This window comes from Oryzias latipes, chromosome 18 (assembly GCF_002234675.1).
Source record: "Oryzias latipes chromosome 18, ASM223467v1".
Taxonomy (NCBI): domain Eukaryota; kingdom Metazoa; phylum Chordata; class Actinopteri; order Beloniformes; family Adrianichthyidae; genus Oryzias; species Oryzias latipes.
In genome coordinates, this window is record NC_019876.2 from 5,538,911 (window position 1) to 5,601,256 (window position 62,346).

Here is a 62,346-nt window from a genome sequence, read left to right on the forward strand (position 1 = left end):
CGGTTCTTAGGGTCCAGGTTCAACGGCACCGTTACCTCAGAGCCTGAGGAGAAAGGTTTTCAGGAGGCCCAGTGTTAAAATAAATGAGTAAATAAAATTAAAAAAAGAAAATCCATCGTGTCACTTTTTAGGTTTCTTTAATGTAAAGTTTGAAAATCTGATTTCAACCAACGTTCCCTGTAAGTCACTACTTCTGTATAAACAAATGTTTAGAACATTTCTCTTCCCCCCCCCCCTCACAACTTTTTATTAAAGAAAGAGTCATGACAACACAGCAACTTCAATAATACTAATTACGTTTTCCTTACAAAAAAAAAGATGGAAAAAATGAAGGAAGAAAGAAAAGAAAAAACTATTCTACCACATTTTTTTTAAAACAAGTATCTACAGACAAACAAACAAAAATTATAATTACAAAAAAAAAAAAAAGAACAAGAATGAACATTGCTTTTCTGATCTGATACAATCACAGCACTCCTTAAAGGTTTTTAAGGTGAGGTTACAAAATTCCATGCAGTTGAAATAAAATATCTGTTGAATCATCCGTTAGGTCTAAATTTTGAATACAATTGAAAAAGGTAAGGGTGGGATTATATAAATTCTCTTCTTCCCATTCCTTTTCAAGCTATAAATCAAGCTCTACTTGACTTTAGTTAATGACCACTGTATTTAATTAAGCAAATGTGATTCAAGTGTCTCGTTTTATTTTCTCCTTTTAATCTATGCAATTCAACATTTCTGTAATGAGTTTGATAAATATGTGTCAATTCTTTATTGCTTTGACAACAAATGCTTGAAATAAATCAAATTAAAATAAAAATATCAAATCAAATCATAAAGGGTCTCCAAATTTCCTGAAATAGGTGTTTGCTTTTACCAATATATATGTTATTCTTTCTAAAGGAAGGCAATACATTTGTTTTAGCCAGCGGTTTATGATAGGCCAGGTCTAATTTTTCAAGCTTGTGCAATACACCTTTTAGCCGTTGACAAGCTGATATCAATAAATGTGCCCTCTTTTTTTCTACAATTATGCTTCACTGGATGCATTGCCAAAAGAAATAAGGTAAGGCTTTTTGGGGGACACCCCCATATACAATGTTTTGCACAAACATCTGGTATGTTCTTATATTTATTTAGTTGCACTGGTGTAGTATATAAAACGCATTAACCATTCAAATTGCAGTATTCTCAGTCGACTGTTAATAGACATAGAATGAACTTTACAACATGTCCTTGTCCAATCATTTTCATTAATACTTAGTGACAAGTCATCATTCCACGATTTTAATTTACCATTTGAATTCTCTAATGTATAAGATATAAGTCAGGGGTAGTGAACACGCGGCTCTCGGCCAATAAGCATGCGGATCTTTGCGTCTCATATTTTCTATATACTGTGTATATACCTTCAGCCCCTAAGACTCATGGGAATTGGGGAATATTGCACAACTTGCTGTTGTGTTGTAGGGAGAGGAGTGTGTTATGGAAAATAATACGGCTTTAATTGCGTGTTTGTGTGTGTGTGTACGTCCTGGCAGGTCAGTGTGTGGTGTGGCTCTTTGACTCTCAGTGAAAGAATTCGGTTCTTCGTGTCAAAGTTGTTCGCCACCCCTGATACAAGTTATAGAGGTCAGAAATTATGGCTTTTCTTCATTTGTTTTTTAATTATCTGGGTTTCCAACTGTGGAAGAGGAATTGTGTTAAGATTCTTTTGGTTTGCACTCACAAAGCTTCTTAACTGAAGATATTTAAAGTAGTGTTTTTTTTTTAATCCAGGTTGTACATAAATTTTAGTTCCTCAAAGGACATAAAGGTATCTGACAGTGATTGGTACAAATCTCTAATTGTTCCAAGTCCTTTGGATGCCCACGTTTTAAATGTTGTATCCATTCTTTCTGGTAAAAAAAAGCTGGTTACCCCAGATTGGACTAAACTGCGATAAAGGATTTACTTCTTTTAAATAGCTTTTGACCTCGTAACAGACCTTTATCATGCATTTCAAGAAAGGATTTTAACAAAGCAATTAGATCAGAAGAGGGGAGTGAACAAATCCCAGTCTTAGAGGTAGTAATTGGAGCGTACCAGCACAAAACATCCAAAATGATCTCTAAACTGTACCACAGCCTCATTTCATGTCAGAAAAACACAACTTTATATGTTAAAGAAAAGTGGGAAAAAGAAATGTCCATCACTATTTCAGAGAAAGAATGGTATTCAACATGTGCATCAACTCAGTCCTCTACCACATCAATGAAATGGAGGGAATTTAATTGGAAAAACCTCATGCGTTTCTTTATTACACCTTCAATTAAAAGTAAACTATCAGCAAATCCACAGATGTGTTGGAGACAGTGTGGTGCAGTAAAGGCAAATCATTCTCATATCTTCTGGAACTGTTCGCAAATAGGACCATTTTGGCATTCCATTGATCATTTCTTAAACGCTTTGCGCTACACAATCCCCTTCAAGCAGATAGTATTACATCTGGGCAACATTTCTGAAACAGTCATTTCTCAAGATCAGTATTTGGTGAAAATATTCCTGATTGCAGCAAGGAAAGCAATAACCAGAAGATGGCTTAAGCCAGAACCACCAACCATTACAGACTGGACTGAAATAGTGGAGGAGATTTATATTATGGAAAAGATGACTTTTGCTTTAAGATTGAGAGAAAGACATTTTAAGGAAAAATGGGACAAATGGACTGTATATAAAAACTCACAGGCCAATGTATAACGTGTTTACATTTCTGGAATGGTGGCTGACGTGTTCAATTTTCTTTTTTTATTTTCTTGTCTTTTTTATCTATTTATTTTTAGTTATTATCATTCTTTTTCTTTCGTTTTCTTCTCTTTGTAAGATTCAATTCGTTTGATGTCATGTTCAAGTGTCTTATATCTTGTTAACAAAAAAGAAAAATAAACTTAAGTTATAAAAAAAAAAAAAAACTTTCTTATTTTGTCTGGAGTCTTATTTTAGACACCAGTAAAGATCACAAATCATTGAAGAAAAAAGTTCAGCGCACTGTCTAGTGGGTCTAAATGACCCAACCCCCAATGTTAAAGGAACCACGACTGGTTTGCTCTGTGACAGTAGGTCTACTCCATCCCTGCAGTCTAGAGCAGCTTTAGTCCTGACAAGAGCAGACAGGAGCTAGTAACTTCAGTCAACTCGCCTCCTTTCTTGACCTCCTTCCAGCGGAACTGGTGCCTCCTGACCACCGAGAAGACCGAGTCGTAACCGTCCTCCGTTATCAACTTCAAGGCCTCGCTCAGGTGATCCGGATGCAGACACGGGGATGTAGCCTGGATGTTACAGACCACGTCCACGTCTACCAAAACAGAAGGAGGCCATTTTTAAGGGTAGCTAGCACAAAGCGCCAGGTAAAATCCCCCCCCCCCCCCTTTACCTGGATGATCCTTGACAAACTCCTGAATGGCTTCCAGAGACGTAGAGGAATCCTTGGAGACTTCCAGGCTTCTTCTATGTACTTTGGCTTCAAAGGATTCGGCAACTTTGGCAATCTCGTCATGGTCGGTTGATACCCACACGCTAAACACAAAACCAAAAAGATCCCTGCTGTAGCTTTGTTATAATTAAACAGCTGTGTAATTATAATAATTTGTGTGAATTACAAATATAGATTTACCGTTTCAAAAAAAAAAAAGTCTATCCGGCTTCAGACTCTCGTTTTCACAACCATCACACACACGTTACATACTTCACATATTTTACGTCTGTTGCAGGTTCACTTTTGCAGTCAGCAAGTACATTTGTTGTTGGGTCACATTTTTCTTTCATTCTGTTTGTTGCATAGTTGCAGAAAAGCATGTTAAACTTCATCTAATTTGGAGTCTATTCCTCCTTTTAAATGATATCAAAGAATAAAGAAAAGAAGAAAACTGCTGTAGGCTCACTTTTACAGTCAAGCTAGCACATTTATTGCTACGTCATATTTCTTTGTCATTGCGGAGTTAAACTTATAATCGTTGTATTTTAAGTCTTTAGTCTGTTTTTAAAACATTTGAAAAGGATCACAGGAATTAGGAACTGGTGAAGTTTCTTTTTTTAAGCTATGCTCGTAAATTTATTTTCCCTTTTTGTCATTTTGTTTGTTACATTTAGAGTTAAACCTTTTCTCTTTCATTTCGAGTCTGCTCTCTTTTTAACCATATCAAAAAAGGATCATAGAAAAAAGATTAAAGGGGGAAATGTCGACGTCACACATTTCCCACAGTGCCTTTTTTATTATTATTATTATTAAGTAATTGGTTCGACAGCTGTGGCAAGCAGCTGGATGATTGACCTTTAAAACATCCTGAAAAAATACTGCACATTTTAAACCAGAAACACAGAACACCAAGACAGAGAGAAAGGTCCACCTTTACAAAGAAAACTGCCATTTTCTGCACAAAGCAATACATTTCAGAACCACAACGTTTGTGTTCCATTTTGTGGGACAGACGCCAACACAGACAGAATCAATGAACATTAATTAAACGTTATCAAACGTGCAATAGTCGACGTAAACGACAATAGAAACAGTTTTTTTTGTCGTGTTCTGTACCTGTCAAACAAGCCGGAGTCATGCGCAGCCCGCAGCACCCAGCCAATGAGCGGGACGCCGGCGAGCTTCTTGATGTTCTTCAGCGGGATCCCCTTGCTGCCTCCTCGCGCCAGAATCAGCGCCGCCACGTGCCTCCCCCTAGCCTTCTTCATGTGGGGGCCGCCTTGCTCCTCGTCGAGGGGTTGCTTTGGGGAGGACATCCGATCTTTTATAGCCCCGCAGCTTGTGAAGAAAATTGAGGAGTTTGTGCTGACAAGCCCTTCAACGGGCTGCTGCTTCTTCTTTTCGTTGGTTTGATTGGAACAACCTTTAGGCGCCACCTACTGGCTCGGAGTGCAGACCACAGTTTGAGAGTCTTTTTAGATTTTCTTTCTTATCATCTTTTTGGCCCTCAGAAATAAAAAAATACATTTAGTACACGTATTCCTCTCTGATATATTGAGTAACAGAGCAGTGTAACTCCTCCACAGCACTTTTAACCCCTTGTATGCTTTGTGTGTACTTGTGTTGTGTTGCTGTCATTTTTAAATCAAGCGTGTGCAGATGTAATTCACAGCCTGTGTCCTTGAAAGATGACAACAAAATAATCAAATCAGTCTTTATTTATGTAACACTTTATATCACGTATAGTCGATTTTATTGACCTCCCATTTTATTTTCATCCTTACAGGTTTTTTATTAAGTACAGGAGTCAGGACCATACATATTGTTCTGTCTTATTATGTTTCTGTACATTACCACAGTGAAATAATACAATGCTTTAGTTTTTCACATTGTTATGCATGTGTTGTGTTGTGAGTAAATGTGTTGTGTGTTAAGTTAATGTGTTGTGTTGCGAGTTACTGTGTTGCGTAGTAAGTTAATGTGTTGTGTGTTAAGTTAATGTGTTGTGTTGCGAGTTAATGTGTTGTGTGTTAAGTTAATGTGTTGTGTGTTAAGTTAATGTGTTGTGTTGCGAGTTAATGTGTTGTGTGTTAAGTTAATGTGTTGTGTGTTAAGTTAATGTGTTGTGTGTTAAGTTAATGTGTTGTGTTGTGAGTTACTGTGTTGCGTAGTAAGTTAATGTGTTGTGTGTTAAGTTAATATGTTGTGTTGTGAGTTAATGTGTTGCGTAGTAAGTTAATGTGTTGTGTGTTAAGTTAATGTGTTGTGTTGTGAGTTAATGTGTTGCGTAGTAAGTTAATGTGTTGTGTGTTAAGTTAATGTGTTGTGTTATGAGTTAATGTGTTGTGTGTTAAGTTAATATGTTGTGTTGTGAGTTAATGTGTTGTGTGTTAAGTTAATATGTTGTGTTGTGAGTTACTGTGTTGTGTAGTAAGTTAATGTGTTGTGTGTTAAGTTAATGTGATGTGTTGCGAGTTAATGTGTTGTGTGTTAAGTTAATATGTTGTGTTGTGAGTTAATGTGTCGCGTAGTAAGTTAATGTGTTGTGTTGTGACCCTTCTGGGCCACCGTAAAATGTGCTGGGTGAAAAAAAATCAACAGCTGACCTGTCAAAAAGCAGAGAGGCTACTTGTCAGGAAAAATCTCCCATTGATCCAACCACAGTTAAGGAAAAAGAATGAAATGTAATTGTGGTGGTTTATTTCTTTTTGTCATTCTGGTTTGTGAAATACTTGTTGTTTTTTTAAGTTTATTTCTGTGAGCAACAATTTATTTTTCATGTTACTATATCGGACCACATTTGTATTGAAAAATGTACTTATTACATTGCTATTTAAGTTAAAGTCTTAGTATTTGTTCTGACCATTGAAATGCACTCTCTGTTCACAGACGTATGGCAGACTGAAAAGGCTAATAATGTGTTTGTATAATCTGTTGTTCGATTTATTTGCAGGAAAAACCAATTCTGCAAATTTGTTGAATCTATAAGAGCCATTCGCTGTTACTTTGTACTTTTAATAAAAAAAATCCTTTAATCCTTTAATTAATTTTTTTTCTTAATTATTAAAAAAAAAAATCAGGTATCGGTGGTAAAAAGTCATTATTGTGCATCACTAACTGCAGCTAATCTTCCTGAAGAAAACCGGCACACCGGCAACCCTGGAGCATTTTCACCTGAGCAAACAGCAGATATTACAAAAGCACATAGATCCACACCTTGAGTTCAAACTCCCAGGCCTTGAACAGTTTCTGTTTACTGAACATTTGATGATTTCAGCTTGAGTTTGGTTTACAACAGATTATAACAGCTCATTTTTTAAATAAATAAATAAAAAATGCTCAAAAGTTCAAAACATAACACAGAAAAAACAAGTTAAATAGAAAACAGAGCTTCCAAAAGTTCAAGTCTAGGCTCCTTCTACATCTATTTATCCATAAATTCAATCTAACTCTTAGTGTTCTCTATATTTATTGAGCTTTCAATTTTAAGCATAATAGAAACAAATTCAGAACCCAGTCCCCCACCCCCTCCTGCTGTCGGTTACATTGATACAACAATATCAATTTAGTGAAAAACAAAATGTACAAAACTAATAAAAAAAACAGAAACAAGAAAAACATTTATATATACACCGTAATTTTCGGATTATAATCTGCTACTTTTGTCACACGCTTTCAACCCTGCGTCTTATTCAATGATTCGGCTAATGTGTGCATTTTTTGCTTTTTTAATGCATTTTTTCTAACGGCCGCTAGGGGCGCTCGAGCAGAAAGGGGAAGAGTGAGACAAGGGGAATATGGTTAATGTGTCGAGGAAGATGCAAGTTTAATGTAAATTCCCGCTTTGTGAAGGGATAGCACGAACAGACCCTCATCATGAAAAATGCAGGAAGAAATGCAGATGACGAAGCCTTCAAGTTAAAAGCAGTGTGAAATAATCCACCATCACCAATGGGATTAGAAAAGCCGGTTTGCTGTGTGACAGAGAGGAGAGCGCAAACTCAGGAGTGAATTTCCCTCAGGATGAGAGTGACACTGAAAGTGACAAGAAGGAGACACAGAGAGTGTGGCGAAGAAAACTGATGCTGTTCGAATCCAACACTGAGGAGGAAGACTTCCATGGTTTCAGTGCACAGGAGGCGCGCCCATCTATAAGTTACTGCTGCTCTCAGTGACTTTTACCGGGATGTTTTTTTTAACCAGCCCTGTTAGTGCTGTTACTACCATATTGCTGCTGTGTTACTGCCGGCACTGTTTGGAACAGAGCTGTGACGGTGAGGGATGTGTGATCACCGCTGTGACGAAGCGGTGATGAAGCAGCAGGAGTTACGGTGTCGCTGTTACGGTACATACACATCCTCAATCTACAACACGTTTCAATGTGGACACATGCGGCTTATAGACAGGTGCGGCTTATGTATGTATAAAATGTTTTATCCTTTAGAAAACTTAATGGGTGCGGCTTATAATCAGCTGCGTTCTCTAGTCTGGAAATTACGGTATATATATATATATAAAACAAACGCCCCTCTCACCCTCCGCGGGCGGGTGGTTTCTCCTCCAAGCTCGGGTCCTCTACCAGAGGCCTGGGAACTTGAGGGTCCTGGGCAGTATCTTGGTTTTTCCTAGCACTGCGCTTTTCTGGACTGAGAGGTCTGAGGTCTTTCCAGGTATCTGTTGTAGCCACTCCTCCAGCTTGGTGGTTACTGCCCCCAGTGCTCCAATTACCACAGGCACCACTGTCACCTTCACTTTCCATGCTTTCTCCAGTTCTTCTCTGAGTCCCTGGTATTTCTCCAGTTTCTCATGTTCCTTCTTCCTGATGTTCCCATCGCTTGGCACTGCCACATCCACCACAACGGCTTTCCTCTGTTTTTTATCCACCACTACAATGTCTGGTTGGTTCGCCATTACCATCCTATCAGTCTGGATCTGGAAGTCCCACAGGATCTTTGCCCTCTCATTCTCTACCACCTTCGGAGGTGATTCCCATTTTGACCTTGGGGTTTCCAGTCCATATTCTGTACACATGTTCCTGTATATTATTCCAGCCACTTGATTGTGGCGCTCCATGTATGCTTTCCCTGCCAGCATTTTACACCCTGCAGTTATGTGCTGGATTGTTTCAGGCGCCTCTTTGCACAGCCTACACCTTGGGTCTTGTCTGGTGTGGTAGATCTGAGATTTCGAAGCCTGCGGAGGATTTTTACTACAATGTCAACTCCTCTTTCAACAAGCACCCAAGTACTACCAAACCGAGCACGGCAAAATCACTCTAATCGTTAACACTCTTCGGAATAAAGAGCTTCAGTGAGCTCAAGCCTTTCTGGCCGGTCAACCTATTTCTCATTTACCGTTCGACCGATTCATTGGGGAGTTTTGTCTGGTGTTTGACCAGCCACGCAAGCAGGAAGAAGCCATCGGACGGTTGCTTAGCCTCAAGCAACGCAACCATTCGATAAATGACCACGTAATAGATTTTTGGATTCTGGCGGTTGAGGCAGACTGGCCCGACACCACACTCAAAGGGATATTCTACCAGTCATTAAATGAAAGTATTAAGGATCATTTATGTTCTCAACCTAAAGCAAACCATTTTGAGGATCTCGTTTCCGCAGCCCTCCGATCAGACATCCGGCTATGAGAACGTCAAACTGAGCAAAGCCTACTTAACTGTAATTGTAAAGAATTGTAAAGTTCCTCACCAAGAGTGAGGGGGCTGTGAGCAGAACTCAAGTCCATGCTGTTTGGCTGTTTGGGGTGTGCGCAATTACATGTGTTTTGGTGCTGGAGAGGAGAATGTGCTATCTGCTACTCTGTGTACTTCTCCCTCTCTGAGACTGTTGTCGAGCTGTGTATGGGGCGTGGACAGTTCTCCAATGCAGCCAATCAATTAGCAGCTCGGCTCTTGTCTCCCCGCTACAGTGACGTACCAGTTGGGTCATTACTATGTTGTCTATACTGTGCTTCATTTCATAGTTATTTCCCTCTTAAACCACACTTAAATCCATCACAGGGTATTAAAAATAAATAATAAACAATGATAAAAATAATTTGGCAGTGTGTGTGTTTGATGCTGTTCCCGACACATACGTGACCCCCAATCATTTGCGCGGGTTACGCCCAATGCCGGAAAAAATTAATAAACATTTCATGTGCGTGCAGACTGTTACCCTGATGGTCAAAACGGCGAAGTATAAAGATGAACACAGGACGTATCTGGAAGAATGGGAAGATTCTTCCTTTTTTACTGAATGGAATGGCTAGTCACTTCCTTATCTGACACAAATTGTCTCCTTTATTAACAAGTTGAAGCTTTTCAAAGTGCACATTCAAAACAGTAATCATCTTACTTCCTTTCTTTGTGGAGCTCACAGCAGAAAGCTGCAATCCAAATATATAAAGCGCAGAATGTGACGCTGCTTGCTGGACGGAAACTTTTCTTTGGGGTTTAAGGACCTGCAGCAGAAACGAACGCAGATCACTTTTCTCATGGATCCTTTAATGCAGAGACTGACTGCCTGAGATCCCCGCTTGTCACTAATGAGGCAGCGAGCGAACCGGAGATGATTGAGCTGAAATCTCTTTGAAAGAAGGCCCTGTTACGTTTTGGAGGACTGTGCCAACAGAAAAATGCCCGATGCTCAAGCTGCTGTTGACGTTCTCATCAATATGCGTCTGTGAGGCCTGGTTCATTCCCTTAAAACACGTGAAATCAAAGCATCGGTCCGTTCTGACCGACACTCACGTAAAGGAACTGATTGGAGAGGCTACGACTGAATATAAACCTGATTAGCAGAGGATCACTAGAAACAAGAGAAATCCCACTGAGACCATCATCCATCACTGCAGCAAGGTGAGAAATTCTAAACGTAGTTTGGAAAACACACCTGACTGAGCATGCTTGTGTGAATTTTTTAATATTCCATCAATTATCAGTTTTTCATGCAAAAGTCAATCATTAGTTTAAAAGTAAAACATTTTTACTGAAGGTCAAATTTTAATTTATGCCACACACACCTGAAATGTAATGTATTTAATGTGTTTCTTGTCATCGTGAATCGGACTTCAGAGGAGTCAGTGCCTCACCAGCCATTAACCGTACCGCACGTCACTGAGTAGTTGTGTGTGTCAGAGAGAGGTAGAGAAAAGAGTGAGATAGAGAGATAGTGTGTGTGTGTGTGTGTGTGTATGAAATCAGAGAGAGGTGCCTGTGTGTGTGTGGAGGGGTTATCTGACCTCCAGGGTAGTCGCTGTGTAAATCTAGCTAAGCTGCATTTGAACTGTGCACTGAGTGTGGACACTTTCCTTGAAACACAAGTGCAATACTTGCTGTTGTGTTGTAGGGAGAGTGAGGGAGAGTGTTTTATAGAAAATAATACAGCTTTAATTGCGTGTTAGTGTGTGTATGCCTTGGCAGGTCAGTGTGTGGTGTGGCTCTTTGACTCTCACAGTTAAAAATTTCAGTTCTTGGTGTCAAAGTTGTTCGCCACTTCTGAACTAGTAGTTACCTGAGTTTTTTATACAGTTTAACTGGGTGCTGATGTGATGTTTTTTCATGGCCCTTTGGATGCGTTCTGTTACTCCTCTGATGTATGGCAAATTAACCATTCATTTGTTCTCTGTCTTCTTTGTTTCTTCTTCTCAGTTTCCTTGTATTTCCTCTGCTCCACCTGTTTTTGTCCTTTTTTTAAGACCCATTGAGGATACTGACACCTGGTTAGTGCATTTTGTATGCATTTCTTCTCTTCCGTTTTGTCCTCCCCGTCCGTTACCAGTTCTGTAGGGTCAAATAAAGTTCTTACTACACATATTTTGCGAGTGGTAGTGGGTTCTGATGTCCATGATAAGTATTGTTCTGTGTGAGTTGGTTTCCTATGCACTTTTATTTTCATGTCCCCAGGGCATTACGCAAGAGTTGTGCAGGTCTCCTAAAGCAAAATCAATGTCAGTCATTGATAACTTTCAACCAATCAGATTTTGAGGTGGTGTCAGCAACCACCCCTGTACTAGTTTATCCAAGAGACAAGATTGAGCAATATAGGAAATGCAATGTCATTTATGAAATACCATGTCACACTTGTCCCCATCGGTCATTGATTTCTTCTTCAACCAATCAGATTTTGAGGTGGTGTCAGCAGGGCTTTCTAGCAGCCTTAGGCAACATCACAGTATTCAGACCTTCTGACTGAACAGAAGTTTCAGGAATACAGAAAACATTTCTCGACATTCGGTATATGACTGCCTCAACTTCATGTCTCAAACAGACATTTTTGGCTCTTAAGCGAATTAAAACCTATCCAGAAACAGTACAGACTCTGCTCTCAGCACTGGCCTTGATGGAATAGAAAAGGACTTCTTGATGGAACTGAAGACCACATTTTACATGAAAGGGTGATTGACTGTTTTTGAGGAAACAGATGGATGGATTTTGTCTTCAAATAATTTTTTATGAGTGAAATGATATTCAGATATTTTCAGGCCTTTGTTCATAAAAAAAAAAGGACAGTTTTTTGTCGTGTTCTGTACCTGTCAAACAAGCCGGAGTCATGCGCAGCCCGCAGCACCCAGCCAATGAGCGGGACGCCGGCGAGCTTCTTGATGTTCTTCAGCGGGATCCCCTTGCTGCTGCCTTTTCGCGCCAGAATCAGAGCCGCCACGTGCCTCCCACTGGCCTTCTTCATGGGGGAGGCGGCATTCTCCCTGTCCTGGCATCGCTTTGGGGAGGACATCTGATCTTTTGAAGCCCCGCAGCTTGTGAGGAAAATTGAGGAGTTTGTGCTGACCAACCTTTAAAAGGACTGCTGTTGCTTTGTTGGTTTGATTGGAACAACCTTCAGGCGCACGTCCGCAATCTACTGGAGTACAGACCAGTTTCAGAGTCATTTTAGATTTTCTTTCTTATCATCTTTTTCCCCCTCAAAAATAAAAATAAATTTAGTATACATGTTCCTCTATGATATATTGAGTAACAGAGCAGTGTAACTCCTCCACAGCACTTCTTACCCCTTGTATGCTTTGTGTGTACTTGTGTTGCTGTTATTTGAGCCCTGTTCGTGTGCAGATGTAATTCACAGTCTGTGAGTCCAAGAAAGATGACAATAAAATAATAAAATCAATCGTTATTTATATAACACTTTTAATATTAAGTACATTTGATTTGATTGACTTCCCAATTTATTTTCATCCTTACAGGTTTTCTCTTAAGTATATTTTCGTCATATTAATCACACAGGTTCTTTAGTTTCATAGTATGGAGGGATTTTTGTGTCATTATTTCAAGTGCAACACTCAACTGTTTTTAGCCAAAAATGTTTAACATTTTGTGTGCTCAAAAATATATTTTGCACTCAAAATAGAAAGAATTCACAATCAGAATCAGAATTACTTTATTGATCCCACACGTGGGATTATTGTGCGTTACCATAGCAAGTAAACAAAAGAGCAAATAGAATTATATAAAAAAACAAACAAAAATGTAGCATAAATGTAAACAATTAAGCTGGTAGAATTTAAAGACTATTTACAAACAAGTAACAATGTGCAAAAGTCATCAGTTTATGGAACAGTCTGCCAGAGGACCTGAGAGCCGCAGAGAGCATTAATGCTTCTAAGAAAAGACTCAAGACCCATCTGTTTAACCTTTTAGCTAATTTGTTTTATCACTTTTTGTTTATTTAGTTGGTTGTTTATTTGTTTGCATGTATTTATTCATTTATCCATTTTATCTTGTTTTATGAACTTGAACTAGATTTTTAACACGTTATTTTAATTTACCTTATTTCAGTGTTTTTTTGTTTTTATCAATATGTTTACTTTTTCATTCTCATTTTTACTTTTATTCCCGGTGCTTCCTCAGTTGTGACCTGATACTTTTATATGAAAAGTGCTTTATAAAAAAAGTTTTGATTTGATTTGATTTGACACACTGTGAGTTATTGTATAGGTTGAATTGTATTGGGTAGGAAGGATTTCTGGTACCGGGCAGGTTTGGAGTGGAGATGTCTGAGCCTCCTAGAGAAGGAGCTCCGCTGTTTGTCCACAATAGGATGGAGAGGACGGTCTGGGTTGTCCACGATGGATAAGATCTTGTTCAGTGACCTCCTCTCTATCACTGCTTCAAATGATTCTAGTTTGCAGCCAATGACAGAACCTGCCTTCCTGATCAGCTTGTTCGGTCTGTTGGTGTCACTGACTGCAATGCTGCTTCCCCAGCAGACCACAGAGGAGAACAAGGTGCTGGACACCACAGACTGCTAGAAGATCTCCAGCATCTAGCTGCTCATGTTGAAGGACCTCAGCTTCCTTAGGAAGTCTGCTGCAGGCCTTCTTGTACAGTCTGCTGTTGATAGTCACTCCCAGGTATTTGTACTCCTCCACCACCTCCACATCCTATGTGTAGTCAAAACAACTTTTTACTCCAGAGAAATTCTCTCATCTGCGCTCGAAACAGATCAGAACACCGCGTTACAAATGTGCCACAAAAGCCAGCCCATCCCAGACATGGCATCAAGGTTGATGCTGATTGGTCAGGAATTCTTCCAACCGTGCACAAACCTGATCCAGTCGAGCTATGACCTGTGCTGGTCCCCAGCTCAGATAAAGTACAGGGTTACATCAAACTCTGCCAAACCAGCTGTGTGAACCAATGAAAGCTGATTCACTGTGGCGACCCCGGAAGCAATAATTGGCTTCAAACAAGCCTTACATCTCACTAAAAAGTCACTAGTAAGTAATTTTTTCTTCTATGAAGTGTAAAAGACGTTTAAACTAGACAAAACTCAGTACATATTTTATATTTTTTTGCAGTGCAAATTCAAAATAGCTTGAATCCTGAAGAAAGCAGCAACAGATGAGGCTTCATAGCTTTTTTTCTGCCTCCTAAAGGTTTCTGTCCTTCAGAAAAGTCTCCTCCGTCTCCTCCAAACACTCCAGAAATCCCCTGTGGTCCTCCTCTAAATATATTCGTCACTAAAGTCCAAACTTCCTGAGCAGGGCTGAAGGCTGCTGTTGGGTAGGTGGGGAACAGCGCCACCTGTGGGACAGGAGATCAAACTGCAGCCACCAGAAACAGCAAGAACAGAACATCCGTCACTGAAATCACACTCAATTAAAAAAAGGGATGTTTATTCTGAAATTATGAATAACTATTTTAATTTTGACTGGTTTCATTTAATGTTTCCTGTTTCCGAACTGGTCATCATAGTGGGTCATTGGGCTGAGAATTTATATGACTTTTACTTCTTCTCAATCCCTTTCAGATATTTACTGTTTTTTATTTTATTTTGAAAGCATACCTTTGAAATAAAATCACTTGACATGAAGATCAGAGTCAAACTTCCACTATTTATCACAAAGTAGATCTGATTTCCGTCGTGTTTTTTATTAGGAATTAAATCTTTTATTCATTTGTTGTGCAGAATCTAGACCCCAACCTGAGCCGCTTCATCCTTTAGAAAATGTCCACGCTTGACGCAAAACTCCTTGAAACTGCTGAGAGGGCCGTCTCTATGGGGAAGCACGGCAGATTGATGGTAATCCAGCAGATCCCACCCTAAAAACACGAGACTTAAGGTGATGGATCTCTATACTTACTGGAGGTCGGAAATTTGTTTTCAATAATTCTGTCCACCAGCGGCGCCAACAGATAAGAGCTGAACACCGCTTGTGTTGGACAAAGTTCACTGTTACAGTGGGGCAGGGCCAGATCTACACAGCCCCGGTTGGGGGTGTGGTGGACCAGGCAATCACGGCCAAGAACACCGGAGTTTAGACCAAAAATAAATCATTTTTAATCATTCAAAGTTCACAAGATCCAACTGAACAAACATAGCTTAAAGGGGCCCAGACAAGAGGTCACATTAGCAAACTCAAAATGACTTGTAACTAATGAAAGAACTCAAAGAACTGACCTGACATTACCACACACATGAGGACTTTCTAATGAGTGGGTTAAACCACTAATGATACAACGGGGGTTGAGACAAAAAACATCAGCAAAAGCAGAACAGAGAAACCCATTCCCTTCCCCATGGAGTCCAGGTAGTGGTAGGACCCTCTTGGAGCGCTTCTCAGTTTGGCACCATCTTTAGGCCACCTCAAGCAGGTACAGCTCCACATGAAAACTCAATACAACAATTAATGTACACAACTAACCACAGCAAAAGTACATATAATGTTAATCCTGTATGACTGCAGTCATCACAGGGAGTGCAAGTGTGGGTATCCTCCCAAGCCTCTAAACTGCATAAAAACAGTGCTATAAGTATTGCCTCCTGTGACGTCAGTCGTTCTAACGTTAGTCGTCTGTTTTCTGTGCAAAAGTCCTAACAATCGAGTCCACATCCAGGTTTCTTTGTATGGTCTTCTCAAGAGCCAAAGTAACTACATTTAGTTTTCTTTCATGTGGCACAGTGCAGCGCAGAGGTGCCCAGAAGGACATGCGGGTAGATTGTGGGCCGTCCAAAATAAATGAACAAAAATTGAAATATATGTTTAGGAAAAAAATCTGTCAGCAAATAATTATGAAATACGTCCTGTTGACTGGAGAGCCAGACGCCTCTTGTGTTACACAGATGTTACTGTTACAATGGGGGGTTGTGTCGCTTCAGATACGTGGGGGTATATTCAGATAAACCCCTTTTGTATTCAAGGCTAAGGGCTTCCCTTCAGGTTTGTGGAAATATTCAGACATGTTTGCAGGCCTTCAATCTAATTTACTTTGACAGTTTTTTTGGATTTTTCGGTTTTCCGTTCAGCAGATTTCCAACGTCGGAGGCGGAAGCGTCTGCAGGCAGACGAGCGGAACCCGGACCACCCCAGAGCGACTCCCTCTGAACCCCATGACACCTTCCTCCCTCCCTCGGGTTTGCCTTTAATCTCATATCATTTCTATGCAGACGATATCCAGCTCTACTGTTCCTCCCAGGAAAATGATTACTACAAACTACAAAATTTGTTGAATTGCCTAACGAGCATAAAAACATGGCTGAACAATAATCCTTTAGTCTTAAATACCCAGAAAACTGAGACGCTGGTTTTTGCCCCAGAACATTGAATCCCTTTCATCAGACAAGACCTCGGGTCTCTGAGCTCAAGCCTCAGAAATCTTGGGGTGTTTCTTGAAAAGTCTGTCTCTGGCAGGTCACTCAAAACAGATGATAAAAAACTGTTTGATCATCTGAAAAACGTGGCAAAATGAAAAAGCATTTTGTCTTGAAACAATTATCCAGGCTTTTATTTCTTCTTGTTTAGATTATTGCAAATCTCTTTTTACCCGTTTTAACAAACGTTCCCTGAACCGTCTTCAGCTTGTCCAAAACTCTGCAGCGAGGCTTTTAACAGGAACCAGTAAACGGACACACATCACTCCTCTTTTGTCTGCTTTACATTGGTTACCAGTCAAATTTCAAATTGATTTCAAAATTCTACTTTTAGTTTTTAGAGCCTTGCACGGTCAAGCTCTGATGTACATATCTGACCTTTTAACCCCGTACTCTTCGGCCCGATCCTTAATAATAAACTTTATTTTTACAGCGCCTTTCAAGATAAAAATCACAAACAGCTTCACAGTAAAACATATAACACATAATTCAGAGAGAATTAAAGTACAAGTAGCATTTAGCGGGCCCGAGCACGTGCGACCGCCTTGCAAGGGCAACCGCGAGCAACGTCCCGCTTGAGCCGTTTCGCGTTGCCGCAACCAAACGCTTCGCACAAAGGAAGCGTCGAGACGTCGCATTCAGTCACGGCCGTGAATTGATCGTCCGAAACCGCGCAAATATCTGCAAAAGGCTTCAGTGTTCACAGGAGTTTGTCCTTTTTCTACACAAGTATCTGGCTGAATTGCTATTTTCACCAAAAGGGGGCGCTGTAGGCATGATCAATGAATCCACTTCATCCTTCTCCTCAGCCACCATTTCCATCACACATTTCCATCACACAGGATCTACCTGCAATCCCAAACTCCCTCACACTACCTCCCCCACCCACCTGCCCCAAAGATCTCCTTCACAGATCTTTGGGGCAGGTTATGAAACAAAATAGGTGTTCGTATTGCCTTAAAAAGACGTTTTCTGACCTTTTTGGATGTAAAAATGTCTCAAAATTCACCTGTAACTTTTTTAAATTCTGAAAATATTTAGGATGCAGTAGCACACAAATGCCTATATGCTGTGAAAGTTTGGTACTGATAACTTAAACAGAAGTTATGATAAAAACATAAAGAAAAACTTAAAAGCTTCGCAATTTAACATCGGACATGGATCTAGTTTACAAAACCAAAAATTTGGAGTCATTATTCTCAAATCTCTAGGGGAAGTTTGTTCCAGTACGAGGCCTGCAAATGACCAAAATACAGCAAAAATGAGATATTTACATCAATATAGCAGACTTCCTGTGCGAGTGACAGCTTGGTACCAGACTTTTTTGTAGGTTTCCATCTGATCAACATGCTCTGTTAAAATCAAGCTTGTACGTTAAAGCATGTGGCCGGGCTCGCGAAAACACATTTTGTAGGTGGCGCTATCGAGCCGTTTTTGTTTTCGTGTCCCATAAAATACGAAATTTTTCGCAACTCCTGGCACGTGTGCAAAATTTGGGGATTTTTCGGGTATGTTAAAGGCCTCAAAAAGGCGATTCTTCTGTCAAAATAATAATAATAATAGACCTAACAGAGACAACAGGGTCTTGCACTACGTGCTTGGGCCTAATTAAGAAAAAAACAATTTTAAAAAGATACTTTTTTTAAAGAAAAGACTGATTCTGCAGATCTGAGGCTGAGAGGAAGGGAGTTCCAGAGGGATGAAGCCACTGCTGCGAAAACTCTGTCACCTTTAGTCTTTAACCGGGCTCTCTTTACAACCAGCAGACCCTGGTCACATGACCTCAGGGACCTGCTGGGTCTTTAAGGTCTTCCAACCAAAATCTTTTAAGCGTTCCAAAAACCAGCTTTAAGACGAGAGGAGATCTGTCATTTCAGGCCGTTGCTCCTCGTTTTTGGAACTTCCTCTCATTGTCGTTGCCTCAGATCGACTCTGTTGAGTGTTTTAAATCTCAGGTCAAGACGTTTTTATTCAGGAGAGCTTTTCTTTGATTTTATTCCTTGTTTTACTGTGTTTTGGTTTATGATTATTATTGTATTTTATTACTTCTTTGTGTTTTGAGATGAATTTATGCTCCTGTTGTAAAGTGCTATATAAGGAAAGATATTCTATTGTATTCATTTCTTCAACCGCTCCTTCTCACGTTTGACTTTTTTCCATCACCGACTCTCATCTTTAAAGCTCTCGTTTCAGAGCGTGTGAACTGAGGGAATCCCGGAAAAGTGAGGACCGTCCTGCAGAGGTCCAGAACGCCGTTCAGGACTGAACTTCACCTTCGTCTTCCTGTAAGCTGTCTCAGCGAGCTTTGAGTGAAACCAAGAGAAGCAGGTGGATCAGGCTGAACGGGTCTGCTCCCTGTTTGTCCTTTTAACACTTTAAATCCCAGCTACAGCTGAGAAAAAGAACAAGACGTTTCAGAAAATGCCGGCTTTATGTTCATCTCTTTTTTGTTGGTGATGTTTTTTTTTGGTTTGAATTGTGTTTGTAGGTTATTTGCAGCAACATGGACATCCGTTTTGTTGTTTTCGTCTTCGTTTGAAGCATTTTTTTAAGAAGCTGCCTTGTTTGCTTTAAATATTTGGCTTGTGTTTCCATTTCTTGATCTTGTTTCATCTTTTTCTTTCTGTCGACGGGTTTCTGTAAAATCTTGCTGCTTGTTGGACCCACAAACGTCATCCTAAATGTTGTAGATTTTTTTTATTTTGACAAGCCCCGCCCCCTTAAAAAACAACAACAAAAAAGTTGAATGGATCAAACAAATCTGGCTCTAGAAAGAAGGAAAATTCACCATCGACGTCCTAAAAACCGGCGGTTCTGGGACTTTGGAGTGCCGCTTGGAGACCCGTTGGCGGCGTTGGTGGCGGTGGCGGTGATGGCGGTGTTGGTGACAGTTAGGAGGAAAAGGGCTGGAGCCTTACTCATCCACTCAAACTACTCCAACCGCCCGGGTGGCATACCTGCACCACTCCCCCGCTCCTCCGTCCATCAAGTCAGGCGCCGCCCACTTCATTCTGTCCGTCAGATAACGAACGACAAAGAAAGAAACCAGCAAAAAAAAACAACAAAACGTGAAACCAGTTATTCAAAGAAAAGTGTCATCTAGCAGTGTAAGAGGAAACTGTTTCTGTTTTTCTGCTGGAAAATGTCACAGCAGCGACTCCACACACACTAAAATGACAACTAACAAGCTAAATGACCAACAAGGACCTGGAGATTTTGGCTCCGTGACCGTCGATCTTCTGGATTCTGGTCTTCAGACGTCCTCACATTTCAACGATGTCTCATTTAGTTCCTGATTGTCTCATTTCTTCCACGTTTGTAGAATCAAATCCACATAGAAAACATTTCCCGAGCTGAACGACGACGGTGGGTTTGGCTGAAGGAAACCAGTGGGAGTCGTCTGAAAATTCAAAAAAATAAATCCCAGTTAGAGTCAAACCTTTTTAGGGATGTTTCAAAACAAAATGACTCGTTTAAACAAAACGATTGAGTTGAAAAACAAGAAACTTTACAGCAAATTCCAGTAATTTTTAAAATAAAAGTGTGTTTCGGGGGAAAAATGGATTTGTGAAGCCAGCACAGTTCAAGTGAAAACCGTTCAGCAGAGAAAATCTGCTTCACTAAACAAAAAAATGGAGTTTATGTGGGTAAATATTTGACCGTATGGACACACAGATGGAACAGGAAGCTGATGCTTTCGCCCTTTTCATCTCAAACATGTTCCAGTCACTGGTTCAAATCTTAAACACAAACTCTGAACGCTCATGGGCTGTGTGTCTAAATTTCTTCCCTACTCAATATGTTGTGCGTTCGTCATTCTGTGGTGCTTACGGAGCCCGCCGGGTGCCAGTGGTTAAAAATAAAAAAAAATCTGATAAACTGTGCGCACGGAATACTAAACCGTGCGCACGGATTACTAATCCGTGCTGTCCAAATCTACAATTCCAAAATCCAGTGCCCTAGAAATTTCCCAGAAGTCTCTGCGAAAAACCAGTGTGCATCGATGCTCGCTAGATTGGCCAAGATGGACCACAATGCATTGCGTTTGAACAATTTCTGTGCCAAAAAATTGTATTTAAATGTATTTTTTTAATAAACCATAAACGTTTTCATCTTCAGAACTCAGTGGATTCATGAGTGTTTATCGCAAAAACGCTCACATCAATTAGATTTTAACCTACAGAAATCGATGACATCATATCTGCCGTTTAAAAAATAAAAAAAGTAGTTATCATGGTGTCAGAATTGCTTCTAAAATCCAGGACGCTAGATAGTCCTGAACTATTTAGTGTTTTAATAGTTAGGGGTTAGGGTGGGAATTCGGACACAGCCCTTGTGTCAGTCGGGCTCCATCAAAGGTTTTTTACCCAGAGTTGAAACCACTGAAGTGGTCATCGTTGGTCGTCATGGAGACGGGAAGCCTTCTCTGTCTGCAGTGTCGGTGGAAAGCTGTGAGCACACCGGGTAAACGTGGGTTCTTGAACGCACCTTCACACCGGACGAGCAGGGAGGAGGATTTAAAGTATTTAGGAGATCATTTCGTTTCTCACAAATTGTAGTTTGAAGATCCAAAGTTTAAAAAAAAGATTTATTTTTATTTTTACAAATCAATAAAACTAAAGTTGGAGAAATACAGTGTTTTCATTTTTTACTTATTCAAGTTTGTTTAAAAAAAATCTGAAAATAAAGGAATCAAGTTCTGTGAAAGAGGGAGGAGGAGGATGAATGAGGAGTGAATAATAGGGGACACATTGTGAGCGTTTGAGCATCTGGAAAAGCGCAGATAAATCTACTACTATTATTATTATTATTATTATTATAAATCCCAAACGAAATTCAAAAGCTGGCAGCTGCTTGCATTTGCAAGAATATCCCCAAAAAGGAAGAAAACTATAAAAACAGCCAGCGATTAATTAAAATTATTTAAAATATGAATGAAAAATCGTAATCTAAATATAACAAATCCATAAAAACAAGTTACATTTTTGATTTTAATGAGGCTTTGTTTGTCACTCACATATACACTTCAATATTCAAACTTTCAGAGTTTATCCAAATGTTTTTTCTCCGCTTGTAAAGAAGAATAGAACAGGATCCTCGCAAAAAATATGAGAATTTGTGCTAAAAAAATGACTTTTAAGTTGAAAATGATGTCATTTCCATTTTCAAAAATGAAGATAAAAGTGAAACATATTTTATTCTAACCTCATTCTCGGTTTATTCATGTTGGGGTATATTTTTTGGAGAAGAACATATTATTTTTGTGAGGGGGTGTATTTTCTAATTTATGGTTGTTTTATGACTTATGGAGTGTTGAGAGAAACCCAGAGTGCGCATGTCTTCTTAATGTATACAATAAAATCTGGAGGTGGAGAACGAACCCCTTCTGCTGGACGAGGTTTGGCTTTTATTTTGAAGCGCCTCCACCAGAATGTTTCACGCGCACACACCGCCCGCTGATCCTCCACCCCCCTTGGAGCAGAATGTCAAAGAGGTGGAGAAACGACGGGGAAACCGGTCGAGCAGGTATGGGGAGGCCTGTTGTCACCGTTATTTCTGCAGCGCATGCGCGCTACCCTCCAGTTTCCTGCTTTTTTTTAATGAGTACCTGCGTTTGACCCACCTCTGCCAGTGACAGATCAGGAATATCTGCTTTTTTCTTTTGTCCCTCCTCCTTCACCCACTCCCACTCCGTTATTTCAGGGATGATCCTCGGCTTTGCGTCGCTGCTCACCTGAGCTCACTCACCTGTCGGAGAAACCCCCCCTCCCCTCCGCAAAGCAAAGTGGGGGTGAAAAAGAAAAGAAAAAGAAAAAAAGCAGACTTCTCCAAAAGCAAACTTCTCCAGCCTCCTTCCTGCCTCGCGAGTCTCACCTGCGTGGACGCCGCCGCTACTCCCGCGCGCCGGATTTCCTCCCCGCCGCGGATCGCTTCACGCATCCAGAATGCCGAGGGCCTTTCTGGTGAAGAAGGCGAACGTTTCGCCCGGAAAGCGGAACTGGAGCGAGCTCCCCGACCACGAGCGCGGGGACGTTTACATCCCAGGTGAGTCCGCGCGGCGGGGATGAGCCACTTCCTCACCGGTGGCGGTGCTTTTACGCACGGAGAGTAGCGGGAATCGGAGCCGTTTGGGGATCAACGGGGGAATGTCGCAGGTGGGGGTGGGGGTGGGGGGGTTTGGCTGTGAGGTAACGGGGCACGCGGATAACGGGAATCCCAGCGGCCCACGAGGAGGGGGGAGAAAAATCTTTTCCAAACTTTTTATTAGTCGCACATGCGCTTTGGAAACACTTGATTTCCACGTTTTTGCGTCAAAATCAGGTCAAGTTTGGATCATTCTACGTTTGTATTTATTATTTACGTAACCTAGAACCGTTAAATACAAACAATAACAAAATAAAAGGGGGATCTTTTTCCTTTTTTATGATCTGTTCTTTGCTGCAATTACTTTTCTCCTCGACCTTTAACCCCTGATTGCTGTGTCCTGCCCTGTTCTGCGCTGATTATCATTGGGCTGGTCTACCTGGGAGCAGCAGGCCTGCGTCCTAGAGCAATGCAACACGGAACCAGCACGTATTAGCCAGGACCCCCCCACACACACACACTTTTGCGTTTCTGCTTCCTATTCCAATTATTAGGTTTAGTTGAAGTCCCAGAACTGTCATTCCAAGTAAGACCATTCATTTAAATAACAACCAAAGAGCCAAAGACAGGCCCCCCCTCCCCCAAATAAAAGAAAACTCCTCCGGTGTCTCCCCCTCTTCATGAGGAACAATCCCCATTGTTGCCCTCGGCTGAGTTTTTATTGTAAGAGCTCTCCGGTATCAGATAACAAGTAACGGACTACACCCTAAACATCTCATCTTCTTCTCTCCCTTCCCCCCTCTTTCCCCGCGCGTGCGTGTGTGATTGTGTGTGTATCCCTCTCCTCATCCCATCACCGTTAACTTTTAATCATTGACTTCTACATCCTCCTGCGTGTTTGAAGCCGGAACATTCGGACAAACCCGAGCCGAAGTGTTTTATTGGGTTGTGTGTTTTTGTGTGTCAGAGTGTGTGTGTGTCTGTTTAAAAAATAGGCCTGTACTTCCTTTTTTTCATTAATATTTATTTAAAGCAGGCAGGTGTTTCAGGATTTGCGGGAAATGGCCTCTAAAAAGTCATTTTTGCGCACACAACAACTTAAAACAACCGAATCATTCACGGCGATTTAACACAGGAACACGCTTAGAAAGTTATGGGTTCGAAATGATTGGCTTAAAAAACTAAAATTAAATAATTAATAATTTAAAAAAGTTGCATGAAAATGTTTCTCTGAGAGTAAAGGAAAAACAAAAAACAAAAGCAGTCGTGCGTAATTGCGCACTGTTAACTTTCCTCCCAACAACGGTCTCCGCTGCGGTTTCAGGTATGTGCCGTTACTCGATGTACCTGCCCGGCGTGTTTGCGTGTGCGTGAGGCAGCCTTCAATCAGGGACGCTCACACAAAGAGGATTTTTTTTTCTTTTTTTTTACAAGGACACAGGCCTGTTGGATTCTTCTGTGTGACGCAGAATGGCACCAGTTTAAGGGGTTTATTTTTAGCTTTTGATTATGCTAGTCTGGTTGTTGTTGTTGTCACATCTTCTGTTGTTTTGGGTCAATATCACCCCATTATACAGGAAATCATTTGAAAGTTATTATCTGGACAATTGGAAGTTTATATTTCTATTTCGCTTTTTTTTAAGCCTTTTTACTCTTCAAATTTATTAAAAATAAAAATAATAAAACCCCTATTGAATATCAGCAATGTAAATGTGTCCTCTGTAGAAGATATTTCTAAATCTTCCAATCACTCCATACGACTGTATGAACTCATTTTGGTATCAACAGAGGACATTTGGGGCTTTTCAATAATATCTGATGGGAAGCGGTGGGTTCTGGGATATGTAGTTTTTGTTGAATTTGAATAAAATTTGACTGGACACAGTTTTTCCCTGGGGATATAATTTACAAATGACAAATTAAAGAAAGCAGTTAAAGGTTTGGAACCATTTTCGTGTCTGTATAGACAGAGAAACAGGTTAGTCCACCAGTTTTATCTTCCTGTCTGAATCTCTAAAGGTTTAGCTCTTTGTGTGTGTTAAAACACTTTTAGATATTTGATAAGCAATCCTCTTATTAGAAAAAAAAGAAAGACAAAAATCTCTGTAAAAGTAGCAAAACCTTCGACTTTACAAGGAAATATGTTTAGTGTTGAACTTGTGGCCTCGTTCACAGAGCCGTTTTTAACAGTATCAGTGAGGTTGGCAGGTTACGGTCTTTCCTCTGGCTTCTGTCAAATGACAAAAATGCTTAAGTCATTGTTTTGAACAGCTTACCATTTAGAGAAGTTCCACAAAAACAACCAAACATGCAAACATAAATCAAACTTTTTCTTTGTCTAACTTCAAGTGGGCATGACAACAAACTCTGGTCCCACAACACAAATACTGACAAATATGGTCACGTTTAGTACGTTTAGTTTGGGTTTTTCCCTTCAGGGGTCCCCACAGCGAATCTGCTTCCTCCATCTAACCCTGTCTTCTGTATCCTCTACTCTAACACCAGATACCTTCCATAAACCTCCTCTTTGGTCTTCCTCTAGACCTTTTGCCTGGCAGCTCTAGACTCAGCCTCCTTCCATCAATAGATTCACCGTCTCTCCTCTGAACATGTCCGAACCGTCTCAGTCTGGCCTCTCTGACTTTATCTCCAAAACCTCTAACATGAGCTGTCCTCTGTTCTCATTCCTGATTTTATCATTCCTGGTCCCTCCCAAAGAGAACCTCAGCATCTTCATCTCTGCTACCTCCAGCTCTGCCTCCTGTCTTTTCCTTACTAGCTCTAGGGCCAACAACATGGCTGGTCCCGCCAGCCTTCCCTTTCATTGGAGCTGAAACTCTTCTATCACACCTGACACTTTTCTCCACCCATTCCAACCTGCCTGCACTCCTTTCTTCGTGCCTTTTTCACACTCTCCATGACTCAAATCCTCCACCTTCTTTATGTTTTCTCCTTGTAGCCTCACTCTTCTACATTCACACACCTGTACTCCATCTTGCTGCGACTAACCTTCATGCCTTTCTTTTCCAGGAGAGGGCAAACCTCCCTAGCTTCTCCTCCACCTATTCCCTGCTCATGCTACAAATCACAATATCGTCTGCAAACATCATTGTCCACGGTGATTCCTGTCCAATCTCATGTGTCAGCTTTTAAATTACAAATTTGTTCAAAGTGAGTTAGTTTAATTAGAAATTAGCCTCTTAAACGTTTAGACTCATTTAGGCTAACATTTGTCACTTAGAAAAAAAAACAAGCTCTGATTAAACTATTTTTTGTGGTTCAGTCTGATTTCATGTGTGCACTGGATGTTCTCCAGTGAAACATCAAACATTATTTTAGTTTTATAATTAGAAAATAAGCTATTTGTATTTTACTTAACGCTACATGGGCTAGTCCTCTTTTTTACCTTTAGTTTCAAGCTAGATAAGTAGGTTCACATTTAAAATAAGACTGAGCTACATAAGTTGCGTAAACGTTCTTCCTCATATTAAACATAATCAAACACAACCAATAATATTTACGTATTTTATTACTTGCTAGTGTAGATATGATTATTCTTTTTTTCTTTTTTTACAACGACCTAAGTTAGCACGTTTTTTATCGATAAAAGAGTAACAAAAAAGCATTTTCGGTATTTTAATAAGCTGCTATGTGTGCAGTATTATTTGGTTAACATACATTTTTTCTTTTACGCTGAGCTACTCTGGCTAACCCGCCCTGTTAGCATTTTGCGAGGCTAAGCTAACTCGTTTCAAATTTGAGATCAGCTTGAAGGTAAAATAAACGTTTTCGTGCATTTTTGGCAAAATAATAATAATAATAATGAAAAAGAATGGAACATGCTAGAGTTTTCGGGCTAATCCACAGCAAGTGTTTAATCAGTGAGCTTTATTATGTCATTGTTTAATTTTAAAGGCTCACTGTTTGTGCTAAACCTGCTGCTCGGTTAATGTTTACTAGATGGAGAGAAATGAAACGGACCCTTCCAACAGCTCACTGCTTTAGAAAATACACCTTCAGCAAACATCCACTCTAAGACACAAACCCCGTATTTGATGACGTTATCTACTAACAGTCGACCCCCCCCCCCCCCCCCCAACAATGATGAATGCTAGCCAATGACAGATAATAAAAAAGCACTTAAAGAGGCCGGTTTTTCCCTTTTTTCTGGCTTGGTTTTCTCTTTAGAAGGAGAGTCTATGGGTCATTTGGACCCGTTACCTTTTTGCAAACACACATATCAACATATTGTTCATTGGTGAGGAAGGGAGGGTGAGCAAACAATACACGATGAGATTAAATGTCCAGACAGTGGTAGTTGCCACAGAAACCATCACTTTAGAGCAATAATCCAAAAAAAATGTTTTATAGGACTTTCAGGAGAAATAGAAGGGCCTTTATGTCAAAACAAATGCTGGTTTTTCTTTGAAGTCCCACTTTGATGGTCGTTTGATCTGTTTTCAAAGCGTCCTTTAATTCTAAATATGCCGTGTATCATTTTCTTAAACATAGTGTCTGCAGAGCGGCAGTAGTTCATTAGGAATTAGTCGGCGGGATTGTTAGTGCGGAGTAAAGCCCGTCCCGGTTTCCCATCACCCATAACTGAGCTGTTTGTTTACGCGCTCCCCTGCAAGCAACAAAAATGGCGAGCAATGTCGGAGCGATTCAGCCGTACAGTTCTGATCCAGATTCCAGCTCAGACTAGGAAAACACGGACGCAGATGGATCCATTTGTCTGCAAGTGGTTGCATCAGAATGGAGCGGAGCAGGGAGCCCTACGTCACAAATACGATCTTTTTCAAACTGCGTTTTTTCAGCTGCTCCTGATTTACAGCGATTTGATTAAAGAAATACTCAGAAATGCAATATTAATCTTAATTTTCTTTACATCTGTCCTCTAGCGTGAAAAAAATGACACAAGAACATGTTAAAAACACCAAATACACAATTTCTTTTATCGGAGTGTGTCTTTAAAATCAAAAAGCTCTAAAGACCTAAATGCTGGTTTATCGTCCATCAGTACTTGAAAATGTAGGGCACATTTTTCAGGTAAAGTATCAGAAAAGGTGTCAGATTTCTCCGTTTTCTAGTTTTTTTTCCTGAAAGGCACAAAGCAGGAAAAGATGAGAAACGTTGGGCTGCGTTGCGTCTCTGTGGAGTTCTTCACAGAGCCGTGCCTGTGTTGCTGCGTACCGTTAGCCGCGCAGCTTCACAGATCAGCTATTGTGTCCTCCCGGCTTTTAAAGCTGCAGCGGGGCCTCGTTTGCATGAACATTTGGGTTTTATCTGATCGTGACCCAGCGGTCTCAAAGTGATTCTGCGCAGAGGGCGGTCACACCGGCCGTGTGCCTTACCTGAGCGTCTCTGTCTGTGGCGTTTTATATATATATATATATATATATGTATATGTATATATGTATATATTTTTTGTTCACTTCTTCTCACGCACTCATTTGGAGCCCAACACACACTCACCGGGACATCCAGCCCTGCGGAGGTGGATTGTTTGAGGAAGGTACAAACCTGGAGCTGCAAGACCGTCTAGTCAAACAAGTCTCCCTGTAAATGCTACAGCGTGCGTTTCCAGGCGTGTGTGTGCGTGCAGCCCAAGTTGCGCCCAACAATAAGCCAAACGACGCGAGCACGCCCATGCACACCAGCGCACACTGGGGTTTGACTCTGCGTGCTTGCTAGTGGAGCGATTGAGCAAACATGAAGCGGAGCGGGCCGTTTTAGAAATGCAGTGGAGCAATCCTTTTCTGTTCTTTCTTCTGCGTTTGTGGCTCCCACCTTTGTTCTACAGAGCATGGCGGCAGAGCGCCACCTGGCCCTTCACGAAATCGGGTTTACTAGAAACCCGTGTTGCTTTCGTCTGATGTTTATCAAAAAATCTCAGGTTTCCTCCAAAAAACATGCTTCATGGGTTTAAAAGGTGTAAATGTGAGCGTGTGGTCCTGTGACCCAAGGGGGGTGTTCCCCGCCTTCACCCAACAGTGGAAAGGATAGGCTCCAGCAACCCTGTGACCCTGGACAGGATTCAAAAAGCGATGGATGGAAAAAAATACGGGGCGGTGCATTTTCTGTGGCTATCCCATCTTTAAAGTTAACTGACATTTAGCAGCAAATATGACACTTTTTGTTTTAGCTAACGGAGCTAACGAAGCTAACGGAGCTAACGGATATTGGAAAGCCTTCAGGGTCTGGTTTGGTCACTTTTTTTGTCCTTTTTTTGTGGCTGGCGTTTATTGCTGCTCGCCAAAATTAACACCGCAAAAATAAAATTGACAAATTAACCTTAAACGCCCAAAAGAGCTTAACCATAACGCGCGTGTTTATGGATCTATGCAGATGTGGAGGTGCAATGGCAGTTTTTTTAAGGTTTCTAAGTTAAATCAAAGGTTTTTCAGTTGAAATATATTTAAACTTGGGTTTCCTAGTTTCCTAAAATATTAAATTTCAGGAATGAAAGCAGAAACATCCTTTGTTTTGTCTGCTCATGTCTCAGTCCTGGCTAGTCATATAAAACGGTTTTGTCATAGATTTAGAACTACTTTTGGAATGTTTTTAGGTTAGGTATCTGTGTCTAAAATGTAGACTTGGGCTGACAAGAGGAGTGGAGCTACAGAGGGGCAAACTTTGCCCCTCCCCCCATATAAAAGCTTTGAGCTCCGCCCCTGGCTTTAGGTGTATCATGTAAAGTGTTTGAAACGTGTCTCAGCCTCAAAGGGATTGTTTATTGAAAAGAAAATCCTCACTTTTTGTCTCCTCCTGCAGTTTCCATCTTCCCCTCCTCGGTCCTGGGACTGGAAGCCGAGGCCAGCCCGGCTGAGACGGCGCCTCTCTGCCTCACCAAACACGCCCCTGTGGACACACGACCAGAGCTGCCGTCCAGTACCATCCTCGGCCGGCACCAGGGCCTGGCGGACTCCCCGGAGGGGCGTTCCGACATCAAGAGGAGGTCGCAGGGGGGTTCCACATACGTTCGTTCCAAAATCAAGGTGAGGCAAGCCGCTCTGGTCTCCGGACGCCCCGCTGAATCGGAGCCTCCAGTTTGACCCGCTTCTCTCCGTGGCAGGTGACCACCGGCGAGTTGCCCCCCGATCCGTCGCCTCTCCCTCTCACCCTGGGATCGGTTCCCGCTCCAGTGCGAAGAAGTCCACAAGCCACCGTGGTGCCACCTACCTCAAACCCGGCCCCGCCCCCAGCTGAGGTGGTTTCTATGGTAACCCAGTCCTCAGGTCAAAGTCAAAATGTGTCGACGCCAGCATCAGGAGCATTTGTGTGTCAGGTGGGTTTGAAGTTATAGCTTAAAAAACAACACCAAGTATGTTTTATTTTGAAAATCCACACTTTTTAAGCAATTTAGCTTAGTAAAAGTGAGTCAGGATTTCCTGTGCGGTTCTTGAATGAGCTTTTCTTGTCCTTTGTGCTGCTGCCCACCTAAAACCCTGAGTCCTCACGATCTGCTGATGTATTTGTCAAATTCAAGTGTTGTTGGTATCAGAAGCAGCACATTATGACACCGTCTCCCCCGTGTTTTACTGCAGGGAGGCGGCTCTGTCCTTGTCCTAAACAAATACGCTAGCAATCCTGGAGCTCTGCTTCCTGCTTAGATTTCCTCCAATTCTGGAGCTTATCGCTGCAAACTTTGCAAACGTTCTCCAGGTTTTTCTGTGGAAAAGATTTCCCTTATGTTCTAGTTTTGTTTTAAGAGGAACGTTCTGCAGTTCTCACTCATTTGCATCGGTCTCTGAGGTTTTATTCCGTGTTTCCCTGAAACGGCGTGACACCGACCGTGGTTTTGCTTCATGCAGGTTTGTCAGAAGACCTTCCATTACCAGCGCATGCTCAACAGACACATCAAGTGCCACAACGAGACCAAGAGGCATCTGTGCAGCTTCTGCGGGAAAGGCTTCAACGACACCTTCGACCTCAAGCGCCACGTCCGCACACATACAGGTACGCCCACTTTCATCGATCACGGCTAACTGACTCAGAAAGACGGGGTGCTGACGCGTGAGTCTCCATGTTTCTGCAGGCGTGCGTCCGTACAAGTGCGGCCTCTGCGACAAGGCCTTCACGCAGCGCTGCTCGCTGGAGTCGCACATGAAGAAGATCCACGGCGTCACGTTGAAGTACGCGTACAAGGAGCGCCGCAACAAGCTGTACGTCTGCGAGGAGTGCGGCCACACGGCGGGGACTCAGGACGACCTGGCGCTGCACCTCCACACGCTTCACCCCGACAGCCCGCTGCTGAAGGGGAAGGCCGCCCGCAGGCTGGCGGGGGAAGGAGCCCGAGGGGGGTCCGTCGCCGGGTCCACGCCGGGGTCCCCGCGGGAGGGCGACAGCGACGATACCAGCGGCTCCGCCGGGCAGTAGGGGACTTTAGACGATATGGCGTGGCGGCGTCGGCGTCGCAGGAGAAGACCAGGAAAGCTGCTTCATCATATTTACAGTTTAAAGACGGAGACTCGTGAATGTACCTGTCGGATTTGGGCTTTTATGTACATAACTGTTGCTAACGGAATCATTTGTGACCTTTCCTGATACTCTGTGTGGTATAGACTCTATGAGATCTCTGGAGGATCCAACCCCAGCCTCCGATTCGGGAACGTTGTGTTGATCTGTGCATTTCTGAGAGGGGCTTTATTTTCTTTGGGTTTCTTTGTACAGAAGAGAAATGTTTTTCTATGAAAAATACTGTATACTGTATGCATTAAAGGGAGTAATATATTACCGAGTGGTCGTTGTATCTTCCTGATGGTCGCCTTATAATCTCTGCCAGCGCCAGATTTTAGACGTGTCGTTGAAACTTTCACTACGAAGAATCAAATTACAACCAAGCCACCCCTCCACCTCCGTTGACCCGTACAACACATGACCCTGCACACAATGAGTACAAGCATAAACCCACAGCTGCACTTCCATTCACGATGAAATTGCGCAAATTGGATTTGCGGTAATAAACTTGCCGAATGCAAAGTGGGAAAAAAAGTGCTTGGAGGAGGTGCTTTTAGAGGGGTATCGAAATATATTTAGCAAAACGGCAATGGAAAGACTTCTTTTTGAATAAAGAAGTCGTGTGACCAACAACCAAACACCACTGGTGGACTTGGTCGCTGCGGCGGGCGCCACAAGCACAGCGTCACACAGCTCATCAAAAGTTGGTTGTGTCATGTGGAATTGTTGGATCCACCTCTGGAAAACCACCAACCACCATTTCCCAAAATGGCTTCATCTGTAGCCCCTCCCACATGTAGACGTCTCCTTTGCTAAATGATGATGAGTGTTTGTGCCGTGGCAGAAATGTGAATGTCTCTGCTGTCAATCAAAGTACTGTTCACATCCATGTTTTTAAATGTCGCGTGAGCTGGTTTGTGTTTATTCACATAATTAGGATTTACTGGAAAGAGTGTCACTGCAAAATTGTGTTTTTACGACAAATCTCAAATTTCGAGGTGTGTGAAAAACTGCTGTGAGGAAACAGTATTTTGGGAATGTATTGACAGCAGGCTCCAGCTCAGCCACAGGAGCATCACCACAGCGTCCCTCCAGAAGAAGCTTTGTTTGGAGACGTTCTGGAAACGTCCAAAGTCTAATATAAAGATGCTGGAGAACTCGGGTCAAATTAAAAGAAGAAAAAAATAAAATAAGTCAAAATTGTACAGGAATGAAGTCATAAAATTTAGCTTTTTTATTTAAAAAAGTTACATTTAGCTTTTAAAATGTTTCAGAAAAGTTTAATTTATGTTGCAGACAAATTAGAGCGAAACAAGCTCACTGATTCTGCTTACATTTTTTTGTAAATGTACAACTTAATTTTTGATAAAGCATTACTTAATTAAATTTTTGAATCATAGTATTTACAGCTTTTACTTGAAAAACTAAATTCTTGCTAAATTGACATTTTTCTCCCGATTTAATGAATTTTTTTCATAATTTTACAACTTAATTTTCAACATTTTCACCTTTTTTTCCTCATAATTTGATGCCTTTATTCTTATAATTTGAAAAATATCTTCCTCATAACTTAATTCTCAGTTTAAAAATTTCCTCAACATTTTAGGACTTTTTTCCCCACTAATTATAAGACTTTATCAAAATTTTACAAATTAATTTTAATTTTTTTACTTTTGTTTATTATTTCTTTCCTTTTAATTTTATCTCATAATTTTACAATGTTTTTCCTCATAACTTGACTTTATTTTCAAAATTTTACGACTTTATTCTTATTACACAACCCATAATTTAATGTTTTTCTCAAAATGTGACTTTTTCCTCATAATTTTACAAACGTTTCTCATAATTTACCAACCTTTTTTCTTATAAAAGTATACATTTCTTTTCCTATTTTTTTTATTTTACTTTGTCATCGATCTTGGAATATTCTCGTGGTCTGAAAAAATGGTGTCCATGGATGACATGAAGTCTTTCCACCTTTATCCACCTCTGTCATGGTAGGGAGAACACGTCAATGGAAGGGTCATCTAAGATAGAACAAGGGTTAAAGAACAACTTTCAAACAGACAAGCCCTGGACTCCAATGAAAAAGCTTCAGAAACAGAAGAAAGAACAGGAAGAAGATAGAGAAACGCCTCATCAAGAGCATAATTACATGTAGACTTGGCTAAAGCTTAAAACGTACTGAAGATGGTCAGCTTTTTAGGAGAATGGGATTCTTTTTCATTCAGAGTGGAATTTATTTCTTTACGCTTTGAGCAACAGAAACCTGGGAGGAATCTATCCCTCCTTGAAAACTGTGTTTCCTTCTTTGCAGACGATGTTGTTTTATTGCCAACACAACCGTCAGAGGTGAAGCTTTTCATCCTCACAGTTTCACCTCTGACTGTGGCTTTATTTGTGTGTGTGTGTGTGTGTGTGTGTGTGGTTCCTGGGATCAAACAGGAAATGAGTCACAGTCAGTTTCAGAGTCACGTTTAGCCAGAAACCCGATGGACGAACCGGTCTTGGTTGCGGTTTGATTGGACGTGCAGAGGAGTGTTACTGGTAGAGCGTGATCGTGGTGATGTGTGCTGAAACGATATTCCTTCGTTATGGTCCTGGTCCAAACCTGGTCCTCAAAATCCACATCCCTTTTTGTGTTTCCAGCAATCTGATTGGTCAGATTGGATCTGAACACACCAGTGGACGTCCTTCCATCCAAAAAGTTCTAAAAGCACCTGTGCCTGTTTTATCCAGTTTAAGAGCAGAACAGAGAGGAGTCCTGGTCTCCAGTCCTGGTGCCTGGACCACAGACGTTCAGGGTTTGCCCAACAGTAGTTATGGGATGTTGGAAGTCAGACTCATGCAGGAGGAACCAGGAAGACACCCTGGTGGAATCCCACAGGGATTAAGTCGGAGGGTAACCACCGTCCGTTTCAACATTCAGGCTTTACCTGGATTAGCTCAGACACAAGTCGTCTGGTTTTGGCCTGAACTTTGGAAGAAAACAGCTCCAGGTTTAGTCTAAAAACCAGCACCTTTGATTTGAATTTTATACCGATGCCTACCAAACATTTGGCTATGTTGTTGGTTGAACCATCTCAGACTCACGGACAGGTAAGGTGGGAATCAAACTTGTGGCCTTCTGATCAGAGGGCGACTCCAGCATTATATATAAGCATTACCGAGTCACACAGAGGCATGTTATATAAGTGGCAGAGGACCTGAGAGACGAGCTCTTCAGGATGGATGGAACAACCTGAAAAGCACCTTGCTGTCCTCCTCCACCTGTCCTCCTGTGCAGAGTTGGGTGTGGTATTCGTCCCAACCTCCCTCCGCCTGAAGCGTCCACTTCCTGTCCTCCAGTTAACCGACGTTCTCTGATGAATGAATGAGAGATGATGGAAACGAAAAGCAAAGAAAAAACAACTGTTGTGTTCATCTGTCAAGAACATAATTGATGTTCCCGGGTCAACTGGTCCTTTGTAATAGAAATATGTTGGTTACAAATATGTGAACTGAACCATAAAAGAAAAATTTTATTAAATACATAAAAGAAAAAAGAAAAAAAGTTGATGACACTAGATAACTCAACCAGGAGACGTTCCAAAGGGGAACATAAAATGGGTCAATTTTGACCCAAAACGGAACAGGAGGGTTAAACTCCAAACGGTTGGGTTGGCGGGACAGAACTGGAACTAACAGAACTGAATCTGAAGATGAGATCGGTTACATTTAGACTTCAGTTTCGTCAAACCTGAATGGTTTAATGTGAATTTGTCACAGCGGATGAGTCACCAGGCCGAGAAAACACCAATCATTTTGTATTCTCCTTTTGAAACATCATTGTTTTTTTTTCTTAATCAAAACTTTATTTAAACCGACAGTTTCCTCAAACATCCCAGTTTGGTTCTGCTGCCTCCTTTTTCCTTTGCTGTAACTGAGCTTTGGGCAGAGTGTGTCTCTGATTGTGTGTGTGTGTGTGTGTCTTTAGGAAAGTGGAGGCAGCGTCTGGCAGGGTGAGGTTAGATTCCTGATCTCTGTTGGGTCTTGTTGGAGGATTCCAACTGCCTACAACAGCCGCGGGACACATTCGGCTGGAAAAGCGGATAACGGTCTGGAAAAGTTGAGAGAAGGGAAGCTTTTGCTTTTTTCTTTTTTTGGTTGTGACTCTGGATGTCAGCAATAACATTTGGAAGTTACCTGTGCGGAGGTGAATCAGCATTAGGGTTTTATGTGCTTTTGTAGTTTTTAATAAATCCCTTTAAAGAATCACAGTAGTGCCACCATGAGGTAGTTTGGACACATTTTCACATTGTTTAGTGTAAATTTTCTTTTGTGCTTCATAACTAACTGAGTTACATCAATGAAATATAATAAATGAAATAATTGTTCCTGAAAGAAAAATATGCTGTTTACATTATTGATCTTTTATTTTTAGCTAAAATCTTGTTGACAGCAAACAAACCGTTTGTTTTATTTGGGTTATCATTTGATAACTTTTTTATGTTCATGATTTATCTTTTTTTAAAACCATGTTCTTTTTTTGTGTGTGCCATCAATAGATTTCCCGATTTTTTTGGGTGTGGATTCGACATCCTACAGCTAGGTGGCAGTCATCGTACCAGAAGCCAGCCAATTCTACAGAGGTCACGTGACCGGTGTCAACAAGGAAGTGCCGATTTGCTTTGAATTCAAGGCGCTAACTTCAGAACTACAAAGTTAAAGTACGAAGTAATCGAATTACTGTTATTTTCTCTCTTTTTTGTTTAAAGTAACCTTAAGGTTTACAAGTATTTTTCTCAAAATTTATTGTTGTATTGTTACTAATGTAATTGTTAATTAGTCCGTTGATAAAAGCAGTACTTAGCTTAAAGCTAAGTCTGTTTACGTAAGGAATGTACGTTTATTTTTCATTTTTTAACGTTTGCTCTTTTTCTTTTTTTAACCTTTCGGTAAGGTTTTCAGGGATGCCCTCTTCGGAACCGGTCCGGTTCGGTCGCAAGCGTCCCCTTCCGCCCTGTCCGAACCCGCTCTTCCTCCAGTGGCTCACGGAGCTCCGCGACGAGGCGAAAGAGAAGGGCCTGAAGATCCAGTACACCTACCAGAAGGTAAGGACCGGGCGGGACGCCCCAGTTCTGTCTGTCTGTGGGGTCCAGAAAGAACTAAGATCTGGACATAAACTGCTCATTTTGCCCCATTTTTTTTTTTTTTTTTGGTTTTGCACTTTCACTCTAACATTTTGGAAATATCCGTCTTGTTAACAAACAATGCCTAATGATTCTACCAATATGATTGTTTATGGATATTTTATGGGAGATTTATGCAGAGAAAATGGTAAATAGTTAACCTACTTATAATTGTGGCTATATATTTCATTCACAAGTGTAAAAATGAGAACAAAAAAACAGTATTTTATGTTTTTCAGAAAGAAATGATTCTGTTTGTAAATATTATTGAATCCTGCAGTAACAAAAAAGCTGTGAGAACAGTTCAAACATGTTCACTTTACCGATATCCTTTATTAGTTTTGCTTTATTTTTATTCTTTTTTACCTGTTTTATATTGCTATTGTTTTAGCTTCTTTTTTTAAACACTTTTGTAAATTTCCTTGTCAAATGTGTGGATACACATAGCGTGGAGGGTCAATGTTTGGTATTTTTTATGCAATATTTGTTTGTTAATAACGTTTATTGGAAAAAAGAAAAAAAAAGTACTTTGCCGGAAGGTTTCTGTAAAAGAATGTAAATCGCCTAAAGCCCAACATCTCGTATTTGATCTTTTGAAACACATTTCTTTAAAGTGAAATTGCAAGCAGCTGTTGTGAGCTCTTCTTATTTACAAACGACTAACCTGAAATGGTTTATGCTATATTGTTGACACTTTTTCTGTAATATTAATAATAGAGAAAAATAAGTCAAGGATCGGGACGACCAACGTGCGCGAGCGAGGAAGATACAAAAAAAATGGGTCACACAAATGTAAAAACTTGTTTTTCTGAGAAAAACGGTGCAAGATTTATTTTATTTCAAAATAAAAGCGAGGAGCAGGAAATTGTTTCTGATGAAAATGCTTTTTTTTAATTGCTTTTATGGAAAAAACATATTTTTGGACGTTATTTTTAAGACAACATTTAACAGGAATGTTTTTGGAAATAAGGATAATTTTGAAAATAATTCAGACTTCTTTTTTTATGATCGATTGTTTCTGGTATTTTTTTTTCCCCCATCTTTTTAATAGAAATGCCTCACACCTACATCCTAATGAAATGACATGAAAGGAATCAGAAATGGTCAGAAATGAGACTTTCTGCCATCAGACAAAGCTACAATTCTCCATTTGCTGATGAGTGTGGACTGCCTGCAGGGGGGGCGGGGTCAGACAGCCAAACACATGGATGACGAGCACAGAGATGAAAAGTCTCATCAGCCAAAGTCGCCCAGAGAAAAGTCGTCTTTCTTCCCATTTTGACAGCCAAAAAGACTAAAAGCTTTTATCTTTTTGGGATGAATTGCTAAATATGGTCCATGAGTGAAACGCAGATTCCTGTGACTTTTCATCTACAAAATGTTATTTTATAGTAAAAAAGCTGTAAAGTCAGTGAACCCCAACGTCTGAGTCAAGTATTTCAGAATTAGATTTTCCTTTACATTTATGGAATTAAAGTTATCTTTAAAGATTGTTATAAAGGAAGTGTAAATACAGTTTTTCTTTTCTTTAATCAGGCCATCAACTCCTTGAACAAATACCCCCTCCCGTTGCAAAACGCCAAAGAGGCGAAGATCCTGCAGAACTTTGGAGACGGGATCTGCAGAATCCTGGAGGAGAAGCTGCAGCGTCACTCCAGAGAGAAGGGTCCGGGCCCGCCTGAAGCCACTTGGATCCAGAACTCTGAGCCCGGAGGCTCGCGGCTGGACCCTCCTGCAGGTCCCATTCACTGCCCCTCCACGGCAGCGCCCCCTCCTGGACCAGCAGAACGCAGCAACAGGCTGGCTCCTTCCAAAAAGGTAATTTTTTTCGGCTTTTGGCATTTGGAAAAATGTAAATACTTTCCCCCCCTATTTCTTTAAAAAAAATCTATGAAAACTTGATTGTTTTGCAGTTTTTGTCCGTTTATTGATAGATAGTGGTTTAAAAAGGTCTCTTTTCTTGCAAAAAGAACATTAAATGTGATATCGAGGTTAAATTGGATTCAATTTTTTCCAAGTAGAGACAGTTTGAAGCTTTTCTCTGGGGAGAATTAAGTCAGGAGGTCCACCTCCACTAATGATGTTTGGAGACACAGACTCCATTTTTTAATTTATTTTATTTTTTAAAGTTTGCTGTAAAGATGCGGCTTTTCGCTCAAGTTTAGATTTTTGTTTCTCCTCCTGAAATATTTCAGAACTTCATTGGGCAGATTTAACATTTAAATTGGATTAAAAAAGCTGTTTTCTTACTTTGTAGATACTTTATTTGTAATGGTCTCATGCACAGTGACATTTATTAAGGGCTCCTTGGTCAGTGCTTCATTCACTCATGAAATAATTTACTACCAGCTAAAAAAAACGGTGCACAAGTAGACAAAAACCTAAAATAATATTATTAGTAATGGACAAGACGTGCTTCATTTAATTCTGAACTTAGAAGTCATTAAAAGGTGCATAAAAAGTGCAAGTTTTAATGATCAATGTACTTACAGAAACTTTAAAGATCCGCTCTGATTGTCTTTTGATCTTTTCCAAAAGGTGGTTCTTTTCATTTTCATGAGGCTGAAATCTTGGACTTAGCTTCTGAATCGTAAAGACGTTAATAAAACCAGAAATAAGATTTCCTCAAAGAAAGTGGAGAGTGTTAACACTGGCGCTGCTGTCCTGTTTTTATATATTTTTTATTTTTGTATGAGATCCTGAGGGCTTCATTCCGCAGGTTGAAGGTTTTTGAAGCTGCAGCTCCACTTTGTGCCAGCAGGAGGCAGAGTGGAGCCATTTTTTGATAAAAGCAGGTTTTTTTAGTCATCAAGTTGATTTTTGGCCCTCAGATAAACACTGAAGGACATTTAAAAGATGAAATATAGTTTAAACTGTTTCTAATTTGAAAACAAAAAGTCAAAAACGTCTAAAGAGAGAAAAGCAAACACACATACACCTTTTCTTAATAAACCGAAGCTACAAAACAGAAAAACCTCATAAATGTTTAAATATACATTAAGATAGTAAATATTATAATTATTATTTTAAAAATTAAACTGACCAACTTATGAAAAAAAATATGATTGAAGTGTAAAATAAACAAGACATAAATGATAAAATGATTATAAATAACATAAAATCTGACTTAATAAAGTTGTTTTATTATTTTGTATTCAGGTTTGATCTCTCTAGATTAAAGATTTTAGGTTAAAGTAAGAAGATTTTAAAACGGAAAGTCTTAAGTGATCAAAAAAAAATAGAATCTGTCACAAAAAGATCAATAAAGGCAAACTGAGACGACAACATTGATCAAGATCGAATCTGAAGATCTGCGTTCTGCAGACGTCTGCAGAGACAAAAGCCTTCAACTAGATTCCAAAACAAACTTCAACCGCTGTTCAAAGGAACCTTTTATTTTGAAGGGCTGCTTCTGGGCTCCCTGATCTCCTTTTACATGAAATAAGTCGGTTCTTGAAGGATTCTACTCTAGGAAACGCCTCCATCTCTTTGGGGATGTGGGCGTAGCCTCCCCGGAATTATCTGGACCGCTCCTTGATTTGATTTGATTTTGATTTATTGATTTATTTCAAGCATTGTAGTCAAAGCAATAAAAGAAATTACACATATTTATCAAACTCATTACAGAAATGATGAAATGCATAGATTAAAAAGACAGAAAACAAAACAAAAATGTCACTTAAATCACATTTGCTTAATTAAATACAGTGATCATTAACTGAAGTATAAGTAGAGTTTGATTTATTGCTTGAAAAGGAGTGGGAAGAAGCAAGCTTATATAATCCCACCCCTACTGAGTCCATTCATTTGATAGTTTTACAGAGTTTTAAATCCGGTTCTGATCAGATAGATTGTCTTCAAGTAACAAAATCCAGTGCCTAGAAATGATTGATGATCTTCAGAAAACATTCATTCATGATTTCAGTAAACAGTAACGATACCGATATGTAATAATAATTGATTATCATTAGAACACATGATAACATCAAACTAGTAATTATTGCTACACATTGCAGATCAAGTAAATGAAAATCAATAGCTTATTGATTGTAATTTAAACATTTCAGTAATCATTAATGCACATTACAATGTAATACTCAGTGGTTGTAATTAAAAGAGTTTTGATTATTTCACATCAATCAAGTTCACACATGGATTTGGAATTATTCAAACACCTGTTGATCCTTAAATCCTCTTATCTTCATATCCTGAAATAAGAGTTTCTTTATACATTTTCTTGAATATTTGAACATTTGAACATTGTTTGAGCTCATTACTTAAACTGTTCCAAAGTTTAGTGCCACACACTGACACACAGAAACTTTTCTTTGTGGTTCTTATCAATTTGATCTTGAAGTTCCTACATCCCCTCAGTCTGTAGCCTCCTTCATTTTCTAAGAACTGTTTTTGGATGTTGGATGGTAACAATTTCCAGCTGGCTCTGTATAAAAGTTGTGCAGTGTAAAAATCAACAAGGTCATACAGTTTTAAAAGTCTAGATTGATAAAATAGATTGTTTGTATGATCATGATATCCGGCTTTATGTACAACTCTGACGGCTCGTTTTTGAAGTAGAAAGAGATGATGTAGTGAGCTCTTGTAATTATTCCCCCAAAGTTCTATACAGTAGGTGAAATATGGTAATATTAAAGAACAGTACAATAAATATCTGCTGTTGTATCCTAATATATGTTTAGATTTATTTACGATTGAAATACTTTTTGAGACTTTAGTTTGTATGTGTCTGATGTGTGGCTTCCAACTTAGTTTGTCATCGATAAAAACCCCTAAGAATTTTATTTCTGTAACACGTTCAATTAAGACATTATTTATTACAATTGAGGGCTCTTTATTTGTGTTGTAGTTTCCAAAAAACATCACTTTGGTTTTATTTAGGTTCAAAGACAATTTGTTGTAATCCATCCATAATTTTATATTATTTAACTCTGTGTTCATCACCTTTATAAGTTCCCTTTGATTGTCTGTAGAATAGAATATATTTGTGTCATCAGCAAATAATATGAGTTTCATAAGCTTTGAAACATTGAATATATCATTTATGTAAATATTGAATAGCAGCGGGCCCAGAATTGATCCTTGTGGGACACCACAACTTATCTCTTTGGTTTCTGATGTATATTCATCAATCTTGACAAATTGTTTTCTTCCCGTTAAATAGCTTTTGACCCAAGTTAGCGCTAGTCCTCTTATCCCATACACTTCCAGTTTGTCAAGTAGGATGTCATGATTGAGAGTGTCAAATGCTTTTTTTAAGTCAATGAAAATTCCAGCTGCATATTTCTTTTTGTCCAGAGCATTTGTGATTTCCTCCACAGCATCAATGATAGCCAATGAGGTAGATCTATTTTCTCTAAAACCATATTGGTTTTCATTTATAATGTTATATTTTTCAATAAATAAAGCTAATTTATCATTGAATATTTTTTCAAAAATTTTTGAGAATTGTGGAAGAAGAGAAACAGGTCTATAGTTTGTAAATTGGTGTTTGTCTCCACTCTTATAGATGGGAATCACTTTGGCTATTTTCATTTGGTTTGGGAATCTCCCAGTTTGTAATGATAAGTTATATATGTATGTTAGAGGCTTAGCTACACTATGAATGACTTTTTTCACCACCTTCATATCTATATCTTCACAATCTTTTGAGTTTTTACTCTTGAAATTATTCACAATTGATATCAGCTCATTTTCGTTCACATCAGAGAGAAAGATTGAGTGTGGGATCCTTTCGATGGGTGGGTTATTGTCTTTGCTAGTTTTGCATTTTGGAATTTCCGCTGCCAACTGTGGACCTACGTTTACAAAATAGTTATTGAGACCGTTTGCTGCTACATTGATGTCATGGCTTTGACCCTTCTCATCTGTAAAGTAATCTGGATAAGTTTGCTTTTTTGTCCCATTTTTAATGATGTTATTTAATATTTCCCAAACTCGCTTTACGTTGTATTTATTTTCATTCAGTAGATTATTGAAGTACACTTTTTACTGTAATGTGATATTTCAGTTAGTTTATTTCTATATGACTTATATCTTTGTTCACTTTCTCTTGTCCTCTGTTTTAAGAATTTTTTATAGAGGTTATTTTTCTTTTTACAAGCATTTTGTAGACTGCTGGTTAACCAAGGGCATTTGGCATATTTGTTCTTGAATTTATAAATTGGACAGTTCTTATTGTAAAGTGACCTAAATATTTCTAAAAAACATTCATAAGCAATATCGACATCTTTCTCTCTGTACACAGAGTTCCAGTTTTGTCTGGATAAGTCATTATTCAGAGCATTCATGGTTTTTTCATTTCTTAGCCTTTTGTAGACTGGTTCTTTTATAATTTTCTTTGTCTTCACATTGATGTCAAATAGTGCAAAAACTGGTAAATGATCAGTTATGTCACATATCATTAGTCCACTCATATGAGTGTATTTTATATTATTTGTAAAAAATATTATCAAAAAGAGTAGCACTTTGAGGAGTGATCCTGCTGGGTCTTGTTATGGTTGGATATAAACTCATAGCATACATTCTGCTGATAAAGTCGTCAGTGGCTTTATGTTTGCTGGGGTTTATCAGATCGATATTGAAGTCTCCACAGATGTATAATATTTTGTTATTTAGAGAGGTAAACATCTTTTCCATCCAGTCACTGAACACTTCTAAGCTTGACCCTGGCGACCTATAAACACAGCTTATAATGACATTTTTCCCTGAATTGTTACATATTTCAATTGTAAGACATTCCAGTATTCCATCCACTGCGACAGACAATTTATCAATTACTGTAAACTTTGTATTTTTTTCCACATATATTGCGACTCCTCCACCTTTTTTGTTTACTCTGTTCACATAGTTAAGTTCATAGTTTTCCAATTCAAAGTCAGCGTCCTTGTCGCGGCTGAACCAAGTCTCAGATATGGTTATGATATCAAAGGAATGCCCGATGTTCTGTAAATAGTCCTTGATGTCTTCAAAGTTGGTATACATGCTTCTGCTGTTAAAGTGAATGATTGACAGTTTTTCTTCTGGGTTAACAAAGTTTTTAAAGTCATCTATGCTGTAATATTTGCAGTCCATATTAACAGTGGAAAAGAATTGATCAGGGTCGTTGTCTTGAAGGTTTTTGTCATTATCACTGAATATTTTAAGGTCGGTTTGCTCACCATTCAGATCTCTCTGAGAGTTGTGGTTGCGGGTGACTGTTGAAGAAAAAGTGTTGTTTTTTTTAGAAGCCATGGATAGTAGAGTTTGTCTCCTCATCTTGTAAGACCAGCATCTTCACGTATCTCTTGTTTAGACTGTAGTGGGTAAATATTTTTCCAAATCTTGCAGGCTCCTGATAAGAACAACCTTGGACTGCTCAGGGGAGCCACAGAGTTTGGCATAAATTTTACAGTCTTTTACCCAGGTTCCTTGTATTTTCCCCTTTGCTTTTTCAAGTAACGTGCTCTTCTGGCGATGTCGGCATTCCTTTTCGTGAGGTTTTCATTCATGAAAACGTTGGTTCCCCTCAGATTTCTTCCTTGCTTCAATAAAGCTGCTTTGTGTTTCCGATTGACAAACTTTAAGAGGATTGCTGGTTTGTCGGTGTCTCTTCTCCTGGGAAGCGGTCTGCAGATCTCCACATTGTTGGTGTCCAGAGAAATTCCATTGGACTTTAGGAAGTCCTCCACCTGTTTTTCCACAGAGCTCGTCTCCTGCTCGTCGGATTCCTAACCGTCCCTGGCGGTCACTGCATGCGCGTATGACCGGGGTTTGATTTTCAATCCGGTGATTATCACGTCGTTAGATCTGGAGATCTGCTCTTGGTCATCCATTCGTTTCTCGATTATATCCATCCTGTTGAAGCACTGCTCCTGCAGAGCCCGGACCTGCTTCACCTCTCCAATAGCATCCAGAATTTGTCCGTGAACAATCTTCATAGCTTTGATCTCTTCCAGCACAAAATCAAGTGTCTTCCTCAAGTCCTCATATTCCTCAGACACTGGGGATCTTCTCGGCATGTTTAGGAATTGCTTTTCTCAATATTTACGCTTTTATGCGGTAAATAGAGTTGAGAACTGCAGCCGCTCTATGCCTGCGTGGCGTCTTCTCCGAGAGCCGGAAGCTGCTCCTCAGCATCGTTGGCTCTGTGTGATCCGCAGAAGAACGGCGACGAAGATGAGGGCAGGCAGAGAGGAGGAGCGAGGAGGAAGAGGGAGTACGTTCCCCAGAGGAGGTCTGGAGGTCACGCCGTCCTGCTGGCCCTGTACAGACAGTCGCAGGTACGTCGGCCTCGTCCTCGTCCGGGTCTCGCCTCTGATCCGGGTTGTCTTGACCTGATCTGGGTCTTGGTTCTGATCCGGGTGGTTCTGCGCAGGTCCCGGACGGCAGATCCTACATGTTCAAGCTGGAGTTGCAGGCGGAAGCTCAGCCTCTTTGTGACAAGTCCTTCACTGTGGTGAGAGCTTTCAGCGTGTCGTCCTGCTTCCCTCCGTCCTCCGCTGTCTGAGCCCACTCTCTCTGTCTCGTACCCCCGCAGCCCGACCCGGGCAGCAAGTACACGGCCTGGTCCTCGGTCAGCACCCTGATCCAGAAGAACCTGGTCCTGAAGACGCACAGTCCGGCACGGTGGGTCTGGTGACGTTTCCGGTCCTCCAGAGCCCCCGCGGGTCTGAGCCATGTTTCCTGCTGCAGGTACTCGCTCACAGAGGAAGGTCTGGCTCTGGCCCGGCGGCTGGCGGCAGTGGAGCAGGAGGAGGAAGATGAGGAGGCGGCCGGGCCAGGAGGAGGAGGAGAAGACGGGAGGAGGAGGGAGCGGCAGGAGCTGGAGGACGACTGCGCTGGCGTGGTGGATCTCACGGAGAGCGATGAAGACGACGAGACGGCCGGCTGCGCCACTCTGACTGACGACGTCGGTTCCTCGTCAGGAGGACCTCAGGGTTCCAGGACTACAAGCGGGAACGCCGACCGAGACGTTCTCGCTCCCGGGACGTACGAGATCCTCCTGTGCGTGGACTTTATCGAGACCACGGGGTGAGGTGCACATCTTTTCACAGCGCTTTGGTCGGCCGTCAGAGCCGTGACGCGGTGGGTTTGTCGCGCAGCGGGAGCCAGCACCGGAAGCAGGAGCTGGTGAAGGAGCTGCAGAGGAACGGCGTCCGCTTCGACGTCCGGAAGCTGAACGTGGGAGATTTCCTGTGGGTGGCGCGGGAAAACATGGCCCCCGTTCCAGGTAAGCGACCGCGGGAGGCCGTCGGGGAGGAGAGACGGTGTGAAGCAGCCGCTGTCGCTCTCTGCGCTTCAGGTCAGCTGCGAGCGCCGGCGGGCCGTGAGCTCGTGCTGGATTACATCATCGAGAGGAAGAGGATGGACGACCTCTGTGGCAGCATCATCGACGGGCGTTTCCGCGAGCAAAAGGTGAGAGTGGGAGGAGCTTATACAAAAATGTTATTACCTTTGCATTCAGAGCAATCTGCATAATTAGAGTTTTTAAGCCTGTTCTGTTCCTGATCAAAATGGACCATCATCATTGGTCATCAACATTTAAAATAAATTCACCATTTATCACAAAGGTACTGTTCGGGTCAAAACGGAGCCGCTTTAAAATCTAAAATAAAAAATAAAAGATTTCTTTTCTTTTTTTTACTTTGAAGCTTGTATTAAGTGTTATCAACATATAACATCAAACACAATTCATTTACAAAGGTACTGTTTGGGTCAAAATTGACCCGTATTCAAAATCTAAAATGACAAAATCTTTTTTTTTTTTTTAACTTTGAAACTTCTGCTGCTTGGTTTTAATAATAATAATAATTGATACTTTATTTAATCCACAATGGGGAAATTCTTCTCCGCATTTTGACCCATCCCCTGGGGGAGCGGTGAGCTGCAGACGAGCCGCGCTCGGGAGGCAGTAGCGTTTACGGTCTTGCCCAAGGGCCCTCACTGGGAATCGAACCCTGAATGCATGGCAGTCTTTCACTTTACCAACCGAGCTACCCAGCCGTTTATTTAGTGTTATCAACATTTACAATAAAATTCACCATTTATCAAAAAGGTAATGTTGGGGGTTAAACCGCTGGTCTTTTACTTCCAATGTTGAAGTTTTTTTGAATTATTGAAACTCTTCGTTTATGTCATCAACATAATTCCAACGGATTCTGAAAGCTGAGAAAAAGCGACGTTGCGCTGATGTGCAACACTTAATGGTAGCGAAGTTTTAACGCAATCAACGCCAATCGATTGTGACCCGTAAAATCGTGGCGTTGCTCCGATAACGGGGCAGTAAAAAGGGGTGGGGTCATATAAAAGCCACGCCCACTTAATCGACCTGCTGTCAATACAGCAGAACAGGGAACAAATTTAAGGAAAAATCCGGATTTTTACTTCTAAAAGCAATTTGTCTTCAGGAAAACAGAAAAAGAAAAAAAAATCTAAAAATATTTCTTTAATTTGATAAATTTGTCTCTTCTTCAGTTTCGTCTAAAGAGGTGTGGCCTCCGCAAGCCCATCTATTTAGTAGAGGGGGGCTCGACAGCCGCCTCTCACCTGAGTCTACCTGAAGCTACGCTGCAGCAGGCCATAGTGAACACGCAGGTGGGCGGGGCTTCCTGTTCTCGGGGTCAGGGGTTCAAACCAGAGAGGAGAGCAGATTCCTGCGTTGGTTCTCTGCGCCGCAGGTGGTGGACGGCTTCTTTGTGAAGAGAGTTCAGGATGTGAGGGAGTCGGCGGCTTACCTGACCGTCATGACCAGACACCTGACCAAACTCTACCAGGTAACAGTTTGATTTCACGCTTTCCGAGCTCATTGTAGTGTTTAATCCTCCTGTAAAAGTCACAAAAAACCCAGAAAGGAAGCAAACAATTGATCCTTTTGAGTTTGATTCTGGATTTACTGGAGGTTCAGGAGTTTCTGGTGCAGCGACTACAGATTTTAATTTAACCTAAAAGATGCTTCTGATGCTTCCAACATTCTATAAAAGTGAGAATCTGAACAATTTTTCTAATCGGAGTCAAACAGAGAGGTAAAAAAATATTAATGCCACTTAAACCTTAGTTTGGTCATAAAAACACTTCAACTGTCAGAGACAGAGTGTAAAAAAGGAAAACAGGGAATACCTTTGTTATTTTTTGTTGCTGTTTTTTTAAATAATGTATTTGTAGAACAGAGGAGAAACAACAACAGCAAAAGTTCACCTCAATACTTATAATGTGTAATGTGACCCTGTTTTCAAAGTCAGAGGTCAAAGGTTTCCTGTAGGTTTAGCTGCTTTTCTGGTCCATTCTTACATGCAGATCTTCTCAAGAGCTGTAATGTTTTGCAGCTATGTGGACTTTAAATTCCTTCCACAGATGCTTTATTAGATTGATGTCCAGAATCTGGCTAGATCACTCCAGAACCTTCAAGTGCTTTTATACGCAGCCACTCCTTTGTTGCCATGGCGATATGTTTGGGATCGTTGTCCTGCTGGAAGACCCGGCCATGTTCCATTCCTAAGTGTTCTCACTGTTGGAAGGAGGTTTTTGGCCAGAATTTCTCCATACTTATGGATCTATTCATCATTTCCTCAATATGGATCAGCCATCCTGTCCCCAAACCATGATGTTTCCACCCCCGTGCTTCACAATGGGATTTGTGTCATCGACCAATAACCCTATGTAGCTCTGGGCTTTCTTCTCAGGATCATTTGTAGCCCACCAGGTGAGATGTTTCACGGAGCTCCAGGTGGAGGAAGTTAGTCAGCGATGTTGAATTTCTTCCTTCTTTGATTTTTCTCTCTCCGAGCTGCTTGTTTATTGCAGATCGGTTCGGTGTTGTGTAGGTCTACGGTCTTGGCCCTGGTGTCCTGACTGTTTAAAGGTCTGGACAGGTGTCTTTTAAGCAGATAACCGGTTCAAACAGGTGACATTAATGCAGGTAACCATGGAGGATAGAAGATCTTTTTAGAGAAGTAGAACACTGGTCTGTGAGGAAAAGAATTCATTCCTGTTTGTTGGAGGGAAATACATGTTTCCTGCTCTATTATAAAAATAAACTCTTTAAAATTCAAACCATATGATTTCTTGGATTATTTGTTTTTAAATTCCGTCTGTCATAGTTGAAGTGTTTCTATGATGAACATCTCTTCAAATACTGGAGAGTTAATCGTTTGAATCGATTAAATGTGACATCGACACAAAATTCGACAAACCGGTCTGAACGCCATGACCACCGTTTACATGTCTTCAGGTGGGCGGGGTTTTGGATGGCGCCATGAAACCCGCTTTTCAGAGGAAGGACACCTTCTAACTGCGGCTTTGGTCTCTAACCTTTGACCCGCTTAAACGCAGAACTGCACCCTGAGCCGCCGCTCCAGAGAGCAGGAGGGGGACGCGGCGAGCGACGAGGAGGCGACGGCGTCCTGCTCCCTCATGTCGTTCGCAGAGTTCAACCACGGAGCCGTGAAGAACAAGGTGACCCCCGCGGACGTTCCCGCCAAACGTTCTCCGAACCTGCCTCCAGCCTGTGCTCTGTCCTCTCCCCCAGTGTCAGACGGTGAGGGAGGTGTTTGCCAGGCAGTTGATGCAGATAAGCGGGTTGTCTGGAGACAAAGCAGCCGCCATACTGCAGCACTACAGCACCCCCTACAGGTAAACCCAGGACAAACGGAAAACTTTAGTTTTTTATTTTTTACTTTTATTTATCCCACAATGGGGAAATTGTTCTCCGCACTTTAACCCATCCCCTAGGGGGAGGGGTGTGCTGCAGAAGAGCCGCGCTCTGAAATGTTCACAATGTTTTCTTCATCTCAATAATTTATTTATATAATTAAGATTCTTTTAGTTGGTGGAAAGGATAACTAAGTTATTAAGAAGGAAATAATAGATATGATTCTATGGGAAATAGTGTTCTGATTATTGGTAAAAAACATAATTGACAATTATTTTGTCCATTATTGTTCTTGATAATCATTGTTTCCATGGAGCTTGCTGTCTTTTTATTGGCCGTTGAAGTCATAAAGTAGATGTGCTGATGTCAGCAAGAAAACTTTTTTTTTTGGTAAAGAAGCTGAAATTTTATTCACACAGTACACAGTAAGCCCAGGCAAACCCCAACCTGGTTCCAGATGCCTTTGTGAGCGACTTAACCAAATCTTTTTGATTTCTACTCGTAAAGGGGATTATGAACAGCTCTTTGTCTGGCTTGTCAAGGGCCTGTCTGCCATGGGGGCTTTTGCCGCTGGTAGGATTGAAAGCACCGGACAGCAGAGCTCTTATGGTCATTCGAGCTCTCAACCATGTTAAGGTGGTGTCTTTAAATCCATCCTCATGATTGAGGTGCTGCACCCTGGCTACCACCCAAGTCACCTTTTTCAAACTAATAGAGGAAAAATTATCGTAGAATATTTTACTGTTCACTACTTGGAAAAAAGTAAAAATATTTTCTTTTGCTTACTATTTCTATGGAAGGGAAGTTTAGACCAGGATTTAGTGCAGGGATCAGGAACCATATAGCTTGCGAACCATTTATGGCTTATTTTGTGCTAGCATATAGCTTACCTTGGACCTTAAGCGGTTACTGATAAGGAGACGTGCCATGTGTGCTTGAACTCGGAGGAGACATTCCAGGACGTCACTGCCATCTCCTGTGAAACCAATCAAATCTATTCCCACAAAAAGTGAACGCGTTCATCGATTTGGTTCTGTTCTCAGTTTACTGAGCGCCTACGATCGCTGTTCCAGTGAAGCGGAGAAAGAGAAACTCCTGTCCTGCATCCGATACGGGAAACTCCAAAGGTTTGTAGTGTCTTTGAACTGTAGAAACTCCAACTTTAACCAAGAAGATTTGTCTAGTTTTGATAGTGGTTTCACTTAAGACACAGTGACTTAACAAATATCAGTTCTCTCAAACTGAATGACTTATTTTTAGGCAATAAATCTAAATGTTAATTATTTTACTGGTAGATTTAGTAAATAAACACCCTGTGATTTTGCATGCTCTCCCACTTGGAAACCATGGAGGGCTCTGACATTTTCATCTTAGCTGCTTGTTCACTGTAAGAGGCATCATCTAAAAAAATCTAGAAATTACATTGTATGATTTTTAAATAATTTATTTGTATGCGACTGCTGCAATAAGGATTTGAACACCTGACAGAATCAATATTAATATTTGGTACAGTAGCCTCTCTCTGTTTGCGATTCAACAGGTCAAACGTTTCCTGTAGTTCTATTTTGGTCTCATATGACCACATGACTTTCTCCCATGAGTCCTCTGGATCGTCCAAATGGTCAAACTTTAAAGTGTCTGGACATGTGCTGGTTCAAGCAGGGGAACCTTCCGGACCATGCATGATTTCAAACCATGACGTCTTAGTGGATTACCAATATTAACCTTGGAAACGGTGGTCCCAGCTCTTTTCAGGTCATTGACCAGCTCCTTCCGTGTAATGTTTTGCTTCTTTCATTTTCTAATAATTGCTCCAACAGTTGATCTTTTTTCACCAAGCTGCTTGGGAAATGCCCCGTAGCCCTATCCAGACTTGTGGAGGTCTACAGTTTTGTCTCTGGTGTCTTTGGACAGCTCTTTGGTCTGGCTGTGTTAGTAGTTGGAGTCTTGGGGAATTTATGGGGTGGAGAGTTGTCTTCATGCAGCAAACAACCTTAAACAAGTACTTTTACGTTAGGCTAAGTGGAGTGGAGGTGGACCAACAGGTCTTTGATTGTCAGCTGTATTTTATAAATCATATAATATGATTTCCAGAATTGTAATATAGAAGATGTCTCACACACACAGTGTAGATGGACCTCAGATGAAAATGTCAGATGATTTCTAAGTGGGAGAACTTGTAAAGTCACAGGGGGATCAAATAATTATCTGCCTTATTCTACATTAATTTAACATGTTTTTTTTTCTAAAAAGAAAATTTTAACTCAATGAAACTTTTACTGTTTCAGCCCCAGTGTCGACTTTTAAGTGTAACTAGTTAAAAATTAAATCAATTAATTTTTGCAAAAGTAAGAAGTTTGAAACTGCTGCTGATATTTCTTATGTGATTCTGAACTGGACTGAACGGGCTTCACTTACAGAGTTGAACTCTTGATGATCGTGTTTGTTTTCCAGAAACTTGGGTCCAGCTCTCAGCAGAACTGTTTATCAGCTGTACTGCAGTCAGGGAGCTCTTTCCTGACATCATCTATTCCACCTGGATTCCCTTATGTTCCACAAACTTCAGCTTTCCCGCTGTTTCAGTTTGAATTTACAATTTTGAACATTTCAAAAATGCTGCTATTCGCTTTTATGTTGTATCAACTTTTTAAAAAAAAACGTCTCCTCATAATGTAACAATAAAGTTTCTTTAGTGGTGAACTCGTTTCTTACTGAGTATTTAATCTAAATTAAGAAAAGGATATTTCTTAATATGAGGAGGTAAAAAAAAAAAGTGGTCTGAAAACGGCGCCTTGAGGAACTCCGAATTTTAGTTCATGTGATACATTGTGTTGTTTTAACCTGGATTATTGTGCGCATTAAGCAAGACAAAAAAGTCATAATGTGGTATGACTACACTACCCAGAATGTCTATAGGGGCCAAGAGGCACGCGATTGGTCAGAGGGGTTGATGGGAAGTTTTTCTAATGAACTATTGTTATTCATGTCTCTTATCTGCTAAAATTAGCCTTTCCAGAGAGAGCAACACGACAGATGAGTCAAACTTTATTGAAAATAACTCTTAACATAGTTTAGTTGTAAAATACAAAACACCTTTTCAAAAATCCATCAAGTGGTGCGGCTCCGTAGTTCACCAAAGTCGTACAAAATAACTAGGATAGATTTATTTTGAACAGTGTACCACAGAAAATCGGTTCCTGTTGATATTTGTGAAAATTCAAGGATTTTAAGTCCAAACCATGTCTCGTTCTTTTGCTTACCGTATTTTCTTAATAGGATGACTTTTCAAGGCCATGTCATATAGCCACTTTGTACATTCTGCGCATTTCTTACACATTTCAGTTCTTCGTGGTACATGATTCATAAGTGTTTCTTGTGTTTGTCATTCGTCGATGTGCGCAAATGTTAATCGCCTTTTTCAATTGTTTCCATCTGCTCCTGTTTCACAATGATTTGATTAAAGAAAAACTCAAAAATGCAGATTTAAGTTAACTATGCCAAAAGCACCTGTTCATCAGAGTGGGGTTTTTAATCTAAATAAGCAGTCCCCAAAGTAAAAACATAAAGATTACAGAGTTAAAATGTTCTTTCACTACATTCTACCACAAGATTTAGACGTACGTTTCAACACAGATTAGCTTGAGTGTTGATGGAAAAAAAAAAAATTGACTGATGTTTGTTCTAGATATGAGAGAGCAGAGCGCAATGTTCTTGTCTTGCAAAATGCATATTTGGTAATTGCTGCTTGACTTTATCTGCTCTTGTGGTCTTCTGGATAGGAACACGTGTTTATCAGCTTTTTGCCGTTCCTTTACATGATGGAAATTAGTCTACCAGGTCAACATTTGATGCAAATGTTTAGAAGTCTTATGTTAGAAATCAGTGTCTGGTCTGTAAAAATCTTGAAATTTAATTCAGCAGAGTGAAGCTTGAACGAGAAACGGGGATGGGGTCCCTGGGCTGGGGTGGCCTGGCCCCTGTGCTGGGGGGGGGGGTGTTTGGTGTTTGACCACCGGGGGGACAGTCTACCAGCTGTCCCCAACCTACCTCCTTCCTCATATAACCTCATATTAGGGTGAAAGGGTGGGGGATTTAGCCTGCGATGCGCCTTGGAGGGGAGCTACTTGGCAGTGGTACCCCTCCCATGGTTGCCGTATGGAGTGGGCCCCCCCTCTTTTGGTTTTATTTGCACCTTAGACATGTAGGGCCCTTGGTAGGGGGGGTGCTTGGACATCACTGCCAGCAAGCAGCGGATGTCCTCCTAGCACCCTACCTGCCAATTTTAACCGCACATTAGACATTTAGGGCCCCTTGGTGGGGAGGGTGAGGGGACATCACATTACACCTGAGCCGGGGGTGTCCATGTCCCTGGGGGTGGGTTCTGGTCCTTGCCCCTGGGCCCGGCATTGGGCTCTTCCGGTGCGGCGGGGGGACTGCTCCCCTGGTTGGGCTGGGGCGCCGCTCTCTTTCCCCCGTGCCTCCCTGCTCTCTGGCTCTGGGGGCCTCGTGGCGGTCCTGCTGGTCCTGGCCTGGGTGGCGGTCTTGGTCGCCCGGGGGGCGGTTGTCCCCTGCCTGCTGCCGTGTGGCGTTGGGGGGTTCCGGCTGCCGCTGCTGCTGCGTGTGGTCTGGGTGTGGGGGTGGCTGGGCGCTCCTGCTCCTTCTTTTCACATTCCACCATACATTTTAGAAGAAAATAAACACTCACCTGAGCACAGGTGTTAGCTCACCTTTGCACTAATAGTTTGCATGATTGAATGACTGAAAGATCTCACACTAGTTGGTTTAAAGGCATAGGTATGCGTGTGTGAACACTATCTGTTTTGTGTACATGTTGACATGTGGACATTTTTACAGCTAGCAGGTGTGTTGATAACATTTCAGTGTGTGTGGACAGGCCCCGCCCTTTTTGTACTACATTTGAACCTTACCGTAACGATAAACAACCAGTAAACTTGTCTGCTCTAGGCTGCTTCATGGTCTTATCCCCCCCCCCCCCCCCCCTCCTATTATCACCCTCCTACCCCCCCCTCTCTCTAACGTCCCTCTCTCTTCTTCCCTCCTTTCCTTTTCCGTCCGGCCCAACACCAAAGATTTTCAAACATGATTGAAATTAATAAAGTTTGGCCTCAATTACAAAAGGGGTTTATTCAGGCATGCCTTTGGTTTGTCTAAAGATTAAGAACCCCTCTTGTTAAAGTAAAATATTTCCAACACAAGAGGCCCTCAGCTCTCATCTGTCTGCCCAGCTGTTGGACAGGACAAGTTTAAAAAAAAATAATAAAAAAAAATAAAAAATGAACTAGAAACGAAGACTGGTGGATTGGTAAAATGTTGACCTCAACAATAAACAACAAAATGAAGCGCATCCTTTTTTTTTAAATCTTTGTTTTGTTTAGTTTTTAAAAGTGTTAGTTCTCAAAACGAAGGATCATGGGTCGCTTCCTTTCATGTCAACAAGTCAAAAGAAAACGCCCATGTTTCCATAGTAACCGGCATTCTCGTCCTGCCTATGCATGCTCAGAATCTACCATAGGTGTGTTTACTGGATATTTAGGACAACAATAAGTCTAAAGAAGGGGGGGCACATTGACCAGTATTGACCCGACAAAACACTAAAATGTTCTAGAAACAACAGTTGAGTGGGGCCAAATGGTAAATACTTATAAAGTGCTTTTTACCTTCTTTGAAGGCCCAAGGCGTTTTACAGTCACACGCACATTCAAACACTGGTGGGGGCTCTGCTGCCGAACACTGGCACCAACCTTCCTTCACAGGAAAGGCGGAGTTCAGTGACTTGCCCAAGGACACTTCGACACATGGGAATCGCACCTGCAATCTTCCAATCAGAAGCTGACCATCCTTCAACTGCACCACGGCCGCCCCAAATATAGTTGGACTATCCACCTCTAAAAATGAACAAATGTGAGAGCTGATATATTAAAATGACACGTTTAACATAAATGTCTCCTTTTTCAAGTCATCATGACTAATATATAAATCAATAAACGTATGGTGGTGTTGTGGTTAGTGCTCTCGTCTCACAGCGAGGCCCTGGTTCTTTTTGTGTGGAGTTTGCATGTTCTTGTGCGGGTTTTCTACGGCTTCCTCCCCCCCGTCCAAAAACATGCTTCATTTTTTCATTCAATCTTCTAAACCTGTTTGGAACCTTTTGGGGTCCCGGGGCTGCCGGAGCTGATCTCGGCTAGGGGACATCCCGGACAAGTCATCAGTCTGTTGCAGAGCCACATATCACACATCCAAGCACATTCACATTCTTACCTAGGGACAATTTAAAGTAACCAAAGCCTCAAGTCCCAGGTGGGAGGACTTGAACCAAGGGCCTTCTTGCTGTGAGGCAAGAGCGCTAACCACTGCTCCACCGTGCACTGTATTTATTGGAATCTCCAAATTGACCCTAGGTGTGCGTGTGGCCCTTGTTCAGGGCCTTTTCCCAATGGTAGCTGGGTTGGCTCCAGCAGCCCAGTGACCCCGAAAGGGTTTTGAAGATGGATGGATGAATGTCAATTATCATAAAAAATATCCTTCTAATCATACATAAGAAAAAGTGTGAAACAACTGAAAATGTCATATTGTAGATTCTTCATAGTAGCCACCTTTTGCTTTGATTACTGCTTTGCACACTCTTAGCATTCTCTTGAGCTTCTAGAGGCAGTCACCTGAAATGGTTTACACTTCACAGGTGTGCCCTGTCAGGTTTAATAAGTGTGATTTCTTGCCTCATAAATGGGGTTGGGACCATCAGTTGTGTTGTGCAGAAGTCAGGTGGATACACAGCTGATAGTTCTACTGAATAACTGTTAGAATTTGTATTATGGCAAGAATAAAGCAGCTAAGTACAGAAGAACGAGTGGCCATCATTACTTTAAGAAATGAAGGTCAGTCAGTCTGAAAAATTGGGAAAACTTTGAAAGTTTCCCCAAGTGCAGTCACAAAAACCATCAAGCGCTACAAAGAAACTGGCTCACATGCAGACTCCCCAGGAAAGAAAGACCAAGAGTCACCTCTGCTGCGGAGGATAAGTTCATCTGAGTCACCAGCCTCAGAAATGGCAGGTTAACAGCAGTTTAGATTAGAGAGCAGGTCAACGGCACACAGAGTTCTAGCAGCAGACATATCTCTACAACAACTGTTCAAAGGACACTGTGTGAATCAGGCCTTCATGGTAGAATATCTGCTAGGAAACCACTGCTAAAGAAAGGCAACAAGCAGAAGAGACTTGTTTGAGCTAAAGAACACAAGGAATGGACATCAGACCAGTGGAAATCTGGGCTTTGGTCTGATGAGTCCAAATTGGAGATTTTTGGTTCCAACCACCGTGTCTTTGTGCGACGCAGAAAAGGTGAACGGATGGACTCTACATGCCTGGTTCCCACCGTGAAGCATGGAGGAGGAGGTGTCATGGTGTGGGGGTGCTTTGCTGGTGACACTGTTGGGGATTTATTAAAAACTGAAGGCATACTGAACCAGCATGGCTACCACAGCATCTTGCAGCAGCATGCTATTCCATCCAGTTTTGCATTTAGTTGGACCATCATTTATTTATCAACAGGACAATTACCCCAAACACACCTCCAGGCTAAGGTGTAAGGGCTATTTGACCAAGAAGGAGAGTGATGGGGTGCTGCACCAGATGACCTGGGCCTCATTTATACAACTTTGCGTAGGATTTGCGTCAGAAGTGGCGTACGGATGAAACATAGGACGTGCGTACGCACAGAAATATTCGGATTTATAAAACCATGCGCACGCACATCCTACGCATCTTTCCCTTAATAAATCACAACCAATTCTAAATGCAGCACAGCTTTTGCGTCTTCATGACACGCCCATAGTTGCCCATAAATAGTCCGTGAATCGCCCACAAATGAATATTTATTGATTGCGAAACCATGGCACACACCGAGAGGAAATGAAAAAAACGTTTCTTCAGTCAATGTGAAGTAGAAGTTATCGTTGACGAGGTGTAAAAGAGTAGAAAAGTGTTGTTTGGAGGGCACAGTGTGGGCATTACTAATGCCGTAAAGGCACTTGTGGCAAACGGTGGCAGACGCCGTAAATGCTGCAGCCTCACAACCTCGGACCGTGGCCGAAATAAAAAATAAATGGTCGGACATCAAAGTCGAGGCAAAAAAACGTCTGGCGCTGCATCGCCAGAGTGTGTCTGCCACGGGTGTGGGGGGGGGGCAAGCAAAAGGTGGCTACTTTGAAGAACCTAGAATATGACATATTTTCAGTTGTTTCACATTTGTTGTTATGTATATCATTCCACATGTGTTAATTCATAGTTTTGATGCCTTCAGTGTGAATCTACAATTTTCATAGTCATGAAATGAGAAGGTTTGTATAAACTTTTGGTCTGTACTGTAAATATACGCCATTTATCATTTACCGCATAAATGTAAACTGCAGAGACAAAAAAGTGCCAGTGTGAAGACAAAAGATTGTATAAAAGATTCTGTAATCTCGTCATATCAAGAGCTTCATTTGGTTTTGTGTAAGACGTCCTGTGGTTTTCGTGGTCCAGACTGAAACCTTTGGTGCTGACTTGCACACCAGCAACAAAATGTATTGTGTATTAGTTTTAAGTATTTGGTTATTATTTATTTATTCTTTATTTATTTCATTTATCCCTTATAAAAAAAACGTAAATAAAAACAGAATATACAGCAAGGGGCTTCACATGTGGCAACCCCCTTAATAAGTCTATAAGCTCCTATTAAACAATACCGTAAAGTAAAATCAATAAATATTCAATTCACACAATTATATACTTATATCAAACTAAAAAACAATACTGTAAAGTAAAAACAATACAAATAAAATTATTACATTATCAATTAATGCAATTGCATGCTTACGGTACTAAAAGAGACAAGCCATATGGAAAAGTACAATTATTAAGAAGAAACCTTTAAAACCGTGTTTCAGAAAGCTCTTTGAAAGAGGATGGAAGACTGTTCCAAATTTGACATCTTCTGTATAAGACGCTAAACTGTGACTGAGGTGTGCGAGAGAAAGGTGCTCTGATGAGACAGCCATCCCTAGTCGGGTATTCATGAACTTCATTATTAAAATTGAACATGTTGGTGAAATGTTGAGGAAAAAGTTTTCCCACTCTGATGAAAATTGTTTTAAAAAAATTGTATTTTAAACACATTCTTGTTACATTTTTCTAATGATGGGTGACATTTATAAAGAAAATTAAGCTCAAAACTGCATTTCTGAATATTTCTTTATTCCAAAAGGATAAAGGGCGGATAAGGAGCAGATGAAAAAATGCAGTTCATAAAAGTTTGTGTTGTTGCGTACAAACAACTACTACTATAACCATCTCCCTTCTCTGCTCCATTCTGACATATCCACTTGTACAAAAGTAGATTCATGTTTGTCTGAGCGGACATCTGGCTCAAAACTGTGTGGCTGGACAGCTCCTATATTGCTCACCACATTTGTTGCACTGCTAATGTTAGCTTGAGCTTGAAAGGGGCTGTAACCTAGCGGGAGAGAATTGTAAGCAAAGGGTCGGCTGGGAACGGTTTTGCAATAGTTTAAAAGACGATCGGAGAGGGATTTTAACCACGGCTGCATGTGGAGACTTATTGCGGCAGTTTCCACATAAAAAGCCACCCTTTGATTTAAACATTTCGCTTTTTATATAAAATTATCTAAAAGTTAAGAACTAGAAAGACTTTATTGATGATGCAGACACACATTTCTTTTTATAATACTGCAACGTTTATTTTCAGAGTTATTTCTGAAAGACTTTCTTCAAAAGTCGTTCTTGAGGCACCGTCTTTTGAGAAAACACGCACCCTTTGCGGTTAACACCTCCTACTGCCTATCATGTAAAAGCCTCTGCCCTGCGTAAAACTAAAACACAAGACAGAGAGAGATCTTGTCAAACCAGCTGGTAGCACGTTCAGGCGCTAAGACCCAAGGTGAGTCTTGGTTTTTTAGTGTCTTTAATTTCAGAAGAACTGTTTTGGATCAAGCTGGTTGGGAAAACAATAGATCTCTGCAACTGACTGTAATTTTTTTATTATGGGAATTTATAAAATAAAATAGTTTTATTTTTGCATGAAAATCACTCAATCATCAGCAAAAAATGTAAACTTGACCTGCTAAACAATGCTTCACGCTAGCTTATTTATGTCCTTATCTCTAGATACAGTAACCTGAATCTCATACTCGTTGTTTTTCTGTTTCAACCCTAAGTCTAACTAAAGCCAGGTTTAAAAAAAATCACAAATCATTGCGTTTCAGACAAAGCTGGTTGAATACACATGTGGTTTTTATATAAAAGAAGTCCGTACATGTAAAAGACAGACCCGTGAAGACGCACCACCTGTGTTCCTGTTCCTTCCTGTATGTGATAAAGATTAAAAGGATGAACTAGAATTTGAAACAATGATTTGACATTCACGTATGAATCTCTGTCTTAGATCTGATCCCCAAGAAGCTCTACAGGACAAGATGTCATGCAGAACTCCCAACGAAAGCATGACTTTCTCCATCAACCAGACGCAGTATACACCCAATCTGAATTCTTTGGACTTGTTTCTCATTTCCCTCCATGGAATAGTTTCAATCATCGGCATTGTGGAAAACCTCTTAATCCTGGCTGTGGTGGGTTTTTACATCCGCCGCTCTATAATCAGCACCTGGATCTTGAACCTGGCAGCGTCTGACCTGTTGACCTCAGCCTTCCTGCCTTTCTTCACCCTGTACATGGCCCAAGGAAATAACTGGATATTGGGCAAAACCTTCTGCCGGATCTATTCCTCCATCTTTTTCTTCAACATGCACTTCAGTGGGTTCCTGCTGGCGGCCATTTCTCTGGACCGCTGCCTGGTGGTGGTGAGGCCGGTCTGGGCCCAGAACTACAGAAGTATCAAAGGAGTTAAGAGGATTTGCGCAGGAATCTGGATGCTGGCCATCATCTGCATCATACCCTTTTTTTTGTTCCGTGACATCATTAAGGTTGGAGATGGAAGGAATCTGTGCTATTACAACTACGCTCTGTATCCTCCAAGTGATCTGAACAATCTACAGGCTTTATGCAAGCAGCGCAAAGAGATTTTAGCTTTCACCAAGTTCCTTTTAGCCTTCCTAATTCCTCTCCTGATCATCATCTTCAGCTACTTAGCAGTGAACTCCAGCCTGGCTCGTCGGGGATGCCGCCGCGGCCCTTTGCGTTTGGTCCGGCTTGTGACCTTCTTTCTCTGCTGGGCCCCGTACCAGCTTTTCATCATTATGGAGGTCATGGCCCCAAACAAGCACCCTGTGAAAAAATTTACTGAGAAGGCCCTTCCAGTTGCAGCAACGATTGCTTTCCTAAACGCCACCTTGAATCCCATCTTGTACGTGTTCAGCTGCAACGACCTGCGCATGAAGATCAGGCACTCCTTTGGGGCGGTGATGGAGAGAGTTCGCTGGTGAAGAATCTGGTGGAGTTTACCCGCCATCGCAGCACAGCTCGAATCAGCCAATCTGAGCTCATGCTGAGGAAGAAGAGCAACATCAGAAAAGTGTCTCCAAGCACTGAAGAGCAAGAGCAGAAAGACTGAACAATTGCACTATACCCCTCTGCCGCCCTTAAAAACATAGCTGGAAGTTTTGAAAAGCCGATTGTAGATCTGTTAGTTGCTGGGTAGTTTTCAACATTATATCCTGTTGGCATTTTTATTGAAATAAAGGGCCAGTAAACAAAGATCATTCAAGTCAAACAGTGACTCTTAAAATATATTTCAAATGGAAAGAAAGATTGTCTCTCAGAGACCTACAAGTTGTAGAGAAATGCCACATCAGGAGTCATGAGTGGGATTTACGAGTTGCAAAGGCCGTAACCAAAGCAGGGACTTGAATTCAAAGGGCCTATTTCATGCAAAATAAACATTTTGAGGTTTTACATTTATTTTAATGTTAATTCCTCACAAAATACATCCGCAGAGAGATATTTTGATCCATTTACACATCTTTAAATATTCCTTTTAAAGCCTGCGCTCTGAACACCAGCCCCTCCCAACCCACGAAAACAAGTGGGTCCTCACTTTGTGATGTGGGCAAGTGAGGAACAGCCCCTTCAAAGAAGACTCTGTGCCACCAACTCCGCCCCCAATCTAACACACACACACCCACTTTCTCCACCGAGTTAGCTGTCATTGGTCAAAAACGCTTTCCTTTTATATGCACATCCATCTTTGCAATAGTTTGGATGCTGTTTGTTTTCATGCGGGAGACGCAGACATGCTGCGGCCGACTCTAGGTTGATGTCATGAAATGGGCAGGACCCACACAGAGTGAAAGGCGGTGCTTCAGAGATTGAGCCGTCTTACCTCTGGGTAGAAAAAGAATATATAAATATAACTCATATTTTACTTTAAAAAATAAGTTTTTAGTGTGCTAGAACTGATATATCTTGGTGGTTTGTAAATATTTGGCTAGCTCATTTTTAATCAAATGTGAAAAAAACATTTTTTTGTCAGAAATCCATTCTTGTGAGTTTTCTTCTCAAAAGAGTTATAAAGAACTGGAGATGAGACGGCATTTTTTTGGTGTAAATTGATGCCTGGAATTATATTTTATCGTCGATTTACCTACGGTGGCCCAGAAGGGTCACAAAACATTCATTTACCACACAATACATTAACTCTCAGTGCCTGAAATTAGTGTAGCTATGTTTTATCGTCCATTTTCTACATTTTCTACCACACAAAACATTAACTCACAACACAATAACTCACAACACAATAACTCACAACACATTAACTCACAACACAACAGCTTACAACATATTAACTCACAACACATTAACTCACAACACAAAAACTCACAACACAACGCATTAACTCACAACACAACAACTCACAACACATTAACTCACAACAGAATAACTCACAACACATTAACTGAAAACACAACTCAAAACACAACACATTAACTCACAACACAAAAACTCACAACGGGTAAAAATGTCTGTGGGTGGGTATCCATAATTTAGGCGGTTTTAGGGTCGGTATGGCGGTTTTTTCCCTCATGGATATATAGTAGCGGACTACGTAAGGCCGTGTAGCTGTTGGAGTTCTACGTACTGAAGCTCCGTTAACGGCAGAGACGCTTAATGGGCTCTGTCACCTAACCTGTTGTTGGGGGTGTGCAACGTGTTGTGAGTTAATGTGTTGTGTTGTGAGTTAATGTGTTGTGTTGTGAGTTAATGTGTTGTGTTGTGAATTATTGTGTTGTGATTTATTGTGTTGTGAGTTAATGTGTTGTGTTGTGCGTTATTGTGTTGTGAGGTAATGTGTTGTGTTGTGAATTATTGTGTTGTGAGTTATTGTGTTGTGAGTTAATGTGTTGTGTGGTAAGTTAATGTGTTGTGTTGTAACCCTTCTGGGCCACCGTAAAATTTTC

The 62,346-nt window shown here is 41.0% G+C and overlaps 3 protein-coding genes and 2 long non-coding RNA genes across 7 annotated transcripts in view; 3 read left to right on the plus strand and 2 right to left on the minus strand.

The window, feature by feature from the left end:
• Positions 1-4,876, minus strand: part of cmas (cytidine monophosphate N-acetylneuraminic acid synthetase) — an 8,612-nt gene extending 3,736 nt beyond the window's left edge. Inside the window, exons 1-4 of the mRNA XM_023965884.1 lie at positions 4,571-4,876; positions 3,413-3,555; positions 3,179-3,334; positions 1-43 (exon numbers count right to left, since the gene is read on the minus strand). The exon at positions 1-43 is cut by the window's left edge and continues 91 nt beyond it. Coding sequence (XP_023821652.1) covers positions 1-43; positions 3,179-3,334; positions 3,413-3,555; positions 4,571-4,770 — 542 coding nt within the window. The 5' untranslated portion in view covers positions 4,771-4,876. The remainder of the gene's footprint in view (positions 44-3,178; positions 3,335-3,412; positions 3,556-4,570) is intronic.
• A 9,218-nt stretch (positions 4,877-14,094) lies between these two features.
• On the plus strand, positions 14,095-19,127 carry LOC110017068. The gene is made up of 3 exons (XR_002292379.2): positions 14,095-14,182; positions 14,342-16,320; positions 18,751-19,127. It is a non-coding gene; the product is annotated as an uncharacterized LOC110017068 (long non-coding RNA).
• Positions 19,128-19,239: 112 nt separating this feature from the next.
• LOC105356360 lies at positions 19,240-19,867 on the minus strand. Its single transcript, XR_910531.2, has 2 exons — positions 19,765-19,867; positions 19,240-19,568 (listed from the first exon to the last, which is right to left on the minus strand). It is a non-coding gene; the product is annotated as an uncharacterized LOC105356360 (long non-coding RNA).
• Positions 19,868-22,113: 2,246 nt separating this feature from the next.
• On the plus strand, positions 22,114-31,377 carry LOC111946315 (putative transcription factor Ovo-like 1). The gene is made up of 5 exons (XM_023948851.1): positions 22,114-22,602; positions 29,416-29,639; positions 29,717-29,929; positions 30,456-30,600; positions 30,680-31,377. The coding sequence occupies exons 1-5, from the start codon at positions 22,503-22,505 to the stop codon at positions 31,018-31,020; spliced, it is 1,023 nt and encodes a 340-aa protein (XP_023804619.1). The 5' UTR covers positions 22,114-22,502; the 3' UTR covers positions 31,021-31,377.
• Positions 31,378-35,013: 3,636 nt separating this feature from the next.
• Positions 35,014-60,662, plus strand: mus81 (MUS81 structure-specific endonuclease subunit). Of its 3 annotated transcripts, XM_023966344.1 has the most exons (16): positions 35,127-35,296; positions 35,649-35,810; positions 36,044-36,194; positions 37,809-38,090; positions 44,429-44,548; positions 44,644-44,724; positions 44,806-44,894; positions 44,961-45,299; positions 45,371-45,498; positions 45,571-45,683; positions 46,743-46,862; positions 46,946-47,041; positions 48,597-48,719; positions 48,793-48,896; positions 49,959-50,042; positions 51,370-52,580. In XM_023966344.1, exons 3-16 carry the CDS (start codon positions 36,054-36,056, stop codon positions 51,434-51,436), a joined length of 1,887 nt encoding a protein of 628 aa, XP_023822112.1. In that variant the 5' UTR covers positions 35,127-35,296; positions 35,649-35,810; positions 36,044-36,053; the 3' UTR covers positions 51,437-52,580. The 3 variants fall into 3 exon arrangements, with proteins under 3 accessions (XP_020567175.1, XP_020567176.1, XP_023822112.1); XM_020711516.2 differs by lacking the exons at positions 49,959-50,042; positions 51,370-52,580 and adding an exon at positions 59,379-60,662 and having other exon boundaries at positions 35,014-35,296; positions 35,649-35,817; XM_020711517.2 differs by lacking the exons at positions 49,959-50,042; positions 51,370-52,580 and adding an exon at positions 59,379-60,662 and having other exon boundaries at positions 35,014-35,296.
• The last annotated feature ends 1,684 nt before the right edge of the window (positions 60,663-62,346 follow it).

Excerpts from the sequence above, each read along its gene's own strand:
- LOC111946315 (XM_023948851.1), top strand. The coding sequence starts at position 22,503 with ATGCCGAGGGCCTTTCTGGTGAAGAAGGCGAACGTTTCGCCCGGAAAG. Across the intron at positions 22,603-29,415 it reads CGGGGACGTTTACATCCCAG|TTTCCATCTTCCCCTCCTCG; the intron begins GTGAGTCCGCGC and ends CTCCTCCTGCAG. Across the intron at positions 30,601-30,679 it reads CCACGTCCGCACACATACAG|GCGTGCGTCCGTACAAGTGC; the intron begins GTACGCCCACTT and ends ATGTTTCTGCAG.
- mus81 (XM_020711516.2), top strand. The coding sequence starts at position 36,054 with ATGCCCTCTTCGGAACCGGTCCGGTTCGGTCGCAAGCGTCCCCTTCCG. Across the intron at positions 44,725-44,805 it reads GTGACAAGTCCTTCACTGTG|CCCGACCCGGGCAGCAAGTA; the intron begins GTGAGAGCTTTC and ends GTACCCCCGCAG. Across the intron at positions 46,863-46,945 it reads AGGCCATAGTGAACACGCAG|GTGGTGGACGGCTTCTTTGT; the intron begins GTGGGCGGGGCT and ends TCTGCGCCGCAG.